Source organism: Ranitomeya variabilis, chromosome 4 (assembly GCF_051348905.1).
Source record: "Ranitomeya variabilis isolate aRanVar5 chromosome 4, aRanVar5.hap1, whole genome shotgun sequence".
NCBI lineage: Eukaryota > Metazoa > Chordata > Amphibia > Anura > Dendrobatidae > Ranitomeya > Ranitomeya variabilis.
Window position 1 is genome coordinate 438639070 of NC_135235.1, and position 72089 is coordinate 438711158.

The following is a 72089-nucleotide window of genomic DNA, read 5'->3' on the forward strand; positions in this document are numbered from 1 at the left end:
CAACAGTCCCTCCTCTGTTATTGGGGTTCAGTAACGTCAGCTGTTCCCCTGCTGTGTGTGTGGCAATCCCTCCTACCTCCTCCAACCTCCTCCTCCTCCACCTGTCCCTGGGCTCCAACACCGCCAGTTGCCGTCCAGAAGTGCTGTACGCACAGTCAACAGTCCCTCCTCTGTTATTGGGGTTCAGTAACGTCAGCTGTTCCCCTGCTGTGTGTGTGGCAATCCCTCCTACCTCCTCCAACCTCCTCCTCCTCCACCTGTCCCTGGGCTCCAACACCGCCAGTTGCCGTCCAGAAGTGCTGTACGCACAGTCAACAGTCGCTCCTCTGTTATTGGGGTTCAGTAACGTCAGCTGTTCCCCTGCTGTGTGTGTGGCAATCCCTCCTACCTCCTCCAACCTCCTCCTCCTCCTCCACCTGTCCCTGGGCTCCAACACCGCCAGTTGCCGTCCAGAAGTGCTGTACGCACAGTCAACAGTCCCTCCTCTGTTATTGGGGTTCAGTAACGTCAGCTGTTCCCCTGCTGTGTGTGTGGCAATCCCTCCTACCTCCTCCAACCTCCTCCAACCTCCTCCTCCTCCACCTGTCCCTGGGCTCCAACACCGCCAGTTGCCGTCCAGAAGTGCTGTACGCACAGTCAACAGTCCCTCCTCTGTTATTGGGGTTCAGTAACGTCAGCTGTTCCCCTGCTGTGTGTGTGGCAATCCCTCCTACCTCCTCCAACCTCCTCCAACCTCCTCCTCCTCCACCTGTCCCTGGGCTCCAACACCGCCAGTTGCCGTCCAGAAGTGCTGTACGCACAGTCAACAGTCCCTCCTCTGTTATTGGGGTTCAGTAACGTCAGCTGTTCCCCTGCTGTGTGTGTGGCAATCCCTCCTACCTCCTCCAACCTCCTCCTCCTCCACCTGTCCCTGGGCTCCAACACTGCCAGTTGCCGTCCAGAAGTGCTGTACGCACAGTCAACAGTCCCTCCTCTGTTATTGGGGTTCAGTAACGTCAGCTGTTCCCCTGCTGTGTGTGTGGCAATCCCTCCTACCTCCTCCAACCTCCTCCTCCTCCACCTGTCCCTGGGCTCCAACACCGCCAGTTGCCGTCCAGAAGTGCTGTACGCACAGTCAACAGTCCCTCCTCTGTTATTGGGGTTCAGTAACGTCAGCTGTTCCCCTGCTGTGTGTGTGGCAATCCCTCCTACCTCCTCCAACCTCCTCCTCCTCCACCTGTCCCTGGGCTCCAACACCGCCAGTTGCCGTCCAGAAGTGCTGTACGCACAGTCAACAGTCCCTCCTCTGTTATTGGGGTTCAGTAACGTCAGCTGTTCCCCTGCTGTGTGTGTGGCAATCCCTCCTACCTCCTCCAACCTCCTCCTCCTCCACCTGTCCCTGGGCTCCAACACCGCCAGTTGCCGTCCAGAAGTGCTGTACGCACAGTCAACAGTCCCTCCTCTGTTATTGGGGTTCAGTAACGTCAGCTGTTCCCCTGCTGTGTGTGTGGCAATCCCTCCTACCTCCTCCAACCTCCTTCTCCTCCTCCACCTGTCCCTGGGCTCCAACACCGCCAGTTGCCGTCCAGAAGTGCTGTACGCACAGTCAACAGTCCCTCCTCTGTTATTGGGGTTCAGTAACGTCAGCTGTTCCCCTGCTGTGTGTGTGGCAATCCCTCCTACCTCCTCCAACCTCCTCCAACCTCCTCCTCCTCCACCTGTCCCTGGGCTCCAACACCGCCAGTTGCCGTCCAGAAGTGCTGTACGCACAGTCAACAGTCCCTCCTCTGTTATTGGGGTTCAGCACCGCCAGCTGTTCCCCTGCTGTGTGTGTGGCAATCCCTCCTACCTCCTCCAACCTCCTCCAACCTCCTCCTCCTCCACCTGTCCCTGGGCTCCAACACCGCCAGTTGCCGTCCAGAAGTGCTGTACGCACAGTCAACAGTCCCTCCTCTGTTATTGGGGTTCAGCACCGCCAGCTGTTCCCCTGCTGTGTATACGGCAACGTGTACTGCGACCGCCACGCAGGCACAACAAGTTAAATGTAAGGGAACCTGACCCCCCCCCCCCTCCCCAGGCGTTTGTTACTGAAGGAGCCACCTTGTGCAGCAGTAATGATGCAAAGGGAAAAAGTGCCTCTTTTCGTGATGCTCCTTGCACATGCTGAACCAAACACTTGTGAAATGTGTCCCCACACAGCGTTAAACCGTCCGGTAGGTGGAACTTTCCTTTGTCGTGTGACGCAGCACAGCCATCATTTTTACCCCCTTGGCGCCGTGCGCCCCCTCCTCAGCGTTGTTTGAATCTGTCCCGGAGCCTGCGCTGTTAGGTTAGCCCTTGGCCATGCACACATGTTGCGCTGCCCGTCTTCTGACCTCATTTGGTGTCAGGCTGGCTGCGCCTGTGCGGGTGCGCTGGCCGAGATCCCGCCTCGCAGTGTCGTCTAATGTAATCCCACCGCGGGCCTGTGATCCGTGCCCGTGCGCAGTGCATATCCTCTCCTCTCACTCCCCTCCCTACGGCTTCTTCAGACTGTGCGATGTCAGCTGGTCCCTAATAGCATGCCACGGCCGTGACACCGCACAGTCTGAAAAAGCCGTAGGGAGGGGAGTGAGAGGAGAGGATATGCACTGCGCACGGGCACGGATCACAGGCCCGCGGTGGGATTACATTAGACGACACTGCGAGGCGGGATCTCGGCCAGCGCACCCGCACAGGCGCAGCCAGCCTGACACCAAATGAGGTCAGAAGACGGGCAGCGCAACATGTGTGCATGGCCAAGGGCTAACCTAACAGCGCAGGCTCCGGGACAGATTCAAACAACGCTGAGGAGGCGGCGCACGGCGCCAAGGGGGTAAAAATGATGGCTGTGCTGCGTCACACGACAAAGGAAAGTTCCACCTACCGGACGGTTTAACGCTGTGAGGAGACACATTTCATAAATGTTAGGTTCCGCATGTACAAGGACCATAATTAAAAGAGCTAAGTTTACCTTTTCCAGCATTAGTGCTGTACACAATGGCTCTTTCAGCTACAAACGCCTGGGGGGGGGGGGGGGGGTTAAAGGTTTCCTTTCAACTTGCTCGAGTGCAGGCTTCGGCCTACACTCCGCTCCCCCTGCTCCTCCTGCTGACCCTGGGCTCTAACACCGCCAGTTTTTGCCCAGATGTGCTAGCTGCACAGAGAAAAACACCAGCCAATGTGTCAGTGGGGTTCAGCACCGCCAGCTGTTCCCCTGCTGTGTAGCCGGCAACGTGTCCTGCGACCGCCACGCAGACACAAGAACTGAAATTGAAGGGAACCTGTCCCCCCTCCCCCAGGTGTTTCTATGTTTTACAGCTACCTTGAACAGCAGTAATGCTGCATGTGTTCAAGGTGGCTCAGAAACTTATTCTCCTTGCCCATGTTGAAGTGAACACGTCTAAAATGTGTCCTCTGTGACCATTAAAACGTCCCTCAGGTGTGATTTGACTTTGTATTGACACACGCAACAAGCTCCTTGGTAACGCTGCCCGTCTTCTGGCATCATTGTTTGGCTGGCTGCGCCTCTGCGGCCGCCCTGACCCACACAACGCCCCTCGGTGTCTTATTTATTGGGACTGCGAGGGTGTGATTGATGGGCAGGATCAGTGCATCAGTTCGCCTGTCCCTCCTCTCCTTCCGCCTTCTTCGGACTGTGCGGCTTCATGGCCGTGGCATGCGATAAGGGATCAGATGACGCCGCACAGTCTGAAGCGGGTGTAAGGACCCGAGTGTGAGAGGCGAACATATGTGCTGCGCCAGGCCCTGAATCCCAGCCCCGCAGTGTTTTAACAATGTTAAGACACTGCGGGGCTGGGATTCATGGGCATCGCGAACCGCACCGGCCGACATTACATGATGCCAGAAGATGGGCAGCGCTAACGGCGCTAGGCCAGGGGATAACACGACAGCGCAGACTCCTGTACAGCAAATAACAACGCTCGGGAGGCTGCACCCAGCACCAAGGTGGGATTCTTGACACCTGTGCTGCGTCTCATTACAAAGGGAACTCTCGCCTCCATTACACAGTTTGACTGTATAAAGGGCTAAATGTTATACGTGTTCCATTCAGCGTGTGCAAGGAGAAAAATTACAAGAGCAACCTTTGACTTGCGCAGCACTGCTGCTGCATAAGCTGTGGCTCTTCTACTTTGTAACCCCTGAGGGGGGGTTAAAGGTGACTTTTGAAATCGGTTCAATTAGGCTTCGGCCTACACTCTGCTCCACCTGCAGAGCCCGGGCTCCAACAACGCTAGTTGCTGTCCGGAAGTGCTGGCTGCACAGAGCCAAACACCTCGCCAATGTGTCAGTGGGGTCCAGCACCGCCAGCTGTTCCCCTGCTGTGTAGCCGGCAACGTGTCCTGCAAAAGCCACGCAGACACAACACACCCAAAGCTGCCGCCTGTGCAGGCTTCGGCCTACACTCCCCTCCCCCTGCTCCTCCTCCTCCTGCTCCTCCTCCTGCTGTCCCTGGGCTCTAACACACCGCCAGTTGGGGCCCAGATGTGCTAGCTGCACAGAGAAAAACACCAGCCAATGTGTCAGTGGGGTCCAGCACCGCCAGCTGTTCCCCTGCTGTGTAGCCGGCAACGTGTCCTGCAAAAGCCACGCAGACACAAGAACTGAAATTGAAGGGAACCTGTCCCCCCTCCCCCAGGCGTTTTTACGTTATCCAGCCACCTTGTACAGCGGTAATGCTGCATGTGTGCAAGGTGGCTCAGAAACGTATTCTCCTCGCACATGTGGAACTGAAAACACGTCTGAAATGTGTCCTCTGTGTGACCATTTAACCGTCCCGGTGGTGTGACTTTCCTTTGTAATGACACGCTGCAACCCCCTTGGTAGCGCTGCCCGTCTTCTGGCATCATTGTTTGGCTGGCTGCGCCTCTGCGGCCGCCCTGACCCACACAACGCCCCTCGGTGTCTTATTTATTGGGACTGCGAGGGTGTGATTGATGGGCAGGATCAGTGCATCAGTTCGCCTGTCCCTCCTCTCCTTCCGCCTTCTTCGGACTGTGCGGCTTCATGGCCGTGGCATGCGATAAGGGATCAGATGACGCCGCACAGTCTGAAGCGGGTGTAAGGACCCGAGTGTGAGAGGCGAACATATGTGCTGCGCCAGGCCCTGAATCCCAGCCCCGCAGTGTTTTAACAATGTTAAGACACTGCGGGGCTGGGATTCATGGGCATCGCGAACCGCACCGGCCGACATTACATGATGCCAGAAGATGGGCAGCGCTAACGGCGCTAGGCCAGGGGATAACACGACAGCGCAGACTCCTGTACAGCAAATAACAACGCTCGGGAGGCTGCACCCAGCACCAAGGTGGGATTCTTGACACCTGTGCTGCGTCTCATTACAAAGGGAACTCTCGCCTCCATTACACAGTTTGACTGTATAAAGGGCTAAATGTTATACGTGTTCCATTCAGCGTGTGCAAGGAGAAAAATTACAAGAGCAACCTTTGACTTGCGCAGCACTGCTGCTGCATAAGCTGTGGCTCTTCTACTTTGTAACCCCTGAGGGGGGGTTAAAGGTGACTTTTGAAATCGGTTCAATTAGGCTTCGGCCTACACTCTGCTCCACCTGCAGAGCCCGGGCTCCAACAACGCTAGTTGCTGTCCGGAAGTGCTGGCTGCACAGAGCCAAACACCTCGCCAATGTGTCAGTGGGGTCCAGCACCGCCAGCTGTTCCCCTGCTGTGTAGCCGGCAACGTGTCCTGCAAAAGCCACGCAGACACAACACACCCAAAGCTGCCGCCTGTGCAGGCTTCGGCCTACACTCCCCTCCCCCTGCTCCTCCTCCTCCTGCTCCTCCTCCTGCTGTCCCTGGGCTCTAACACACCGCCAGTTGGGGCCCAGATGTGCTAGCTGCACAGAGAAAAACACCAGCCAATGTGTCAGTGGGGTCCAGCACCGCCAGCTGTTCCCCTGCTGTGCAGCCGGCAACGTGTCCTGCAAAAGCCACGCAGACACAAGAACTGAAATTGAAGGGAACCTGTCCCCCCTCCCCCAGGCGTTTTTACGTTATCCAGCCACCTTGTACAGCGGTAATGCTGCATGTGTGCAAGGTGGCTCAGAAACGTATTCTCCTCGCACATGTGGAACTGAAAACACGTCTGAAATGTGTCCTCTGTGTGACCATTTAACCGTCCCGGTGGTGTGACTTTCCTTTGTAATGACACGCTGCAACCCCCTTGGTAGCGCTGCCCGTCTTCTGGCATCATTGTTTGGCTGGCTGCGCCTCTGCGGCCGCCCTGACCCACACAACGCCCCTCGGTGTCTTATTTATTGGGACTGCGAGGGTGTGATTCATGGGCAGGATCAGTGCATCAGTTCGCCTGTCCCTCCTCTCCTTCCGCCTTCTTCGGACTGTGCGGCTTCATGGCCGTGGCATGCGATAAGGGATCAGATGACGCCGCACAGTCTGAAGCGGGTGTAAGGACCCGAGTGTGAGAGGCGAACATATGTGCTGCGCCAGGCCCTGAATCCCAGCCCCGCAGTGTTTTAACAATGTTAAGACACTGCGGGGCTGGGATTCATGGGCATCGCGAACCGCACCGGCCGACATTACATGATGCCAGAAGATGGGCAGCGCTAACGGCGCTAGGCCAGGGGATAACACGACAGCGCAGACTCCTGTACAGCAAATAACAACGCTCGGGAGGCTGCACCCAGCACCAAGGTGGGATTCTTGACACCTGTGCTGCGTCTCATTACAAAGGGAACTCTCGCCTCCATTACACAGTTTGACTGTATAAAGGGTTAAATGTTATACGTGTTCCATTCAGCGTGTGCAAGGAGAAAAATTACAAGAGCAACCTTTGACTTGCGCAGCACTGCTGCTGCATAAGCTGTGGCTCTTCTACTTTGTAACCCCTGAGGGGGGGTTAAAGGTGACTTTTGAAATCGGTTCAATTAGGCTTCGGCCTACACTCTGCTCCACCTGCAGAGCCCGGGCTCCAACAACGCTAGTTGCTGTCCGGAAGTGCTGGCTGCACAGAGCCAAACACCTCGCCAATGTGTCAGTGGGGTCCAGCACCGCCAGCTGTTCCCCTGCTGTGTAGCCGGCAACGTGTCCTGCAAAAGCCACGCAGACACAACACACCCAAAGCTGCCGCCTGTGCAGGCTTCGGCCTACACTCCCCTCCCCCTGCTCCTCCTCCTCCTGCTCCTCCTCCTGCTGTCCCTGGGCTCTAACACACCGCCAGTTGGGGCCCAGATGTGCTAGCTGCACAGAGAAAAACACCAGCCAATGTGTCAGTGGGGTCCAGCACCGCCAGCTGTTCCCCTGCTGTGCAGCCGGCAACGTGTCCTGCAAAAGCCACGCAGACACAAGAACTGAAATTGAAGGGAACCTGTCCCCCCTCCCCCAGGCGTTTTTACGTTATCCAGCCACCTTGTACAGCGGTAATGCTGCATGTGTGCAAGGTGGCTCAGAAACGTATTCTCCTCGCACATGTGGAACTGAAAACACGTCTGAAATGTGTCCTCTGTGTGACCATTTAACCGTCCCGGTGGTGTGACTTTCCTTTGTAATGACACGCTGCAACCCCCTTGGTAGCGCTGCCCGTCTTCTGGCATCATTGTTTGGCTGGCTGCGCCTCTGCGGCCGCCCTGACCCACACAACGCCCCTCGGTGTCTTATTTATTGGGACTGCGAGGGTGTGATTGATGGGCAGGATCAGTGCATCAGTTCGCCTGTCCCTCCTCTCCTTCCGCCTTCTTCGGACTGTGCGGCTTCATGGCCGTGGCATGCGATAAGGGATCAGATGACGCCGCACAGTCTGAAGCGGGTATAAGGACCCGAGTGTGAGAGGCGAACATATGTGCTGCGCCAGGCCCTGAATCCCAGCCCCGCAGTGTTTTAACAATGTTAAGACACTGCGGGGCTGGGATTCATGGGCATCGCGAACCGCACCGGCCGACATTACATGATGCCAGAAGATGGGCAGCGCTAACGGCGCTAGGCCAGGGGATAACACGACAGCGCAGACTCCTGTACAGCAAATAACAACGCTCGGGAGGCTGCACCCAGCACCAAGGTGGGATTCTTGACACCTGTGCTGCGTCTCATTACAAAGGGAACTCTCGCCTCCATTACACAGTTTGACTGTATAAAGGGCTAAATGTTATACGTGTTCCATTCAGCGTGTGCAAGGAGAAAAATTACAAGAGCAACCTTTGACTTGCGCAGCACTGCTGCTGCATAAGCTGTGGCTCTTCTACTTTGTAACCCCTGAGGGGGGGTTAAAGGTGACTTTTGAAATCGGTTCAATTAGGCTTCGGCCTACACTCTGCTCCACCTGCAGAGCCCGGGCTCCAACAACGCTAGTTGCTGTCCGGAAGTGCTGGCTGCACAGAGCCAAACACCTCGCCAATGTGTCAGTGGGGTCCAGCACTGCCAGCTGTTCCCCTGCTGTGTAGCCGGCAACGTGTCCTGCAAAAGCCACGCAGACACAACACACCCAAAGCTGCCGCCTGTGCAGGCTTCGGCCTACACTCCCCTCCCCCTGCTCCTCCTCCTCCTGCTCCTCCTCCTGCTGTCCCTGGGCTCTAACACACCGCCAGTTGGGGCCCAGATGTGCTAGCTGCACAGAGAAAAACACCAGCCAATGTGTCAGTGGGGTCCAGCACCGCCAGCTGTTCCCCTGCTGTGCAGCCGGCAACGTGTCCTGCAAAAGCCACGCAGACACAAGAACTGAAATTGAAGGGAACCTGTCCCCCCTCCCCCAGGCGTTTTTACGTTATCCAGCCACCTTGTACAGCGGTAATGCTGCATGTGTGCAAGGTGGCTCAGAAACGTATTCTCCTCGCACATGTGGAACTGAAAACACGTCTGAAATGTGTCCTCTGTGTGACCATTTAACCGTCCCGGTGGTGTGACTTTCCTTTGTAATGACACGCTGCAACCCCCTTGGTAGCGCTGCCCGTCTTCTGGCATCATTGTTTGGCTGGCTGCGCCTCTGCGGCCGCCCTGACCCACACAACGCCCCTCGGTGTCTTATTTATTGGGACTGCGAGGGTGTGATTGATGGGCAGGATCAGTGCATCAGTTCGCCTGTCCCTCCTCTCCTTCCGCCTTCTTCGGACTGTGCGGCTTCATGGCCGTGGCATGCGATAAGGGATCAGATGACGCCGCACAGTCTGAAGCGGGTATAAGGACCCGAGTGTGAGAGGCGAACATATGTGCTGCGCCAGGCCCTGAATCCCAGCCCCGCAGTGTTTTAACAATGTTAAGACACTGCGGGGCTGGGATTCATGGGCATCGCGAACCGCACCGGCCGACATTACATGATGCCAGAAGATGGGCAGCGCTAACGGCGCTAGGCCAGGGGATAACACGACAGCGCAGACTCCTGTACAGCAAATAACAACGCTCGGGAGGCTGCACCCAGCACCAAGGTGGGATTCTTGACACCTGTGCTGCGTCTCATTACAAAGGGAACTCTCGCCTCCATTACACAGTTTGACTGTATAAAGGGCTAAATGTTATACGTGTTCCATTCAGCGTGTGCAAGGAGAAAAATTACAAGAGCAACCTTTGACTTGCGCAGCACTGCTGCTGCATAAGCTGTGGCTCTTCTACTTTGTAACCCCTGAGGGGGGGTTAAAGGTGACTTTTGAAATCGGTTCAATTAGGCTTCGGCCTACACTCTGCTCCACCTGCAGAGCCCGGGCTCCAACAACGCTAGTTGCTGTCCGGAAGTGCTGGCTGCACAGAGCCAAACACCTCGCCAATGTGTCAGTGGGGTCCAGCACCGCCAGCTGTTCCCCTGCTGTGTAGCCGGCAACGTGTCCTGCAAAAGCCACGCAGACACAACACACCCAAAGCTGCCGCCTGTGCAGGCTTCGGCCTACACTCCCCTCCCCCTGCTCCTCCTCCTGCTGTCCCTGGGCTCTAACACACCGCCAGTTGGGGCCCTAGGAAGACAAGCTTGAATAGGTCCCCATCCGGGTTCCAGTACCGTCAGCTGGTTCTCGGCAGTGTCTTTTGCTCTTGTACCTTCTGCTCCCCATCCTGGTTCCAGTACCGTCAGCTGGTTCCGGGCAGAGCCTTTGGCTTAGGTGCCTCCCTCTGGGTATCCGAGTTCCACCAACGTCAGGTGGTCCTTGGTAGTGCTTTCAGGCACGGGTACCTCCTGCTTAGTAACCGGGTTCCAGTAACGTCAGCTGGTCCTCGGTAGTTCCATTGGCTCTTGGACCTTCGGCTACCCATCCGGGTTCCAGTACCGTCAGCTGGTTCTCGGCAGTGTCTTTTGCTCTTGTACCTTCTGCTCCCCATCCTGGTTCCAGTACCGTCAGCTGGTTCCGGGCAGAGCCTTTGGCTTAGGTGCCTCCCTCTGGGTATCCGAGTTCCACCAACGTCAGGTGGTCCTTGGTAGTGCTTTCAGGCACGGGTACCTCCTGCTTAGTAACCGGGTTCCAGTAACGTCAGCTGGTCCTCGGTAGTTCCATTGGCTCTTGGACCTTCGGGTAGCCATCCGAGTTCCAGTTCCATCAGCTGTTTCTCGGCATTTTCTCAGCCTTCTTGTACCTTCTGCTACATTTCCAAGTTCAAGACCCGAAAGACGATGACCCGGAAGACCACCCCTAAGATGATGACGACACCAGAGACGACAACCACCGAGATGACGACGACCCTGGAGACGATGACCCTGAAGACGACCCCGATGACGACGACCCCGATGACGACGACCCCGATGACGACGACCCTGGAGATGACGACCCTGGAGATGACGACGACAACCTGGAAGACCGAGAAGCAGAAGAACAAGAGGCTGCAGAACAAAGAGCAGAAGAACATTAAGCATAAGACTAAATATCAGAGCAAAAGATATTATCTAAATTATAAGCAGAAGAAGACTAAGCAGTGTATGGGGGTGAGTCCGTTCCTCCTCGTGGTGCCCCTGGATAAAGCCTGATGCTGCAGGCCAAACTGAACGCGGACAAATGTAACTGTTTTGTGACAGGCAGAACGGAAGGTGTAATCTTCAAACTTTTATAGATAACAACTACGGGAATGCCTGTCACAAATAAGAATATGATGAAGAAGTTGAATATAAAAAAGATAATAGTTAAATAAAAAGAATATGAACAATGTAAAAAAAAAAATATATATATACGTAGAAAAGAAGAAGATGAATAAGGTGAAGAAGTTGATGTCACAGAAGCTGATGATGAGGATAATGAAGAAGAAAGTGTGGGAGAAGTAAAAAATAGGGTGAAGGGCGTGGAAGTAGTGAAACATCAATATCTGACAAAATAAATAAAAAATTAACATAGTCAAATTCTTTCTAACGCCGAACGTCATAAAAAAATTAAAAATACTGCTATTCTATTTGATTGGGATAAACCCCTGTGCCTTTAATGTCTCCGCCACCTCCCCCAATACATCCTACATTATTCTTAGTTGTTTTCCTTCATGTAGAATTAACCTACAAGGAAAGAAAGGGTTTATTTTAATTCCGATATTTTCGTCCCATTGACTTGCATTGGGATCGGGTATCGGTATCGGATTGGATTCCGATACTGTGACGGTATCGGCCGATACTTTCCGATACCGATACTTTCCGATATCGGAAAGTATCGCTCAACACTACTTATGAGTAGTATTTTCTGACTATTATTCCTGTGCTTTCTCTGTATGTCCTTTAACATTCTTGATTTTTATGACATAAGCCTATTTGCCTATTTTGCATCCCCTCTCCCGGCTCATCCATTTTGAACATATATAGTTGCATCTTCATATTGTGTTGTCTCCATCCTCTTTTTCTTACCCTATTTGTCTCTGGTGCTCTTCTTGATTCCTCCCTCACGCCAATGTGCTGTATTCAGCTGTCCTACTTTCTGCTGCTCCAGCAGCTGCTTTCTTACACAGTGCATGCTGTCAGGTAAATAGATTGCTCCAGCAGTAATTACAGCTGTGACTACATGTCGATGGTGTTTACACCATCTCTGCGCTGCCTCCCCCTCTGGGAACCTGTTACATCCTCCTGTTGGTAGAAATGAAGAATGACCTGCGTGGAAGAAGCTGCTGGAAGAGGTTTTATGAATGAAACCTTTTTAAGTTTCTAGTATGTATCTCCTCTGAGGTGTCTTTTATCGTCCTGTAGTTTCATGCATTTTTATGCATGTTTGATGTAGGCCTGGTGACTAGTGATGGATGATCGGTGTTCATATGTCTTCTCTGATATCTTTTCCTATCCTTCATACTTTCTCTAATTTTACTCAATTTCCCTCTGTTCTCTCTCCTCTTTCCCTCTGCACCACTTTTATATGTGCTCCCAAATTTCAATCTAATTTTTCCTTCTGTAGAGCAGTTTATCCTCGAAATACACGTCCTTCAGCCTTTATTGGATACATTTATTTGTTTTTCTGGAAATGCTCGCTGTTAATTCTCCATATGTCATCCCTTCTGTTTCTCCTGCACTTTGCTTATCTTATTGAATTTACAGTAAATTCTGGTAGCTTTTGCCTTTGAATATGCCTCTAATAAGAATAGTAAAAAACTGGAAGAAAATAAAAGCACAATAGGGTTTTATCTGGGTATAAGGAGATAAATTCTATTCAAATTTACTCACCATATCGAGCCCTTACATAGGCTGATAGAAATGTAAGCTGCTGCAGATCCACCGGTCTCCTCGTGACCAACCAAAGTGAATAAAAATGGGATGAAAGGCGGCTACTTCATCAGGATAACACAGGAATGTACCACACGGAAGGTACATTCCCTGTGGTATCCTGATGAAGGAGCCTTGTTGCTCCGAAACGCGTTGAAAAAAGCCACTCTTTCATAGAGAATCCCAAAATAGGTAATTCAATCTGTAAAGCGGCGCAAAGAACAATCTACCCTTTCATCCCATTTTTTTTCACTCTAATAAGAATAGAGAATGCTAGTATTCAACTGATATTTTTTACTATAAGAGGAGGCACATTAAGTCATACTGCATCTGATACACTGAAAATTTGTGGAGCCTCACCATTTAATTTTTGCCATACTAGAAGCCAATGACCTCCACCATTTAAGCTCCTCTATCAGCAGACTCCATTCAGGACATCCCAGACCCTAATATAGATATAAACATAGTAATGCTTGTGTAATATGCTGTGTGGAGTTTTTTTTTATCAGGGACTGCAATAAACAATTTGACATTTACTCACATGGTAAATCCTTTGTAGGTACAAGACCATCGCTTATTGGTCGCACCAGTCTTTGTTGACTTGGGCTGGGGTGTTGACTTGTACATGCGCAAGTGATGGCCACAACCAATTCCTGACCTCAGCCATCTCCTGTCACACATGAGTTATTACAGCCAAGGACTATGAATAACTATGGCAATTTAGTGTGCATGTTCTCTGAAGTTAACAAGGATCGTCTGAACTGCCTGAGCAGCGGCAATGGTGCAATAGAAAAGTTACTGGTAGTGTTGAGTGATACCTTCCGATACTCAAAGGTATCGGTATCGGATGGGATCGGCCAATATCCAAAAAATATCGGATATCGCCGATACCGATACCCGATACCAATGCAAGTCAATGGGACACAAGTATCAGAAGCTATCCTGGATGGTTCCCAGGGTCTGAAGGAGAGGAAACTCTCACGCGACCAATCACAAGCCGCGACATCATCGCAGGTCCTAAACTCACTGCATTCTTAGGAACGGAGGCTGCCGGTTACATTGCTAAGGTCCAGGGGCCGCCGGAGGGGTGAGTATATCCATATTTTTTATTTTAATTCTTTATTTTTTACATGAATATGGATCCCAGGGCCTGAAGGAGAGTCTCCTCTCCTCCAGACCCTGGGAACCATACACTGGGAACTTCCGATTCCGATTTCCGATATCACAAAAATATCGGAACTCGGTATCGGAATGCCGATACCCGATACTTGTGGTATCGGAATGCTCAACACTAGTTACTGGATGAGGAATAGTTTTTCATCACATTTTTTTTATCAATCCTGCACAACCCCTTCAGTGAGGTGAAAGGTCTTCAATCAAATGTTTTCATCTGAGATCTCCAAGAACTTCAATCTGGCCATCGTAAAGTATTACGAACTAGAATGACCAATTGCCAACAACATGAGTTTCACTTCTTTAACTACAGTTGTGCTCAAAAGTTTACATACCCCGGAAGAATTTTTGTTTTTTTGGCCTTTTTTCAGAGAAAATGAATGATAGCACTAAAACTTTTTCACCACTCATGGTTAGAGATTGGGTGAAGCCATTTATTGTCAAACTACTGTGTTTTCTCTTTTTAAATCGTAATGACAACCCAAAACATCCAAATGGCACTGATCAAAAGTTTACATACCCCATTTCTTAATACGATGCCCTCTCTAACTTCAATGACAGCTTGAAGTCTTTTATGGTAGTTGTGGATGAGGTTCTTTATTTTCTCAGATGGCAAAGCTGCCCACTCTTCTTGACAAAAAGCCTTCAGTTCCTGTAAATTCCTGGGATGTCTAGCATGAACTGCATGTTTGAGATCTCCCCAGAGTGGCTCAATGATATTGAGGTCAGGAGACTGAGATGGCCACTCTAGAAGTTTTGGTGTTATCATTCATATTCTCTGAAAAAAAGGCCAAAAAAGCAAAACATTCTGCTGGGGTATGTAAACTTTTGAGCACAACTATACTTAAAGAAGTGAGGCTTATGTTGTTGGTAATTGGTCATTCTAGTTTTGAGCACAACTGTACAGTACATCCAAATGGGTTGCATACACCATGGATTTTTTGTGTGCATTCAGTAAATATGTTCAGTAAATCCTTAGCATTCCCACAAAAAGATCTGTACAGTTTGGTGTGGATTTTTCCACTATAGACTTTCAGTCCTATGTGGACATACCATTATTCTTCTAATGTTGTTCCTTCACTATTCTCAATCATGTATGGCTGTACCCAAACAAAATGATCTAATTTTTCTATGTTTCATTCTTTTACTCTATGATCAACCTCCTTTACTCAGTTTTCTCTACCTTTTCCCTTCCTCTCCCCCTCTGTCCCCTGGCAGTGTCAGGTGCATTTATCTAGCTGCCTCTCTGGTTGAGGATTAACACAACTGACCCACTTCGGAGACAGAGCTTGTTTGTTGTATGAATAGTTGTGTTAGCAGCAGGGAACAGGACGCTCTGATGCCACGATTAATAAATGAGCCTCCTGTGAACAGCTGCGTCAGCCCCTGATCTGTCCAACCTGAGCCGGTCTGGAGAGGAGAAATGAACTGGAATTTGATGGGAGACAAGAGAAATGAAATAAAGTGGAAATCATGATTATTTATAAGTCACTTTCTTGTGTATCGCAGATCCCTTACTATGGCAGTAGGAATCTGTCTCTAACTAATTATTCATTTTGCTCTAGGGGTTGCCTTGTGTCTGATCTCAAACTCTTCAATGTACAGAGTTTCATAATCTTTATGCTCTCTGGTAGTGTAGAAAGCAAAGTTCACTAGCATCAATCTAAATCTTCTAACTGTGAGTAATGATGGTTATCATCATTCATTAAGGGTTAGATTTTTAATTTGATGACTCAATTCATAGCCGCCATTCCATATCTGAAATTGGATTTTAGTGGATGTGCTATTATAGCATTTAAATTGTTCATTTTGGTTTATGAAACCTACAAAGATGATCTGGCAAGAGATAGAAAAGAACATGAATCTACCGAAACATGGCTAATAGTGTTGAGCGATACTTGAAAGCATCGGTATCGGAAAGTATCGGCCGACACCGGCAAAGTATCGGATCTAATCCGATACCGATACCCGATACCAATACAAGTCAATGGGACACCAAGTATCGGACAGTATCCTGTATGGTTCCCAGGGTCTGAAGGAGAGGAAACTCTCCTTCAGGCCCTGGGATCCATATGAATGTGTAAAAGAAAGAATTAAAATAAAAAATAGGGATATACTCACCTCTCCGACGCAGCCTGGGACTTTACCGCCGTAACCGGGAGCCGTTGTACCTAAGAATGCGCGCTTGAAGGGCCTTAGATGACGTCACGGCGCTCTGATTGGTCGCGTAGCGGTCACGCGACCGCTATGGACCAATCAGAGCGCCGTGACGTCATCTAAGGCCCTTCAAGCGCGCATTTTTAGGTACAACGGCTCCCGGTTACGGCGGTAAAGTCCAGGCTGCATCGGAGAGGTGAGTATATCCCTATTTTTTATTTTAATTCTTTCTTTTACACATTGATATTAATCCCGATACCGATTCCCGATACCACAAAAGTATCGGATCTCGGTATCGGAATTCCGATACCCGCAAGTATCGGCCGATACCCGATACTTGCGGTATCGGAATGCTCAACACTAATGGCTAATCAATAAATATGTGAGGAGAGCGATGATCATTTATAGTCTCCTTAGTTTAACCTCTTAGTGACCAAGCCAATTTTGACCTTAATGACCAGGCCAATTTTTACAATTACCACTGTCACTTTATGAGGTCCTAGATCTGGAACGCTTCAACGTATTCCACTGATTCTGAAACTGTTTTTTCATGACAAACTGTACTGCATGTGAGTAGTAAAATTTTCTTCGATATGACTTGCCTTCATATATGAAAAAAATGGAAATTTGGAAAAAAAGTGAACATTTTTCAATTTTCTTTTTTTTTATTTTTGTGCCCTTAAATTAGAGAATTGCATCACACAAAATAGTTAATAAATAACATTTCCCACATGTCAATTTTACATCAGCACAATTTTGGAACCAATTTTTTTGTTAGGATGTTTTAAGGGTTAAAAGTTGACCAGCTATTTCTCATTTTTCCAGCAAAATTTATAAAACCAATATTTTCTGGGGGCCACCTCACATTTGAAGTGACTTTGGGGGGTCAATGTGACAGAAAATGCCCATAAGTGACATCATTCAAAAACCTGCACCCCTCAAGGTGCGCAAAACCACATTCAAGAAGTTTATTAACCCTTCAGGTGCTTCACGAGAACTAAAACTAAAGCAATGTAGAAGGAAAAAATTTACATTTAACTTTTTCTACAAAAAATTAAATTTAGACCCAAACGTTTTTATTTTCATAAGAGTATTAGGAGCAAATGGACCACAAAATTTGTTGTGCAATTTCTCCTGAGTACGTCAATACCTCGTATGTGGGGAAATCCACTGTTTGGGTGCATGGCAGGGCTCAGAGCACCGTTTGACTTTTTGAACGCAAAATTGGCTGGAATCGATGGCGGGCACCAAGTCATGTTTGGAGAGCCCCTGATGTTCCTAATCAGTGGAAACCACCCAATTCTAAATCCAATCCTAACACAGCCCTAACCCCAACACACCCCTAACCTTAATCCCAACCCTAGCCATAACCCTAACAATAACAAAACCCTAGCCTCAACACCACAACCATAACCCAATGTAACCATAACCCCAACACAACCATAACCTCAACACAACCGTAATCTCAACACAATAGTAGACCCATCACAACCGTAACACAAACACAACCGTAATCCCAACATAACCATAACTCCAACACAACCGTAAACTCAACTCTAACCTCAAACCCAAACACAACCCTAGCCCCAACTCTAACTCTATTCCCAACCCAAACCCTAGCTGCAACCCTAACCCTAGCCGCAACCCTAACCCTAACTGCAAAGAATGGAAAACATTACAATTTTATTATTTTATTTTTTTTAATCTAACTAACTTAATCTTCCAGGAAGATGATGCGAAAGACTGGGGGATGGAGCAGGAGGGTCCTGGAATGGTGGACATACCGGGTGGGGCTCGAGGGACCCCATTTCTCTCTATTCTGGTATGCTAGATCATATCAGAAGAGAGAGAAATGAACGGAAAATCTGAGTTTTTTGTGATCGAGATTATTCAGTGAATAACGGCGATCACATGACTGGGAAAGGTAAAAACAGACCTGAATCATGTTCTCCGGGGTCTCGGCTACCAAGAGATTTTCCGACGCGGGGGGTGCTATACACTTATTTCTCAGAACTGTTAAATAGCAGCACTAAGGAATAATTACACTTAACTGCCGCTGTTAAAAGGCATATAGCCGGTCATTAAGAGGTTAAAAAGGCCTACTCTGCCTGGGTGGATTAAGAGTATCCAGAGCCCTGGGCAGTTTAGAAGGTGTGGGCTCCCCTCAGGTACCCGATGTATCATATTGAGTCGCCCTGCGGGCAAGAGGTACTCAGTACCGGGTCCTGCTGTTTCACAGGGGGATGTCACGGTGGCTGTGACCCGGTCTGTGGCCCAAGGCGCCCATGTAAAAGGGAAAGGTCTTTAAAGGGATAAAGTTTATGTTCGTGACGCCACCTGTGGTATTCGGTCAGGGTGACCGATGCTGCTTTAACCCCTTTACCCCCAAGGGTGGTTTGCACATTAATGACCGGGCCAATTTTTACAATTCTGACCACTGTCCCTTTATGAGGTTATAACTCTGGAACGCTTCAACGGATCCCGGTGATTCTGACACTTTTTTCTCGTGACATATTGTACTTCATGACAGTGGTAAAACTTCTTTGATATTACCTGCGTTTATTTGTGAAAAAAATGGAAATTTGGCGAAAATTTTGAAAATTTCCAACTTTGAATTTTTATGCAATTAAATCAGAGAGATATGTCACACAAAATACTTAACAACTAACAGTTCCCACGTCTCTACTTTACATCAGCACAATTTTGGAACCAAAATTTATTTTGTTAGGGAGCTATAAGGGTTAAAAGTTGACCAGCAATTTCTCATTTTTACAACACCATTTTTTTTAGGGACCACTTCTCATTTGAAGTAATTTTTAGGGGTCTATATGATAGAAAATAACCAAGTGTGACACCATTCTAAAAACTGCACGCCTCAAGGTGCTCAAAACCACATTCAAAAAGTTTATTAACCCTTCAGGTATTTCACAAGAATTTTTTGAATATTTAAATAAAAATGAACATTTAACTTTTTTTCACAAAAAATTTAATTGAGCTCCAATTTGTTTTATTTTACCAAGGGTAACAGGAGAAAATGGACCACAAAAGTTGTTGTACAATTTGTCCTCAGTACGCCGATACCCGATATGTGGGGGTAAACCACTGTTTGGGCACATGGCAGAGCTCGGAAGCAAAGGAGCGCCATTTGCGTTTTCAATGCAAAATTGACTGGAATTGAGATGGGATGCCATGTTGCGTTTGGAGAGCCACTGATGTGCCTAAACATTGAAACCCCCCACAAGTGACACCATTTTGGAAAGTAGACCCCCTAAGGAACTTACCTAGATGTGTGGTGAGCACTTTGACTTACCAAGTGCTTCACAGAAGTTTATAATGCAGAGGCGTAAAAATAAAAACTCATATTTTTCACAAAAATGAATTTTCGACCCCATTTTTTTTTTCCCAAGAGTAAGAGAAGAAATTGGACCACAAAAGTTGTTGTACAATTTGTCCTGAGTACGCCGATATCCCATATGTGGGGGTAAACCACTGTTTGGGCGCATGGCAGAGCTCAGAAGGGAAGGAGCGCCATTTGACTTTTCAATGCAAAATTGACTGGAATTGAGATGGGACGCCATGTTGCGTTTGGAGAGCCACTGATGTGCCTAAACATTGAAACCCCCCACAAGTGACACCATTTTGGAAAGTAGACCCCCTAAGGAACTTACCTAGATGTGTGGTGAGCACTTTGACTTACCAAGTGCTTCACAGAAGTTTATAATGCAGAGGCGTAAAAATAAAAACTCATATTTTTCACAAAAATGAATTTTCGACCCCATTTTTTTTTCCCCAAGAGTAAAAGAAGAAATTGGACCACAAAAGTTGTTGTACAATTTGTCCTGAGTACGCCGATATCCCATATGTGGGGGTAAACCACTGTTTGGGCGCATGGCAGAGCTCAGAAGGGAAGGAGCGCCATTTGACTTTTCAATGCAAAATTGACTGGAATTGAGATGGGACGCCATGTTGCGTTTGGAGAGCCACTGATGTGCCTAAACATTAAAACCCCCCACAAGTGACACCATTTTGGAAAGTAGACCCCCTAAGTAACTCATCTAGATGTGTTGTGAGAGCTTTGAACCCCCAAGTGTTTCACTACAGTTTATAACGCAGATACATGATAATAAATAAAAAAAAATTCCCACAAAAATTATTTTTAGCCCCCAGTTTTCTATTTTTCCAAGGGTAACAGTTGAAATTGAACCCCAAAAGTTGTAGTCCAATTTGTCCGGAGTACGCTGGTACCCAATATGTGGGGGGAGCCACCGTTTGGGTGTATGGCAGAGCTCGGAAGGGAAGGAGCGCCATTTGAAATGCAGACTTAGATGGATTGGTCTGCAGGCGTGACGTTGCTTTTGCAGAGCCCCTGATGTAACTGAACAGTAGAATCCCCCCACAAGTGACCACATATTGGAAACTAGACCCCCCAAGGAACTTATCTAGATGTGTTGTGAGAACTTTGAACCCCCAAGTGTTTCACTACAGTTTATAACGCAGAGGCGTGAAAATAAAAAAATCCTTTTTTTCCACAAGAAATATTTTTTAGCCCCCAGTTTTGTATTTTCCCAAGGGTAACAGGAGAAATTGGACCCCAAAAGTTGTTGTCCAATGTGTCCTGAGTACGGTGATACCCCATATGTTGGGGTAAACCTCTGTTTTGGCGCATGAGAGAGCTCGGAAGGGAAGGAGCCCTGTTTTACTTTTTCAACGTAGAATTGGCTGGAATTGAGATCGGATGCCATGTCGCGTTTGGAGAGCCCCTGATGTGCCTAAACAGTGGAAACCCCCCAATTATAACTAGAAACCCTAATCCAAACACACCCCTAACCATAATATCAACGGTAACCCTACCCATACCCCTAACCCTGACACACCCCTAACCCTAATCCCAACCCTATTCCCAACCGTAAATGTAATCCAAACCCTAACCCTAACTTTAGCCCCAACCCTAACCCTAACTTTAGCCCCAACCCTAACTGTAGCCCTAACCCTAGCCCTAACCCTAGCCCTAACCCTAATGGGAAAATGGAAATAAATACATTTTTTATTTTTTTAAATTCTTCCTTAAGTAAGGGGGTGATTTACTATTTATAGCGGGTTTTTAAGTGGATTTTTATGATTGGCAGCTGTCACACACTAAAAGACGCTTTTTATTGCAAAAAATATTTTTTGCGTTACCACATTTTGAGAGCTATAATTTTTCCATATTTTGGTCCACAGAGTCATGTGAGGTCTTGTTTTTTGCGGGACGAGTTGATGTTTTTGTTAGTAACATTTTCGGGCACTTTTTATTCCGATTTTTGTGAGGCAGAATGACCAAAAACCAGCTATTCATGAATTTCTTTTGGGGGGCGTTTATACTGTTCCGCGTTTGGTAAAATGGATAAAGCAGTTTTATTCTTCGGGTCAGTACGATTACAGCGTTACCTTATTTCCTTTTTGTTATGTTTTGGCACTTTTATACGATAAAAACTATTTTATAGAAAAAAATAATTATTTTTGCATCGCTTTATTCTGAGGACTATAACTTTTTTATTTTTTCGCTGATGATGCTGTATGGTGGCTCGTTTTTTGCGGGACAAGATGACGTTTTCATCGGTATCATGGTTATTTATATATGTCTTTTTGGGGTCCGCTGGGTGATGTTATGGCAGCTAGATGGTATGCCTTCCCACAGGTGAAGTATGTCCCCAGGGCTTCCCAGTGTGTAGACGGTGGATGGTGAGAGGCGCAGAGAAGAATGAGGACACAAGGTTGCAGTCTCTTTACCTTTACTGAAGACTTCAGCATCCACAGTCCAGAGCACCAGACCACAGGGTAGGCAGAGTCTGGCCGATTTGGAGGAAAGTCCAGAGTCCCCTTGTCCAGGTGGAAATCAGTAGCCTTCCCTTGCGCTGCAGTGGTGTAGTCCCTTACTGCCTATGGCTTCACATAAGGGTCTCACAGATGCGATGTTTTGCTCTCTCTGTCACCCACATAGGATAGGACAAAACCTGTACAACTGGTGACTTGAGCCTGTTTATAGGGTCTCTTAGATAACCCGGCTCTGTGGGTGTCACCGTGCCTCCTGAGTGTACGTGCAGACAGGTAACCTGCAATTAGCTGTCCTGCCGGTCTCTGAAATAAGGCATAGAGGTCCTTACTCCCTAGGTGTTCCGGCTACCGGGATTTTGCACCTCAGAAGGAGGCAGCCTGTGCGGGTCTGGTCCCCTTCTGGTATCCTCTCCTTTGCTTCGACTTCCTTCACGCTCGCTGCAATACAACTATGCCTTTCAATGTCTCTTTCTGGGAGCTGCAGCTCTGAGGGCATGCACAGCTCCGTGGACCCTCTGTCCTCCTCAGACTACTGTCTGGAACTCACTGAGCTGAGCTCAGCCAGCAACCAACTTCTGACTGACTTTCCCTACAGACTACCAGTTATATATATCTATGGGGAGTGACCTAATAAATAGGAGCAGAAGCTCCCCCTGGTGGCCTGGAGTGTGAATGTGTGTTGCATGTTTGTGATACCTGGATGCAGTTATCCTTCCTTGCCTCCAAACGTAGCATCACTCTCCCGAGAGGAAAGCAATACCACTGCGACGACCAGGACCCTAGGGTGCCGCACTCCCCCCCCCCCCCCGTTAAATCCAGTACTCCCGGACTGGGAAAAGAAGAGCAACAATACATGTTAGCAAAAAGACATACAATTTTTTTTAAAATGCTATAACACAAGTTAATACTATATCTAAGCTTCCCTTTATGGGAGGTGAGGACACTTGAACGTTGCATAAACTATTTACATTATGGGCCCATTTTGATAAGAATGGAAAACAATATAATAATTAACTAACTATGAAATGCGATGACCCTTACAGGTATACTTTCCCTTAAGGCTTCAAAGTGCAAATCAACATTTTATTACTCTTACTCTTCTTCAAGTGCAAAAACTTTCTATCAACCCCCACGGGTTTACTATATTCTCTTTTCAGTTTCATTCAAAAGTGAAGAATTCTCTTACCCCTACGGGTATACTACATCACGTCTATCTGATTCAAAGGTGCAGCATCAAACATTTTTACTACTTTCTACACACAACACTAACTGCAAGTCTCAATTTTATTTTTATTCAGTATATATTAATTCACTAATATACTATCTGGCTTTGGCTCAACAAAGTGCAACACATCAATTTTCAAGTCTTTTCAATACTGAGATAGTGCAATTAGTACGCAAGTCAATCATTAATATCCAAGTTAATCAATAACTTAGTAACAGCAGCAACGATGCGAGGGACCTGTCATTAACCCTCAACGTTGGCTTGGGCGGGCTACAAGGCGTGTATCCAGACCCGGAATTCCGCCGCGCCAGACGTGTTTTTCTTCAGGTCTCTGGAAAAAAAAACACTTTCGAGCAACATTAGAAGCAGTCTCCTTAGAAGCAGTCTCTTTTAAAGCTTCTTTTGTAAAACCAGTAGGAAGCACCTTTAAGAAGGTGCAAAATATTTACAGGAAAAATTTTTGATGCACAGTCTATGATTCACAGTTCTTTAAGGCAACTTATGCAAACACAGGATCCCTTTACGCATGGGACCCCTTTAAGTGGTAACCCTGGTCGGGTTCAATAAACTTTTTAGCAGTGAACTTTTTGTGGTAGCAGCAATGAATTAACAGTTAACTATATAGTCATTTTCAGATTTCTTTTGTTCTACTGGGGTAGCACTGGTAAAGGCAGTCCCTTTGGATATGGGCGGCTACCAGGTGCTACATATGGTGAGCCTGCACTCCTGATGGGGGTTTGGGTGCCTACTGACCTCTGCTCCACAACAGCTTGGGTGCAGGTGATGGTTGGCCTAGTGGCTACTGCAATCTCCATAGTGGTGATGGTACACACCATAGTCTTAGTGGTGGTGCAGCCAGGGGTGACAGTGGGAGTAGTGGTGGTTGTGGCCACTTTGGCACAAGGGGTCGCTGTTACCACTGCGACGACCAGGACCCTGGGGCACCGCAATATGTCATGTTGCATAATCCCCCTGATAGATCATGTGATAGGTCATGTGAGTAAGTAGGTGATCTGATGTACATCCATACATGGAAAACAACATAGATTTTTCCCTTATGCACAACACTATGCTCGCACCTGCCTTTTCAGCTTTGTCCATAAATTTTCAATAGGATTTAGATCAGGGCTTTGTGATGGCCACTCCAAAAACATTGACTTTGTTATCCCTAAGCCACTTTGTTACCATTTTGGCTGTATGCTTGTCCATTTGGAAGACCCATTTCCTCCCAAACTTTATCTTCCTGGCTGATGTGTTGACATGTTGCTTCAGTATTGCCACATAATCTTTTCTCATGATGCCATCTATTTTGTGAAGTGCACCAGTCCCTCCTGCAGCAAAACAACCTCACAACATGATGCTGCCACCCCTATGTTTCACAGTCGGCATGGTGTTCTTAGGCTTCCAAGCTTCTCCCTTTTTTTCCTCCAAAAGTAACAATGGTCATTATGCCCAAAAAGTTCAATTTTAGTTTCATCAGACCACAGGGCATGTCTCCACAAATTAAGGTCTTTGTTCCTGTGTGCATTTGCAAACATTAATCTGGCTTTTTTATGCTTCTTTTAGAGTAATGGCTTGTTCCTGGCAGAGTGACCTTTCAGCCCATGTTGAGACAGTACTTATTTCCCTGTGGATGTTAACACAATCTTACAAGCTTCCGCCATTATCTTCACAAGGCCTTTTGCTTTTGTCCTTGGGTTGATATGCACATGTCGGACCAAAACACGTTCATCTCTGGAACACAGAACCCATCTCATTCCTGAGCGGTATGATGACTGGACATTACCATCTTGCTTGTACAGATGAATGAGGCACCTTCAAGTATCTTGAAATTGTACCCAAGGATGAGCCAGATTTGTGCAAGTAAACAATTCTCTTCCAGATATCTTGGCTGATTTTTTTAGACTTTCCCTTGATGCTACACAAAGAAGCAGTGTGTTTCAGATGTGCATTAAAATACATACACAGGTGTGTTTATAATTAAAGCGAACCTGTCAACAGATTTTGCTGTTATAAGATGCAGCCACTGCATTTCAGGGCTTATCTACAGTATTCTATAATGCTGTTGCTAAGCCCCCAGTCCAACCTGTAAGTGAAGTAAAATAAGTTATATTATACTCACCCAGGGGGGTGGTATTGTGCGGTCCGGTTCGATGGGTGTCGCAGGTCCAGGTCTGGCACCTTCCAACTTCTTGCGACGCCGCCAGGATGGCACATCAATGCAACCTGTGGCAAGAAGGTTTGCTGTGTCTGTCAGCGTAGTGTCCAGAGGCTGGAGGCGCTACCAGGAGACAGGCCAGACACCAGGAGACGTGGAGGGGGCCGTAGGAGGGCAACAACCCAGCAGCAGGACCGCTACCTCAGCCTTTGTGCAAGGAAGAACAGGAGGAGCACTGTCAGAGCCCTGCAAAATGACCTCCAGCAGGACACAAATGTGCATGTGTCTCTACAAATTGTTAGAAACCGACACCATGAGGATGGTCTGAGTGCCCGATGTCCACAGATGGGGTTGTGCTCACAGCTCAACACCGTGCAGGACGCTTGGTCACAGAACACCAGTATTGGCAAATTCGCCACTGGCTCCCTCTGCTTTTCACAGATGAAAGCAGGTTCACACTGAGCACATGTGACAGAGTCTGGAGATGCCATGGAGAGCGATCTGCTGCCTGCAACATCCTTCAGCACGCCCGGTTTGGCAGTGGGTCAGTAATGGTGTGGGGTAGCATTTCTTTGGAGGGCTGCACAGCCCTACATGTTCTCACCAGAGGTAGCCTGACTGCCATTAGCTACTGAGATGAGATCATCAGACCCCTTGTGAGACCATATGCTTGTGCGGTTGGCCCTGGGTTCCTCCTAATGCAGGACAATGCCAGACCTCATGTGGCTGGAGTGTGTCAGCAGTTCCAGCAAGATGATGGCATTGAAGCTATAGACTGGCCTGCCCATTCCCCAGACTTGAATCCGATTGAACACATCTGGGACATCGTGTCTCGCACCATCCACCAACGTCACGTTGCACCACAGACTGTCCAGGAGTTGGCGGATGCTTTAGTCAAGGTCTGGGAGGAGATCCCTTAGGAAGCCATCTGCCGCCTCATCAGGTGCATGCCAAGTCATTGTATGGAGGTCATACGGGCACATGGAGGCCACACACACTACTGAGCATCATTTCCTTGTTTTGAGGCATTTCCACTAAAGTTAGACCAGCCTGTAATTTGATTTTCCACTTAGATTTTGAGTATCATTCCAAATCCAGGCCTCCATTGGTTAATACATTTGATTTCCATTGATGATTTTTGTGTGATTGTGTTCTCAGCACTTTCAACTTTGTACAGAGCAAAGAATTCAATGAAAATATTTCATTTATTCAGATCTAGGATGTGTTATTTGAGTGTTCCCTTTATTTTTTTTGAGCAGTATTTATATATATATATATATGTATATATATATATATATATACACACACACACACAATGGGTATGGAAAGTATTCAGACCCCGTTAAATTTTTCACTTTTTCATTGAAGCCATTTTGTAAATTCAAAAAAGTTCATTTTTTTCTCATTAATGTACATTCTGCACCCCATCTTGACTGAAAAAAACAGAGATGTAGAAATTTTTGCAAATTTATTAAAAAAGAAAAACTGAAATATCACATGGTCATAAGTATTCCGACCCTTTGCTCAGCATCAAGTAGAAGCACCCATTTGAGCTAATACAGCGATGAGTCTTCTTGGGAATGATGCAACAAGTTTTTCACACCTGGATTTGGGGATCCTTTGCCATTCTTCCTTGCAGATCCTCTCCAGTTCCATCAGGTTGGATGGTGAATGTTGGTGGACAGCCAGTTTCAGGTCTCCCCAGATATGCTCAATTGGGTTTAGGTCAGGGCTCTGGCTGGGCCAGTCAAGAATGGTCACACACCGAGTTGTTCCGAAGCCTTTGTTATTTAAGCTGTGTGCTTAGGGTCATTGTCTTGTTGGAAGGTGAACCTTCAGCCAAGAATGTGAGGTTTAGAGCACTCTGGAAGAGGTTTTCATCCAGGATATCTCTGTACTTGGCCGCATTCATGTTTCCTTCAATAACAACCAGTCATCCTGTCCCTGCAGCTGAAAACACCCCCACAGCATGATGCTGCCACCACCATGTTTCACTGTTGGGATTGTATTGGGCAGGTGATGAGCAGTGCCTAGTTTTCTCCACACATACCGCTTAGAATTATCACCAAAAAGGCCTATCTTTGCCTCATCAGACCAGAGAATCTTATTTCTCATAGTCTGGGAGTCCTTTATGTGTTTGTTAGCAAACTCTATGCAGGCTTTCATATGTCTTGCACTGAGGAGAGGTTTCCGTCTGGCAACTCTACCATAAAGGCCTGACTGGTGGAGGGCTGCTGTGATAGTTGAATTTGTGGAACTTTCTCCCATCTTCCCACTGTTTCTCTGGAGCTCAGCCACAGTGATCTTGGGGTTCATCTTATCTCACCAAGGCTCTTCTCCCATGATTGCTCAGTTTGGCAGAACAGCCAGGTCTAGGAAGACTTCTGGTGGTCCCAAACTTCTTCAATTTAAGGATTATGGAGGCCACTGTGCTCTTAGGAACCTTGAGCACTGCAGAAATTATTTTGTAACCTTGGCCAGATCTGTGCCTTGCCACAATTCTGTCTCTGAGCTCTTTGGCCAGTTCCTTTGACCTCATGATTCTCATTTGGTCTGACATGCACTGTGAGCTGTGAGGTCTAATATAGACAGATGTGTGCCTTTCCAAATCAAGTCCTATCAGTTTAACTAAACACAGCTGGTGTCCAATGAAGCAGTAGAACCATCTCAAGGAGGATCACAAGGAAATGGACAGCATGTGACTTAAATATGAGTGTCTGAGCAAAGGGTCTGAATACTTATGATCATGTGATATTTCAGTTTTTCTTTTTTAATACATTTGCAAAGATTTCTACATTTCTGTTTTTTTCAGTCAAGATGGGATACAGAGTGTACATTAATGTGAAAATGTGTGAATTTACCAAATGGCTGCAATGAAACAAAAAGTGAAAAATTTAAAGGGGTCTGAATACTTTCCATATACTTTCAGTTGTGTACTTGTCGTGCTCAAAAGTTTACATACCCTGGCAGAATTTTTGCTTTCTTGGCCTTTTTTCAGAGAATATGAATAACAACAAAACGTTTTCTCCACTCATGGTTAGTGGTTGGGTGAAGCAATTTATTGTCAAACTACTGTGTTTTCTCTTTTAAAATCATATTGACAACCCAAAACATCCAAATGACCCTGATCAAAAGTTCACATACCCCATTTCTTAATACCATGTATTGCCCCCTCTAACATCAATGACGGCTTGAAGTCTTTTGAGGTAGTTGTCGATGAGGTTCTTTATTTTCTCAGATGGTAAAGCTGCCCACTCTTCATGACAAAAAGCCTCCAGGTCCTGTAAATTCCTGGGCTGTCTAGCATGACAACATCTTTGATTGTCTACCTGACCATGGTTTTCTTTTTACAGAGCCCCTGATTTTCCATTTGTTAATCACAGTTTGAACGCTGCTGACTGGCATTATCAATTCCTTGGATATCTTTTTGTATCCTTTTCCTATTTTATACAGCAACTACCTTTTACCGTAGATCCATTGACAATTCTTTTGCTTTCCCCCATGACTCACAATCCAGAAACGTCAGTGGATGGATGAAAGATGCAGGAGTCTGTCTGAATCCCAGAAACTCACTCAGTTTTTATGCACACACACACTGATTACAAGCAAACAGGTCACAGGTGAGGATGTTACCTTTAGTAGCCATTCAAACCCATTTGTGTCAACTTCTGAGCATGTTATCAGGCCAAAATCACAAGGGTATGTGAACTTTTGATCAGGTTCATTTGGATGTTTTGGGTTGTCATTATGATTTAAAAAAAGAAAACATAGTAGTTTGACAATAAATGGCTTCACCCAACCACTAACCATGAGTGGAGAAAAAGTTTTGGTGTTATCATTCATATTCTCTGAAAAAAGGCCAAGAAAGCAAAAATTCTTCCAGGGTATGTAAACTTTTGAACACAACTCTAGCTTAATGGTATCTTCTTCCAACACATTTTGCCTCTTTTTTGGTCATTTAGGTTTTTTCAGGGAATTCCTTCAATCGGGACAAGAAATGGTGACCATAAGCAGTACTGCAGTGAGGCTAACAGCTTACAGGCCCAGGATATATGCCTCCACATAATCTCCCAACGTACAATATGAGCCTCCAAACAGCCCCGTACACACAGTATGAATCTACACACAGCCCCCCTACATACAGTGAGTCCACACACAGCCCCCTACATGCAATGAGTCCACACACAGCCCCTATATACAATATGAACTCCCACATAGCTACATATATACAGTATAAGTCTCATATAGCTCCCTATATACAGTCAGAGCCACATATAGCCTCCTATATATTGTATGAGCCCCCACATAGCCTCCTATATACAGTATGAGCCTGTACATTTCTCCATAGATACAGTATGAGTCCCATATAGCCTCTCATATACAGTATGAGGCCCTATATAGCCTCCTATATACAATATGAGCCCCCACATAGCCTCCTATATACAGTATGAAACCCTCATTGCTCCCTATATACAGTATGAGCTGGGACATAACCTATTATATACAGTATGAGTCCGCACATAGCTCCCTAGATACAGTATGAGCCCACACATAGCTCACTAGATACAGTGTGAGCCCCCACATAGCCTCCTATGAACACTGAGTCTGAACATAGCCTCCTATATACAGTATGAGCCCCTATACAGCCTCCTATATACAGTATGAGCCCCCATATACAGTATAGTATGAGCTCCCATAAAGCCCCCTATATACATTATGAACATGCCCATAGCCTACCAATTTACATTATGAGCCCCTATATAGCCTCCTATATACAGTATGAGCCCCAACATAATCTTCTAGATAGAGTATGAGCCTGCACACAGCATAATTTCATATATGCAAATTAATACAATCTTGACCATTAATTAACTGTACTATGGACTCATGTAGGGTTCATGTTTAATTTCTAGAACATTTCCTTATTTTTTTTAAACTGTAAATTAAATTATTAATATACATATTTTATTTTGTTCAATTTGCATTTCATATTATATGTTCTGTATTCAAAAAAGCATAGCTTTTTCCAGGAGAACATGCCAGCAACATGCTGATAACAGAGGAATTGATGTTTGTGCTGGCAATGATGAAAACCCAGATTAGCCATCCTACATTTTGCTGCATTTGTTTTTTTTTCCAGTTATCTCACAGGATCTCATTTAGCTAACACTGACTGAAAAGGCAATTTGTATTATTCACCTATTCAGTCCCCATGACAGTTTCCTTTTCCAACTTCTCCTGTAAAAAAGTGACCTATAGTTTGTGCAGATTTAGAGAACCTACTTATTTCTAGCAATATTGCTGATAATGTGTAACAAGCACTAGTAAAAGAAGTTGTCTGATCTTGACAATCTCCTATTATATGACTTATGTGGGCTCATAAACATCATAGCTGGGGGTCTCAATACTGAACCACCCTCCTCCTATGAGCCAAAGTAAAAAGCTGTCCATCCGTGTATTACATGGCCATATGTAAACCTACATTTCCTTTGTAGTTGTCTCTACTGGGGAATTATAAATATTATAGACGGATACCAGTGCCACATTGTGAGTGCATCTATATTTTGCAGCAACTCATCTTAATATATATAATAGGGATGACTCGAGTCAGAATAGGCTAAAATATCAACGTTTATTCATTACAAAAGGTAATCTATATTATAATTATAGGTGCAATAGTGATATAATCAATAGGTAAAAAATTGGGCCCGTGAATAGATAAGGAAATGGTAAGTTAAATACGTGAAACAGAAAAGAGGGGGTATTTTAAGGGTCTTATAGTTAAAAAAAAAAAAGAGTAATCTGGTGTCAATGATTAATGTAACCAAAATGTAGAGAGAGAACTCATTAGTAGGGCAATACCGCAATATCTGTTAGAAGACAACTCATGTTGTACGTATTATGTATTACAAAGGTAATGATTAGAAAGAGTATTCACCCATTGTGTCAAGTGATCCTGTCTGTTTCGCGTCAATGTCGCTTCCTCTCTGGCCCAATATTTTTTTCCCAGCATGGGATTCTGCAACAACAAGTGAGGTCTCAGTGAGAGTAGCCGTGGAGGGTTCTGGGATCCTGCTCTACATGTTGGGATCTCACAATCCAGATGTTTGGACCCAAATTTTGCTAGAAAATCAGGTCCTGACATTAGGGGCCCATCCGGGCATTTTTCTAATTAATGTTATTTAGTAACATCACCTTTCTGCTCCTCCCACCGTTTTGTTAAATAAAAGTGGCAGCCACGGACAGGCGATCATTGCTGTTTACTGTGAAAGGTAAGTATTAAAATTTGAGAGTCTTCAGTGGTTGATACCTTTTAATGGCTGGCTGAAAATATGGTAACAGATTGCATGCTTTCAAGACTACTCAGGTCTCTTCATCAGGCATACAGTGAAAGGTGATATTCACTTACAAGGCTTGTTTTATAGCTGCTTTACAATAGAAAGCCTGAAATGACTAATTACCATACCAATGGCTTACATTCTGCAGATCCTTCTGCCCTGGGAGATTCAAGCAATGGATCGGAAAAAGGGGGTAAGAGGAAGCAGGTGCTGGACCCCATGGATATGGGTGATATTGGTGGTGAGGCATCCTGATGATACTTTACACCCTGTGACTGCACCATTATATGTCAAAACATTGAATTCTGTGAGTTATGCCATAGATGGTGTAATTATAAATTAAAGAAGCACTCCTCCCATCAAAGTTTTTAACCTTTTAATAAATTGCTTTATATTATACAGCAATGTGTACTTACAATTGCTCCTTTTGCCTTCTCTGTGTAGAAGCAGGAAGTCTCTTTTCCCTGCATTTATAATTCCCCTCTACAACTCCTAACCAAGCTTCTCCCCCATGCCAAGGACTTTTGCAGTGACTGGTGAGTCATACAGGGAAAATTGCCTCCTGTTTCTACATAGAGCCTCGAAGGATTCCGCTAGTCAGTGTATAATCATCTGATGTCATAGATGTAATGGAAAAGAGAAAAATTAACTGGGTAGAAGGGCAACATAAGCAATTGTAAGCACACAGTGTCATATAATGTAAGGATTGCAATAAATTAAGAAGATAAAAATTTTGGCAATTTGAGTCCTATGGTCCCCAGTGCAAAATTTGGACATGTTGGTTAGATGTATGGGCCCCTTTAATAATGTCCTCCATCCTGGCTATCATCCTGTAATAATGGCCCTCATGCTATAATATTGTTACTATGTCCTTGGCCCCTTCCTGTAATAACATGTCCTGGCTTGTCACTCTGCTCCAACACATTTAAAAAAAACAAAATATTCTTCTTACCTGTCCCCACTTTTAGAGCAGTGCCTCCTTCCTCCTCCATAGCCGGCACAGGGGGACTCCTGCGAAACGCCTATCGATGTCAGCTGCTGGCCTCTGTAGCGGTTGCAGTATGGCATCGCAGCTGCTGATTCTCTGCACATACATTCAGCTCAAACTAGTGCTGGCGTTGACGGGCCTCGTTACTTCACGGGCCAATCTTTACGCCCCTGATTCTACTAGCTGTATTAGTAGGTGGAAAAATATACCTTTGATTTTTTTGCCTTAGTGGCAAGTGTGAGACAAGTGATGACACAGAGAGTGTTTTGATATAAAGGAATTTATATCGAATTTTATGTGTTGAAGATGCATAACATTTCTGCAGCAGAATTGACATGATGAAAATTTTACCCTGATTTATCTTCTTACATTTCAAAATCCATCCACATGTTCTTCATAGAAAAATAATAATAGAAATTCATAAATACGCAGCAACAAACTCACCCTTCAGATATACGTGCTTCAAGGTCCAGACTGTAATGACTGGAATGACTGTTGGTCTCCTGACCTGAACTAACAGCCTCAGGCATATACGAGTCCTCAGTCCAGGCATTACAGTCCATATACAGTATATGAACCGTGAAACATTCATGTTGAATTCTGCCCTACAACTATTGTCATTGTTAGGGTTCGCTGACGCGACCATATAACACGACCAAGTGCTCTCCATTTTATCTGATAGAACTTGGCCCAATATTATACTATGGAGCAGTGCTGACCAGCGCTTTTTTACTTACGTGATTCGGAATGAAAAAACAATAGCAGCATTCTGCGAGTGCATGCGATAATGGGATCAGGCTCACCTATACAAGTCTATGGGTGCGTGTGAAACATCCAACGGCCCACTGATGTCATCCGAGTACAGTCCGATGACCATGGGCATAGAGAATGGTGAAGATGGAGAAGTTAAGTTCTCAGTCTTCTCCGCACCCTCAGATAAAACTCTGACAGTGTTTGAGCCAAGTGACATTAGCATAATCGGTCCAATTATCTTGCATGAGAGCATCAGCGCTCGTGTTACCCCGGCCTTAGCATTCTGAGATACGGATTCCTCTAATGGTTGCAGTTATGTGAATAAAGGTTCCTGTTATAATTTGCATAATTTCTGATGTGCTGATATGCAAGTTTTTTGTGTGATGTTTTTTCTTCTAGAGACATTGTCACCTGCACTGTATTATAATATAAACTAAATTGGTTTCTTGTTAATTAATTTAGTGTAAGTGGAATGTATGGCGCCTCAGCTATACACGCATCATAGCATTTTACCATGATACATGCTGTAGGGTATAAGACGACACTGCATCATATTAAATGAGTCATAGGGTTAGGGACAATGTGTACGTCCAAGGAATGATTTCTAATGGGTCGTGACTAAGAGCTGCTATACAATAGAGAAGGTGGGAGCATTTTGTCTATGTTTTAACTGTCTTGCCAATGGTAAAAAATAGCCCTTCAATGAAAAATTTCATTGCAGAGCCTGAATTGTGGATTATGTGTTACAGAGACTTCTATTTAGGAAGAATTTCCCATTAAATAACAAAGTCTGAGCCCTTGTTTTTCGTTATTCCATCCATTTATTAATATTATGCTGTTCCTTCTATTATTGTCCTTGTAATATATGAATACGTTGATAACAATGCCTAAATAATATGTAGTATTGAAAAATTAATGAGAACATGTCACAAAAATATGCCTATTTTAGAAAAAAAACTGTGTTTTTCACATAACAAATAGAAGGATGCTAGCTCATCTTTCATTTTAACTCCTTTTTCTCTCCTGTTCCTCTATTATTCTCCTCTAAAAGGGCGCATTCTGATGACCGTATAACTTGGATGAGGATCGCAATGCAATGTTCAGTCTGGCTGGTGGCTCTCCTGACCTGAGTGTGACAGCTGCATAGAAATAAATTCTGTCATAGTTGGCTTGGGTGAGCTGCCGGCCAGTCCGAGCGTCTGAATAATTTTGGTGAGGCCAGTTGTTATAACCAGTTTGGGATGAGGGTGTGCCCAGTCCCCACACAGTATTAGTGGTTGTTAATACAACCATATTTTTTGTCCAAGTGCTGTCTGAGGAAAACTTAGAAGACAGTTTAGAAGAAAATGTTCCAAGTTTTTCAGTTGAAGTTTTTTTGGGAGCTTACCTGCGACCATATACTGTAATTGCTGCTGATATTATACTTGAACCTTTTGCCAGAAGTATTGGTTCATTTGCTGACATACGGTGGCATGTAAAAGTTTGTGCACCCCTGGTTAAAATTACTGTTATTGTGAACAGTTAAGAAAGTTGAAGATGAAATGAAGATGAAGGTTGGGAGTGCAGCAGCTCTGGAGGTGGTGAGGCGGCAGCTCAGATGGTGGTGAGGCGGCAGAATGGTTGCAGGCTGTAAGCTTTCCTGAAGAGATCGGTTTTCAGGTTCCGTCTGAAGGATCCGAGGGTGGTGCATAATCGGACGTGTTGAGGCGTGGAATTCCAGAGAACGGGGATTATTCGGCAGAAATCTTGGAAGCAGTTGTGTGAGGAATGAATAAGTGTGGAGGAGAGTAGGAGGTCTTGGGAGGATCGAAGATTACATGAGGAAAGATATTGGGAGATTAGTTCAGAGATATAGGGAGGGGACAGGTTGTAGATGGATTTGTAGGTCAGTGTTAGTAGTTTGAACTGGATTTGTTGGGGAATTGGGAGCTAGTGGAGGGATTTGCAGAGGGGAGAAACAGGGGAGTAGCGAGGAGAGGGGTGGACTAGTTGGGCAGCAGAGTTGAGGACAGACTGGAGTTGTGCAAGAGAGTTAGCGGGGAGGCCACAGAGGAGGGTGTTGCAGTAATCAAGGTGGGCGATGAAGAGGGCATGCACAAGAGTTTTAGTAGATTGAGGGATGAAGAAGGGACAAATTATGGAAATATTTTGAGTTGGAGGTGACAGGAGGTGGCAAGAGTTTGGACGTGCGGTTTGAAGGACAGGTCTGAGTCAAGAGTTACTCCGAGGCAGCGGATTTCAGGTGTGGGAGAGAGCGTGATGCCGTTTACAATAATAGATAGGTCGGGTAGGGGAGATACACAAGATGGAGAGAAGATGATGAGTTCGGTTTGGTCTTCATTGAGTTTTAGGAAGAGAGAGGTGAAGAAGGAGGATATGGCTGATAGACACTTCGGGATTCTGAGAGAGATGTGACATCTGGGCCTGAGAGGTAGATCTGAGTGTCGTCTGCATACAGGTGGTACGGGAAGCCATTGGGCTTTATGAGTTTTCCTAGGCCAAGAGTATAGATGGAAAAGAGTAGGGACCCAGGACAGAGTCTTGAGGGACTCCAACAGAGAGAGGGCGGGATGAGGAGGTAGTATGGGAGTGGGAAACGCTAAATGTGCAGTCGGAAAGGTATGAGGCAATCCAGAACAGGGCAAGGTCTTTACTCTAAAAGGGCTTAAGTTAAAGATAACCCATTTCCTTTGTATTTTAGGCAAATAAAAACAATTATTGTAATTTTTTACATTTTAAATATTACAAAAATGAAAATGGCCCAATGCAAAATTTGGGCACCCTGCATGGTTAGTACCTAGTAGCACCCCCATTTGAAAATATCACAGCTTGCTTTTTGTAGCCATCCAAAAGTCTTTCAATTCTTGTTTGAGGAATTTTCATCCATTCTTCCTTGGAAAATTATTTTAGTTCTGTGAGATTCCTGGGTTGTCTTGCATGCACTGCTATTTTGAGGTATAGCACCGATGTTCAATGATGTTCAGATCACAGGACTGTGAGGGCCATTAAGAAACCTTCAGCTTGCACCTTTTGAGGTAGTCCATTGTGGGTTTTGACATGTGTTTAGGATCATTATCCATTTGTAGAAGTCATCCACATTTCAACTTCAGCTTTTTTACACATGGTGTTATGTTTGCAACAAGAATTTATTGAAATTTCATTGAATCCATTCTTCCCTTTACCTGTGAAATGTTCCTGTGCTATTGCTTGCAACACAACCCCAAAGCATGATTTATCCACCCCCATGCTTAAAGTAAACCTGTCATCAGGATTTTGCTAAGTAAACTACGGACACTGTCAGGTTGACACTGTGATATGAAAATTATACCTTGGTTGATGAAATCCATCTTGTTTAATCTGTGTTTGTAGTTTTCAATTAATGAGATTCTTGTGCTTTGGGGCGGGCCTGTGGGGGGGGGCTTTATGGGGTGTTTTGCTTACATATGCATCCTTATGGGCTTACCGATAGATGTTATTGAGCAAGCTCCGCCACCCGTGTGATTAAACTGCAGCCAATTTTTTTTCCCTCCAGCAATATGATGCCAGCAGCAGCGCATGCACAGTAGCATCTATCACTAGGTATCATTTTAATCAGTATAACAACACCAACCTGATCGTGCATGTAGTTTACTTAGCAAAATCCTGCAACAGGTTTGCTTTAATATTTGGTGAGATGTTCTTTTCCTGAAATTCTGTTCCCCTTTTTCTCCACACATAGCTTTGATTATTGTGGCTAAAGAGTTCTAGTTTAACCTCATCGGTCCACAGGACTTGTATCCAAAATACATCAGATTTATTTACATGTTCTTTTGCATAGTTCTGATTTCATGATGAGGATGCAGGATAGGTTTTCTTCTGATGTCTTTTCCATGAAGGCCATATTTGTGCAGGTATCTCTGAAGAGTGGAACAATGTACCACAACTCCAGAGTCTGCTAAATCTTTCTGAAGGTATTTTGCAGGCAAGCTGGGGTTCTGATTTGCCTCTTTAGCAATCCTACGAGCAGCTCTCATGGAAATTTTGCTTGGTCTTCCAGTCATTATCTTGACCTCCACTGGTCCTGTTCACTGCCATTTCGCACCAAGGAAAAGGCAACTTGAAAATGCTTTGCTATAGTCTCATAGCCTTCTCCTGCACTGTGGACCTCCACCATTTTAATTTTCAGAGTGCTAGGCAGCTGTTTAGAAGAACCCATGGCTGCTATGTTTTGGTTAGAGGAGGCTGGATTTTTATAAAGCTGGAAAGTTTGCATCACCTGGTCTTTCCTAACAATGATAGTGAACAAGCCATAACCCTAACAGGCTACCGTAATTAAGGTGAAACCTTGGTCAAAGTTATCCGAGCACACAAATCTTCACGAGCGATCAATCTTTTCTGGCCCATTTTCCTTTTTATAATTTTTAAAATCTAAAAAAATGTCAATATTTTTTTGCCTAAAATATAAAGAAAATGTGTCATCTTTAACTAAAGTTAGAGATCATTTCATCTTCAACTTGCTTAAATGTTCACAATAACAGTAATTTTGACCAGGGGTGCCCAAACTTTTCCATGCCACTGAAATAGTATACCTTTCACAGAAGTCTATAAGACACACTATTGTAGAAACAGGCAGACAGTGGCACATGTCACCAATAGGCATAGGCTCACATTGTAGAGAAAAAGTATACTGCTATAGTAATATTAATATTCACAATGTACATGTTCTACCTATGAAAATGATCACATACCTAACAATTGGATGTGTGAAAGCGGCCTAATCCTGAGCAATCTAGTTTGTTTCTAGTATTCCTGTGCTTGGGATCCTACAAAATAGGGCAAAAGCTTCACTGCCCTGCTTTTCTAAAAACGATACTGGACACTGAGATGAATCAACAGCTGTTTCTGAGTATGTAGGTGATTTTTCATGGTCTGATTTGGGCTGCATTGTTGCACTGGAGTCTGTATAAAGTCATATTTTTCCTAAATATTGTAAAGAACACCATATCTTATAAGGTTTCGGAAAATAGATTGCCTCTCATTAAATGTAATGGCAGCATTATCATCTCATACATGCTATAACAGGCCCTTATTAGAACTCAGTAGGACAGACTGCAAATGGTTCTGTCTTTTTCAGCATAGCTTTCATTTATGCTCTACATTTTCCAATTACCGTCTAGTGTTTTTAGTGGTATCAAAGCACATTTCCTTTCATTAATTCTCTGGTCTTTTAATTGCTTTAGGGATAATTATGAAAAATGTCATAACGTGTTTTGCACACAAAGCCAGAAGCTTACTGTACACCTTATCTGTCTGTGCGGCAATGCCTCAGGAGGGAGACACAATGAATTATGTAGTGTAGATTTGAAAGCACTAATTAATCAGAAAGCTAGACCCCAGGAAGAGAGGAAGGAACAAGCAAAACTGGACTGGGCATCCTGCCTCCTTCCTCCGATATGGCAGGTCATAAAAACTTATCCTTGCTTTACTCAAAACATGCAAAAAAAGACAAGATCCAGAGATATGATACTCATACATATAATCATAAAGGTGCCATAAAAAATAACTAACACCATCTATTATGAACTTCCTCTGCAAACACACGAGTCAGTAGTCAGAATTACATATAAAATGTAAAACATGGCAGTTTATTTACAAACCCCTAAGGACAATTTCTTATAGTCATGTCAATCCTGAACTATTCCCTAGTTGGCCATTTTCTTCATACTCCCAAGAGAGAAACTCTGACATTTACAAGCCTAGATCCTCCCATTTTGAAGATTGGTTCCAGTAGATCTCCCACATTAAACAGAAGTATTTCCCATACATCACCATTCCACAAGTGAACTCTGAGAATTAATACACTTCCAACCTTACTATACCATCTAAAATATCTAGGCATTGTGCTGATCTGAGCCTTGGGTGGTACCCTCTTTGTCAACTGCCAAGACACTCCACTCCTGTTCTTTCCCTTCCATTCCCTTTCCATTCCCTTTACCACAGACCTTCTGAGCCATGTACCTTCTTGGCAGGCGATATTAAAGGGAATCTGTCACCCTAAATTTCGCCTATAAGCTAAGGCCACCGCCATTAGGGGCTTATCTACAGCATTCTGTAATGCTGTAGATAAGCCTCCGATGTAACCTGAAAGATAAGAAAAACAAGTTAGATTATACTCACCCAGGGGCGGTCCCGTCCAATGGGCGTCTGAGGTCTGGGTCTGGCGACTCCCATCTTCACACGATGGCCTCCTCTTTGCTTCCTGCCGCGGCTCCTGTGCAGGCGTACTTTATCTGCCCTGTTGGGAAAGGTCAGAGAGGCCCGGCACCTGCACACTGCAGTACTTTGCTCTGCCCTCAACAGGACAGATAAAGTACTCCTGTGCAGGAACTGCGACAGGAAGCAAAGAAGGGGATGTCATCTTATGAAGATGGGAGGCGCTGGACACAGACCGCGACGCCCATCGGACCGGACCACACCCGGACCGCCCCTGGGTGAGTATAATCTAACGTCTTTTTCTTATCTTTCAGGTTACATCGGAGGTTTATCTACAGCATTACAAAATGCTGTAGATAAGCCCCTGATGCCGGTGGGCTTAGCTTATAGGTGAACATTGGGGTGACAGATTTCCTTTAACACTGCAATCGATAGTGGATCCTCTAACGTGTCTTCATCTGAAAATGGAGAAGAAACGAATGGCTGGCACACGATTAGGATATGTGGTGCTAGTGAATGGGACCGGAGATCCTATAAACATAGAAAGTCAAAAATCACTGCACTCTTTGACCAGAAAGGGTTTGCTTCATGTGAAAACAATCATAGGTAAAGAGCGACAGGTAATAACGACGTTTCGGCCACAACGTGGCCTTGATCACAGTGTCGCTGCAAAAAATTGAAAATGATAACAATAAGAATATATACATTGTACACAATATAATACATATTTACAAAAAAAGGAAATGAAACCATGTTATATACAAAAGAGGCTATACGATGATCTACTGTCAGATAAGGAGACAAGGAAAGACAACGGATATCCATAAAGTGGAGACATCAGTCTTCAGGTAAGAGAGAAGGAGCCAAAAAGAATTACCACAACATAGAGAGATGGAAGTCACAGCGAAACTGTCAAGATAATCAGAATAAGAACATACCCTTAAATTGATATATCAATGGTCGTACTTGTAAGTTCCCATCAGGGAGAAAGGTAAATTGAGGGATATGTCCAGATGGAACATCACAGGGAAATTTACTGAAAAAGCGAAACAAACCATGTATAGGGTACAATAGGTGTGGGATAATGAGAAGGGGGGGGGAATGTGCAGTATAAAGAAATGCCATATGTGGCTCAAGGAGATGCTGTGTAAGTCCTACCATAAGCTGATAAGGAATAGGCTTACCACCTCTATGTTGTGGTAATTCTTTTTGGCTCCTTCTCTCTTACCTGAAGACTGATGTCTCCACTTTATGGATATCCGTTGTCTTTCCTTGTCTCCTTATCTAACAGTTGATCATCGTATAGCCGCTTTCGTATATAACATGGTTTCATTTCCTTTTTTGTAAATATGTATTATATTGTGTATAATGTATATATTCTTATTGTTATCATTTTCAATTTTTTGCAGCGACACTGATCAAGGACACGTTGTGGCCGAAACGTCGTTATTACCTGTCGCTCTTCACCTATGAATAAACTGTTTTCACTTGAAGCAAACCCTTTCTGGTCAAAGAGTGCAGCGATTTTTTACTTTCATCTGAAAATAGACATGCAATCTGAATATGCTATGCTTGAACTGCTGACCCCTGTACTTTTCTGCCTTGTCCCCAGATTTTGCATGGATTAAGTTTGGTAAAAATCTTTCTTCACTCATCAGTTCGTGAATTCAACTAATTTGAAATTAGTTTGCTGCTGATCACCCAAAAATGGTCACTGCCAAGTTGACAGCATAAGACAGAGCAGAAGGCTGGATCATATGACAGAAGAAGAATGTATCACATGACCTGCATGGGGCTAGGCGGGCTTTCCTAATATGCCTTGCAGTTACTGCACACTATAGCACGGCCAATCATGAGTCATTATTGACTCATAGCCTCTATAAAAGCCTAAGAAAGAGATGCTGCTGCCACTTTGGGGGGAATATGGATAAGTGAGGGGACCTCTGAAGTCAGCCAAAGAGATAAGCTGCACATTGTAAGGATTGGTGAATGAACAAAAGAGAATAGATACATTAATTGATACAAAAAGGAGAAAGGTTGGAGACACTGAATTTAGTGAGGTATGACACTCATTTTTTGGACCTGGGCAGTGATTGAATTTGCAATATTGCTGTGTATTCAGTGCAGACCGAATGATGTCTGTAAAAATGTCTTAGAGAGTGGCAGATCATGGGTAGTGTAAACCAGAGCCCGGCTGCATGATTGCACATAGGTATGTTTTTCTCTGATCCAGCATTTCAGAGAAAATATACCGTAGTTAGAAGATCTGGCCAAGGTCCATAGCCAGAGATGAGATTGGTCTTACACTGCCCCCAGTCAGCTTCTTCTTACATTACTCTAGGTGATTGACAGGTCTTTTGCTGTGGGATTTTCTAATCATACTTTTTCAAGCTGCTTGTATTTTGGAAGCATGAATCAAGTGACATATTCCATTTGAAGGGAATGCATCACCATTTTTTTGCCACTTAATCTGAGAGCAGCCTAATACAGGACAGGAGCATAGACTGCTTGATGTAGATTTGATAAAATCATTGTTTTTCCAGCAGGTGAGTATCTAATAAAGGCCTAGTAAACCTGCTGCCATATAGTAATTCAAATTAACCCCTTCACCCCGAAGCCTGTATTCACCTTCCTGACAAGGCCAATTTTTAAAATTCTGACCATTGGAACGCTTTAACAGATCCTACTGATTCTGAGATTGTTTTTTCATGACATTATTGTACTTCATGTCAGTGATAAAATTTGTTTGTTATGACTTGCGTTTATTTGTGAAAGCATCAGAAGTTCGGCTAAAATGTAGCAATTTTCAAACTTTTCATTTGTATGCCTTTAATCCAGAGAGTTACCATATATCACACAAAATAGTTAATAAATAACATTTCCTACATGTCTACTTTATATCAGCACAATTTTTGAAACTTTTTTTTCGGTAGGAAGGTAGAGCAGTTCAAATTTACAAAACCATTTTTTTAGGGACCATATCACATTTGAAGTGACTTTGAAAGGCCAATATGACAGGAAATACCCCACAGTAACACCTTTTAAAAACTTCACCCTTCAAAGTCCTCAAAGCCACATTTAAGAAGTTTATTAACCCTTCAGGTGCTTCACAGGAATTAATGCAATGTGTAAGGAAAAAAATGAACTTAACGTCTTTTTTTTTTACAAAAATTTTACTTTAGCCTCATTTTTTTATTTTCACAAGGGTAAGAGAAGAAAGTGAACCCCAAAATGTGTTGTCTTGTACTCCTGAGTACAGCAATACCTGATATGTTGGGGAAAAACAACTGTTTGGGTGAACGGCAGGGCTCAGAAGGGAAGGAGCGCCAATTGACTTTTGGAACACAACATTGGCTGGTATAGCCGGCCGATGCCATGTTGCGTTTGCAGAGTCCGTGATGTGCCTAAACAGTGGAAACCCACACAAGTGACCCCATTTTGGAAATTACATCTCTCAAGGAACTTATCTAGAGGTGTGGTGAGCACCTTGAACTCACAAGTGCTTTACAGAAGTTCATATCATTGAGTCATGAAAAAATACATTTTTCCCACAAAAAAGTTGCGTTAGCCCCAAATTTTTCATTTTCAAAAGGGTAACAGGAGAAACTGGACCACTTATGTGGTACAAAACTACTGCTTGGGTATACAGCAAGGCTTGGAAGGGAAGGAGCGGTAATTGACTTTTGGAACGCATAATTAGCTGGAATAGAAAGCTGACACCATGACATATTTGCAGAGCCCCTGATGTGCCTCAACAGTGTGTAGCGCTATGGCCTTCACCCCTGCATGCTGTCTCCTCCTCCCTTCATGCAGTGATGCCAACTTACTCACCACCCCTGCCCCATGGCATGGTTCCCTGATATGCTCCTGCCTCTTGCTGGTGTGTGCACTGCAGTTTCTGGTGGGGCACCTAGTGCACGCACTCCCCAGCTCTTAAAGAGGCAACGTGCACATATAGTAAATGCCATCAGCTTGTTGCTGAGAGGTATTTAGTATAATTAGTACACGTGCAAGTTGGCTCTCAGCCAATTGCTGGAAGGTAATCTGTATAACAGACTCCCATTCCCTTAGGGAGTCACCAAGCAACAAGTTGAGTCAATAGGTAGTTAGTGTTCTACCAGTGCTGTTGTAAGGTCCCCTGTTCCCGGTGTGTTAAGAGACCTGGTCCCGGTGCACCAATTGTCCTGAACCCGAATCCCTGATCCTGATGCACCCAGTGCCTGAACATTGTCCCAACATGCAGCCAATGACTGAATGTTGTTCCCAGGTCCCAGTGCGGGAAGTCCTGAATCTGAAGTCCCTTTGCTTCTAGTGTCCTATTCCCAAAGTCCCCTGGTCCCAGAGCAGCCAGTGGCTGAACATTGTCCCCTTGGTCCATGTGTGGCCAGTACCTGACCCAGTATCCTAGACCGGTGTGTTTGAACATAACCCTAGTCGGTGTCAGCGAACCTGACCCCTGGGGTCAGCAGCTGCAGTACTGGGATTTACCTAGGAGTGGTACCTGGCAGCTACCTGCAGCCCAAGTCAGTCTCACCATCAGGAGCTCTAGTGATCTCCTGGTAGCCACTTACATTCCTGCTTAGGCAGGCCCGGTCTTGTGGCACAGTGGGCCCACAAATCCACATGCGCTACCGTTGGGTGTAACTGTCACGGGAAGCCTAGGTAGGCAAGAGCTAATAACCCAGGCCCCTGCGATTTCCCTCAACTCTGGGAAACCCTGACTGACCCTCTCCCAGAGTTTACACTGATGGTGTGCATGTCTGGGCCTCCACCCTCACCCTGTCTCCTGTTTCAACCCTAGGCTGAAACCTTCACCCACCACCCAGTGAAGAGACCACTAACCAATACCCACAGTTAGCACAGACAAGGATAACGGAAAATATACACCACGCCGCAGTCACTCAGGAATACACAATAAATGCACAGGGCAAAACAAATACAAATATAGGAAGGAGGAAAATATGACAAAGGGAAATATACACCACCAGATACGATACTCCTTTTCCTAGACCACCACTCCAGACCGAGATAACCAAGCACAAGACAGAAGCTATAATCAGCGACGCCCAATGTTCAGAAGAACAATTTAAAGGCAGTGGGCGTGACACAGCTTCCAATCCTAGCACCAGCTAAATTAACCCCGGACCAGCTAGACAAAATCTAGCCGACGCCACTGAGCGCATAGTGGACAAAAACGGAATTACTGCTGTCTGTCGAACGCCCTAGTATGAACAGCGTCCGACATGACAGTACCCCGCCTTCTACGAGGGACCCCAGGGCCCTCACGACTTATAGGACCTGGCTTGTCCGGATGGCGGCGATGAAACATACTGACCAGCCAATCCGCATGAATGTCCGAGGCTGGTACCCAAGACCTCTCCTCCGGCCCATAACCACGCCAGTGTACCAAGTACTGTAAGGTGCGGTGCACTACACGAGAGTCAACCACCTTGGAGACTTCAAATTCCAAATTACCATCCACCAAGACTTGAGGAGGCATCGGTGTCGCGTCCACAAGACCCACCATCTTTTTTAGCAACGATCTGTGGAACACGTTGTGTATCTTATACACCGTAGGAAGCTCCAATCGGTAAGCTACTGGGTTAATGACAGCGGTGACCTTAAATGGACCAATAAACCTAGGACCCAATTTAAGGGATGGTATTTTGAGTCTTATGTTTTTTGTGGATAACCACACCCAGTCATCCACACTCAGGTCCAGACCTGGCACATGCCTACTGTCAGCCACACGTTTGTACCTAGCACCCACACTCAACAAGCGCTGCTTAACTCTCCTCCAGACTGATGACCGTTGTGCTCCTAACTGGTCTTCCTCCGGGACGCCGGAAAAGCCCCCCTGACTCAAAGTACAAAATTGAGGATATAGCCCTTAAACACAAAAAAACGGAGACTCCTCAGAAGACTCCTGGTGGTGATTATTGATGGCAACCTCAGCCAAAGGAAGGAACGTCGACCACTCCTCCTGGTTATCAGAAACAAAGCAGCGTAAGTACTGCTCCAAATTTTGGTTCATACGTTCGGTCTGACCATTCGACTGAGGATGAAACGCCGAAGAATGAGACAACTTGATCCCCAGCCGTGAGCAAAACGCTTTCCAAAATTTTGCCACAAACTGAGTACCTCTATCGGAAACGATGTCAGACGGAACCCCATGAAGTCTGGCCACGTCCTGCACAAATACCTGAGCCAAAGTCTTAGCGTTAGGCAACGAAGGCAAAGACACAAAGTGCGACATTTTTGAGAACCGATCAACAATCACCAAAATGACCGTGTTCCCAGCTGAGAAGGGCAAGTCAGTGATAAAATCCATGGAGATCTCCGTCCATGGCTTACTAGGTACCTCGAGAGGAAGTAATGTGCCAACAGGACGGGAGCGGGGCATCTTAATCCTAGCACACATGGTGCAAGCTGACACGTATGAGACCACGTCCTGTCGGATTTTGGGCCACCAAAACCGACGTGACACCAACTCCAAAGTACCCGACCCCTGGGTGGCCAGCCAGAACAGCATCATGATGCTCCGCCAAAACCTTTAAGCGGAGATGAAGCGGTACAAACTATTTGTTGATGGGAAGCTCAGATGGTACCTCCTCCTGAGCCTCGGCAATCTCAGCCTCAACCTCGGTTGTGAGAGCCGAAACCACAACACCCTTTTGGAGGATGGGTACCGGATCTTCCCGAGGTTCTCCCCCCGGAAAACACCTGGAGAGAGCATCCGCCTTAGTGTTTTTAGACCCAGGTCTGTAAGTGACAACAAAGTTGAACCGCGTGAAAAACAATGCCCAGCGAGCCTGCCTGGGAGATAGACGCTTGGTAGACTCCAAATAAAGCAAATTCTTATGGTCGGTAATTACAGTAACCTGATGAACCGACCCCTCCAAGAAGTGTCGCCATTCCTCAAAGGCCAACTTGATTGCCAACAACTCCCTGTTGCCGATATCGTAGTTACGTTCGGCAGACGACAGTTTCTTGGAGAAACAGGCGCAAGGACACAAATCGCTCAAGGATGAGCCTTGTGACAACACTGCCCCCACTCCAACCTCAGACGCATCAACTTCCACAACAAAAGGTTTCGATACGTCTGGCTGCACAAGAATGGGGGCCGAAACAAAACTGTTCTTAAGAAATTCAAATGCGCGTACAGTGGCCTCAGGCCAAACAGAGAAATTGGTACCCTTTTTTGTCATGTCTGTTAGCGGTTTAGCAATGATAGAAAAATCCTTGATAAACTTTCTATAGTAGTTAGAAAACCCAAGGAACCGCAGAAGTGCTTTTAGGTTATCAGGCCGTTCCCAACGCAACACCGCTTGCACCTTAGCGGCGTCCATTTTAAACCCAGAAGCTGACACAATATAACCCAAGAAAGGCAACTCCTGAACCGAAAATACACATTTCTCAAGTGTTGCATAGAGCTTATTCTCACGGAGAAGCTGTAACACCTGCCAGACATGATCTAAATGAGTATCACGGTCGCAAGAATATATGAGAATGTCATCCAGGTATACAATAAAGAATTTCCCCAAAACATGCGAGAACACATCATTTATTAAATGTTGGAACACTGCTGGTGTGTTTGTCAACCCAAATGGCATCACCAAATTTTCAAAATGACCCTCAGGGGTATTAAAAGCCGTCTTCCACTCATCACCTTGACGGACTCTTATGAGGTTATACGCCCCCCTGAGGTCAAGCTTGGTAAACCTCTTAGCACCTGCCACCTGGTTGAACAAATCTGGTATCAGTGGCATAGGGTATGGATCACGAACCGTAATCTGGTTCAACTCCCTAAAATCCAGACACGGGCGTAGTCCGCCATCTTTCTTCTTAACGAAGAAGAACCCCGCTGCCACAGGCGAGGACAAAGGCCTGATGTGCCCTTTGCTCAAACTGTCAGCAATGTAATCCTTTAACGCTTGTCTCTCCGGACCGGAGATGTTAAACATCCTTGCTTTAGGCAATTTGGCCCCTGGTTTAAACCTGATAGTACAGTCATAGGAACGATGTGGTGCCAACTCTGAACAACCCTTCTCAGAGAACACATCCGCAAAATCCAGAAGTGACTCAGGAACGCATGAAGTCACAGCAGACACACATGTGGCCAGGCAATTCTCCTGGCAGAATTCGCTCCACTGAATTATGTCCTGAGTTTTCCAATCGATAACCGGGTTGTGCATAGACAACCATGGGAAACCCAAAACCACCTGTGCAGGAAGATTCCTGAGCACCTTACATGTAACCTGCTCGAAATGTAGAACCCCAATGTGGAGTTTCACCTCAGCCACAAACTCAGTAATCTCCCCCTGTGAGAGAGGAGCTGCATTGATGATGACCACGCGGATAGGATGAGGCAGTTTTTCAATCCTAAAACCTGCTGTGCGTGCAAACTCCTCATCAATGAGATTTGTGGCAGAACCACTATCCACAAAAACAGTGATTGGCAGCTCTTTGCCAGCGATAATAATTTTGGCAGGGAGCATGCATTGAGAAACCATCATGGAGGATATGCATAAGCTCAGATTGGTCTCCTCCACACCCTCTGAGCTTAGAAGTTTTCCGCCGTTGCGTTTTTCCTTAGACAGCAGAGGACAAATGTTAACAAGATGACCAGTTTTACCACAGTAAAAACAGGCTCCCTGCTTCTTGAGCACAGGGGCTCTATGCTTAACATGTGACACCCCTGAGATTTGCACAGGCTCCATGGGCTCACCTGCAGCAACCTCACGTGAACCTACACCTTCTCCCATAGGCGGCGTCTCAGGCTTCCCCTGACGCAAACGGCGATCAATGTGGACAACAAGGCTCATAGCGGAATCCAGAGAAGCAGGATCCTCGTACATCAGGAGGGCTTCTTTAACCCTTCCAGAAACCCCATGAATAAACTGACTCCGCAGTGCGGGATCATTCCACTGAGTGTCGACCGCCCAGCGGCGAAATTCAGAACAGTAATCCTCTGCAACACGCTCCCCCTGTCGAATAGTGCGTATCTTAGATTCTGCTAGAGCCATTCTGTCAGGATCATTGTAAATGTTTCCAAGAGCAGAAAAAAAACTCTCCACTGAGTTAAATGCAGCAGAATCAGAAGGTAAAGAAAACGCCCATGCTTGAGGATCCCCGTTTAGTAATGACAACACCAGACCCACACGCTGAGCCTCATTACCTGAGGAGATCGGGCGCATACAAAAATAAAGTTTGCAAGCTTCCCGAAAAGTAACAAATTTACTGCGTTCCCCAGCAAACCTTTCAGGCAAAGGAAACTTAGGCTCAGCAACTCTACCTGCCGCTCCAGCTTGCACATTAGATACTGCTAGTCCCTGTAGCTGCACTGCCCCCCTCAACTCAGTGACCTGTAGGAACAGCGCCCTCAACTGGCGGGTTACGGAAGTCATGGAATCCATGGAATTCAAATAATGTTGGCCGATTATAATGTCACGGGAAGCCTAGGTAGGCAAGAGCTAATAACCCAGGCCCCTGCGATTTCCCTCAACTCTGGGAAACCCTGACTGACCCTCTCCCAGAGTTTACACTGATGGTGTGCATGTCTGGGACTCCACCCTCACCCTGTCTCCTGTTTCAACCCTAGGCTGAAACCTCAACCCACCACCCAGTGAAGAGACCACTAACCAATACCCACAGTTAGCACAGACAATGATAACGGAAAATATACACCACGCCGCAGTCACTCAGGAATACACAATAAATTCACAGGGCAAAACAAATACAAATATAGGAAGGAGGAAAATATGACAAAGGGAAATATACACCACCAGATACGATACTCCTTTTCCTAGACCACCACTCCAGACCGAGATAACCAAGCACAAGACAGAAGCTATAATCGGCGACGCCCAATGTTCAGAAGAACAATTTAAAGGCAGTGGGCGTGACCCAGCTTCCAGTCCTAGCACCAGCTAAATTAACCCCGGACCAGCTAGACAAAATCTAGCCGACGCCACTGAGCGCATAGTGGACAAAAGCGGAATTACTGCTGTCTGTCGAACGCCCTAGTATGAACAGCATCCGACATGACAGTAACACGGTGGAAACCCCCCAAAAGTGACCCCATTTTAGAAACTACACCCTTCAAGGAACTTAAATAGAGATGTCTTGAGCACCTTGAACCCACAGATGCTTCACAGAATTTTATATCATTGATCCGTGAAAATGAAAAAGTACATTTTTCCCACAAAAAAGTTGCTTTTAGCCCCAAATTTTTCATTTTCACCATAATAACAGGATAAAATGGACCATAACATTTGTGCAATTTGTATTGAGTATGCCATATATGGTGGAATGCTACTGTTTGGGCGCACGGCAGGGCTCGGAAGGGAAGGATAGCCAATTGAATTCTGGAGCACAATTTTGACTGCAACAAATTGCGAATGCTCCTGACATGCCAAAACTGCAGAAACACACAAAATTGACCCCATTTTGGAAAACTACATACCTTTTTGAATTCATCTAGTGTAGTAAGCATTTTTAACCCTCAAGCGATTCACAGAATAGTATAACATTGGGCTGAGTTAATGGAAAAATTACCATTTTTTACACTAAAATGTTACTTTGGCCACAAATTTTCAAATTTCAAAAGGGATAATAGGAGAGAATGGACCACAAAATATGTTACGCAATTTCTCCTGATTGCTCCAATACCTCATATGTGGTCGAAAACTACTTTTGAGGCACAAGGCAAAGCTCCGAAAGGAAGAAGTGCCTTATTGTAGTACACATTTTGCTGAAATGGTTTGAGGATACCATGTCACATTGGCAGAGCCCCTGAGGTACCACAACAGCAGAATCCCCCATATGTGAGCTCATTTTACAAACTGCACCTCTCAATGAATTAATCTAGGGGTTTAGTGACCACATTAACACCATAGGTGTTTCACAGAACTTTACACCATTGGGTGGTGAAGAAAACATAATTACTTTTTTAGTAAAAAAACAAGGACTAAAACATGATGTTTAGGTTACAGAGGCATGCAGGGAGAGCACTTTCTGCAATTTTTGGTTATCCATTTATCTCCCCACCCAGTAAAGACTATTTTGTGGACAATATGTTCTTTATACCTGTGTCCAGCTATCAACTTTTTCAGTACTTTGTATTTTGAGGTTTATGCCTAGTCTTTTCTGTACATATTTAAACAAATGTTGTTATATTTGATTGTGGACTATATTGCTCCATGTTTTTTGTGGATGAAGATACCAGATTTATATATTTTTTTAGGTTTGGCCGCTGTCACGCACCAAAAGTTTTTGCATCGCCGTGTTTTGAGCTATAATTTTTTAAATTTCTGCTGACGAAGTCAAATGAGAGTTTGTTTTTTTGCGGGTCAAGTGGACATTTTTATTGGTACCATTTTCGGTCACAATGTTTTTTGATCGCTTTCTATTCCAGTTTTTGTCATGGCTAATGCGTGGCTCCCCGATAGACAGAAGCAACCGCACGATTTTTCAAAGCTGATTTGAGTGACATCAGCCCAACCCTGGGAACATAATTCAAATTGCGTGGGTGGTGACAACTGTGAACTAATGAATTGAAGCACACCCCTATGACTAGATGAGCAGGTATGATCTAACTATATAAAGTGCCTTTTGCACATGATTAGACTGCCGTTTTTAATGACACGACCATGCTTGTAATGCACATAATCACTAACAACGCACTGGGGACAGTTTACATGCTAAAAAGGACCTGACAGGGGCCCTTTAAGACAATAAAGAGAATACACTAAATCCATATTGTTTTGTGCAGCAGAAATTTTGCTATAAAGTGTTCTGGTTAACCCCTTAAGAACTAGCAGGAAATGCACTGTACTGGTAACTAAAATCTTCAAAATTGTCTGTAAAAGATTTAGAGAAAGATTGTTCTGCAGCCAACAATGTGGCACGGTAGAAGTTCCCAGCAGGTTTGGAGATGCATCTCTCTTAAGTCTATTTGGAAAGATTGACTAGAAACCACAATGCATTAATGTCTATGCACATTCTCATCCATCATAATAAATTGTCAAGAAATAATTAGCCTAATTGGTTCCATTTTTTTTTGTGTTAGAAGGTAACGACCCCAAAAATACATCTAAAGCAGGAAAGAACCTGATAAGGTTTCTCTTTGATTAGTATATGTATCTTCTATGTGGAGGAAGAAGTGGATGACAATCTACCATATATGTATATACCATATTAGTGTATACGAATAAGAAAAATAAATCTGTAAATAATGCATAATAATAAAATACACAAAGATAGTACAGATATAATATAAATATGAAGTTAAAGGATATGGCACATTTGCATATTTTTACTGAAATCAGTAAATTATGCATAATAATCAGTATAATCAGTAAATAATGCAAAATAAAAACAAATCAATAAAATATGCATAATAATGAAAATAATAATAAATACACAAAGCTAATATACATAACATAAATATGAAGTTAAAGGATATGGCACATTTGCATATTTTTATTGTATTGTATGAAAAAAAAATTCTGTAATTGGCTTTTACAAAAATTTGAAAGCTTGTTAATGCTGTTCATTGTAAATTAATTCGGCTCCCTGTTGCATTAATCTCCAGGACATATTGTTATGTATGTCCTTAATACTCTTCCCAGCTCAAATGTGAAAACAACCTTAGTACGCCAATATTTCATATGTGGTGGAAAACTACTTTTTGGGCGCACAGCGTGGCTCAACAGGGAAGGATCACAGTTTGACTTTTGGAATGCAAAATTAGCTAGAATAGATAGCAGACGCCATGTCATGTTTCCAGAGTCACTGATGTACCTAAACAGTGGAAACCCCCACAAGTGATCCCATTTTGGAATATACACCCCTCAAGGAATTTATCTAGATGTCTGGTAAGCATCTTTAACCCGCAGATGCTTCACAGAATTTTATAGTGTTGAGCAGTGACAATTTAAAAATTAAAATTTTTGATACAAAAATATTGCTAAAGCCCCCATTTTTTTTACTCTCACAGGGGTAACAAGAGAAAATGGACCATACCATTTGTTGTGCAATTTCAACTGCATATGCAGATACCCCAAAACTACTGTTTGGGCGCACAGATAGGTTTGCAAAGGAAGGAGTGCCATTTTGACTTTTTGAGTGCACTATTGGCTGGAATAGATAGTGAATGTCATGTCGTGTTTTTAGAGCTTCGATGTGTCAAAACAGTGGAAACCCCCTACAAGTGGCCACATTTTGGAAACTACACCCCTCAAGGGATTTATCTAGATGTGTGGTTAGCACCTTAAACCAGCAGTGTGCTGTGCTTCACAGAATTTTATAATGTTGAACAGTGAAAAGAAAAAAAATCAAATGTTTCCTTCAAAAATGTTGCTTTAGCCTACATTTTTTGATTTTCATGATGGTAACAGGGGAAAATGGACCATATAACTTGTTGTGCAATTTATCCTGACCATGAACATACCCCACATGTGATGAGAAACTAATATTTGGGTGCACAGCAGGGCTCAGAAGAGAAGGAGCACTGTTTGACTTATGCAACTCAAAATTGTCTGGAATAGATAGCGGATGCCATATCACGCTTACAGAGACCCTGATGTACCTAAACAGTGGAAACCCCCCCCCACAAGTGACCATATTTTGGAAACTATACCACTCAAGGAATTTATCTAGATGTGTGGTGAGCATCTTGAACCTGCACGTGCTTCACAGAATTTTATAACTTTGAGTTGTGAAAATTAAAAAAAACCAACAACACATTTTAGCTACAAAAAAGTTGCTTGAGCCTTTTTATATTTTCACAATGGTAACAGGAGAAAATGGAAAATACAATTTGTTGTGCAATTTATCCTGACCACAACGATACATCATATGTGGTGTAAAACTACTGTTTGTGTGCACGGTAAGGCTTGGAAGGGAAGGAATGCCATTTTGGCCATGTCACGTTTGAAGTCCCCCGTACATGCTAAAACAGTAGAAACCCTCACAAGTGACCCCAATTCATCTAGGTGAGTAGTGAGTATTTTTAACCCTCAAGTGATTCACAGAATTATATAACATTTGGCTGAGTAAATGAAATATTACCATTTTTACCATTAAAATGTTGCTTTGGCCCCAAGTTGCTAGGGTTTTGTTTAGCAGCTATCACACACTAAGGAAACCTTCACACGTTTGTTTTATGTGCCTGTATGCCGACCTTTTTTAAGGACCGCAAATATGAACACAAGCACACCATTTGTATTTGATGGTGGTGCACACATGTCATGTGTCCATGTGAAAATCCAATGTCAGCTTTTTACCAGCAGCATGGACAAAATGGGTGCCGCACACATGCACACTGTAGACATCCATGTGTCATCAGCATACAATTTCCAGCGCCTGGGAACAAGCAGTACAGGTCACACTGATCCCAGGTGCCGTCATTTTTGTTTGGTCTCCCTGGGATTAGAGTGACCACGCAAAAATTATTGGAGTTGTTTTCAGTACCTGTTGTGTCCCTCCTGTGTAAAATAAAGAATTCAATTTTAAAAAATGGCGTTGGCTCGCACGTAATTTTCCTAATCACAAGAGGGAAAGCCCACAGACGGTGACTGATGTTGGGTGGCACGGTGGCTCAGTGGTTAGCATTGCAGCACTATAGTCCTGGGTTCAAATCCCACCAAGGACAACATCTGCAAGGAGGTTGTATGTTCTCCCTGTGTTTGCGTGGGTTTCCTCTGGGTACTCCGGTTTCCTCCCACACTCTAAAGACATACTGATAGGGAATTTAGATTGTGAGCCCCATTGGGGACAGCAATGATAATGTGTTGAAAACTGTAAAGTGCTGTGGTATATGTTAGAACTATATAAAAAAACTAAGATTATCATTATCTATATATATAATTGTCTAAGGGTTTTTCTGTCTGTCCTGGAAATCCCACGTCTCTGATTGGTCGAGGCCGCCTGGGCCTCGACTAATCAGCGACGGGCACAGTATCGACGTAGAAATCCCGCGTCTCTGATTGGTCGAGGCCGCCAGGCCTCGTCCAATCAGCGATGGGCACAGTATCGACGTAGATGTCATAATGGTTGCCATGGCGACGATGATGTCATAAAAGTCGCCTCGACCAATCAGCGACGGGCACAGTCTGCCGCGAATTCTGGAATCATCATTGTCCATATACTACGGGGACATGCATATTCTAGAATACCCGATGCGTTAGAATCGGGCCACAATCTAGTTATGTTAATAATCTGAGAAAAGGGACAATATCCCAAAAGGTTCGATGGCTGTTAATACAGTTGTGCTCAAAAGTTTACATACTCCGGCAGAATTTTTGCTTTCTTGGCCTTTTTTCAAAGAATATGAATGATAACACTAAAACTTTTTCTCCACTCATGGTTGGTGGATGAATGAAGCCATTTATTGTCAAACTATTGTGTTTTCTCTTTTTAAATCATAATGACAACCCAAAACATAAAAATGACCCTGATCAAAAGTTCACATACCCTGATGATTTTGGCTGATAACACACACAGAAGTTGACACAAATGGGTTTGAATGGCTACTTAGGGTGTGTTTCCACGTTTAGGAAACGCTGCGTGTTTGACGCTGCGTAGAGCTGCAGTGTCAAACACGCAGCATCCAGATGTTACAGCATAGTGGAGGGGATTCAATGAAATCCCATCACCAATATGCGTTAAAACACGCATGCAGCAGACCCGCGTAAACGGACATGCGGCGCGTCTTTTCAGAACGCAGAAAGCCTGTTTACAATGTGGTGACGCTCCGTCGCCACACCATAAATTTCCCATAGATAATCATTAGATGCAGTAAAATCGCATCTAATGATTAGTCACTTGCGTAGTAACTGCGTAAAGGCAGCTTACTACGCTTGTCTCCTAATTTAAATAAGCTGTTACCTGTCCGGCCGCCAGAAGTCCGAGTCCACTGCAGTTCTCGCGGTAAGCTAAGTTCTCTTGATAACTTGGCTTACCGCAAGAACTGCCGTGCACGTGACCGGGGGTTATCTCCGGTCACTAGTCTGTTTCTCACGATCAGCTGATCAGCTGATTGTGAGAACACTGCAGTGGAGGTGATCGCTGGAGAGTTATCTCTGGCAGTCATCTACAAGCTCTGCTATGTCTGGATGTCAGGCATCCAGATGTAGCAGAGCTGGACTCATCATGGAACACTCGTTATTAAGGACTACGTCGGACTCAGGGAGTATACTGTTGGTTTATTATTTTTCTTTTTTTCCAGGAGACGAGGGCATCGCATAGATTGAGCGTACAATAAAAATATGGTCAAAACTGTGTGGTGTTTTATTTCATTAAAATACTTTATTCTGCATGTGTCTGTGTTTTATTAACCCTTTCACAAGTATAGGATTAGTAATGGTAGGTATCTTATTGACGCCTCTCATTACTAAGCCAGCTTAATGTCACCTTACAAATGTGACATTAACTCCTCATTACCCCATATCCCACCGCTACTTGGGATTGGGAAGAGAGAGGCTAAGCGCCGGAATTGGCGCATCTTAATTTGGCGCCATTTCTGGGGCGGCTGGGGGCTGGTATTTGTAGCTTTGGGGCAATATCCATGGCCCCTCTCTAGGCTATGAATATCAGCCCGCAGCTGTCTGCGTAGCCTCTCTGGCTATAAATTATAGGGGGCACCCCACGTCATTTTATTTTTATAGCCAGTAAGGGCTAAATATACAGCTGCGGGCTGATATTCATAGCTTAGGAAGATCCATGGGTATTAACCCCTTCCCAGGCTACAAACATCAGTCCCCCAGTTGTTGGCTTTCCCTCTCTGGTGCAGATAATTGCACTGGAGCCCACACCATTTTTTTTCTTTAAATTAAACAGACATTGCTCTTAAGGCCGGGGTCATACTTGCGAGAAACTCACACAAGTCTCTCACCTCACTGCCACCGCCACTCGGACCGGAGTGTTCAGCTACATAGAAATACATGCAGTCGCACACTGCGCTCCTCAGTGGCTTCTGCAGTGCCAAGTATTGAGGTGCGAGACTCGTGCGAGTGTCTTGCAAGTGACCCCGGCCTAACGCAGATTTCGTGTGTGTCTTTATTTAAGGCCGGAATCACACATGCAACAAACTCAAACAAGCCTCACATCTTAATACCAAGCACTGCCACCGGCACTCGGGAGCAGAGCGTGCAGCTACATAGAAATACATGTAGCAGCACGCTCCGCTCCAGAGTGCCGGCGGCAGTGCCGGGTATTAAGATGTGAGGCTCGTTCGACTTTCTTGCATGTGTGATCCAGGCCTAACTCTTCATTACCATTTTATTATGTTTTTTACTAAACATCGGGCTTGGTATTATCTATAGATCTATTTATCGATCTATTTATTATCTATCGGATCTATCTATCTATCTAGTGTATCTATCTATTATCTATCTATCTATTATCTATCAATCATCTATTATCTATCTATCTATCATCTATCTATCTATCTATATAACACCACAATAGCTGTAGCCTTGGAATCTGCTGCCCCACTTACACATACCAAAGCTCGCAAAATCAACAGACAGCCTTGGCACACCAGCCTGACCAAAGAACTGAGGCGAGCTTCCAGGGCTGCTGAGCGCAGATGGAAAAGTTCCCACTCCAACGACCACTTCATCGCATTCAAACAGTCCCTCACTACTTTCAAGACCACACTCGCCACAGCAAAACAAACCTACTTCTCATCTCTCATATCCTCCCTGTCTCACAACCCTAAACAGTTATTCAACACCTTCAATTATCTCCTCCGTCCCCCAGCACCTCCTCCCTCCCCACTTATCTCCGCTGAAGACTTTGCCTCATTCTTCAAGCAGAAGATTGATAACATCAGAGACAGTTTTGGTCAACAAGCCCCAGAGCCCTTCCTCCCAACTTCCCTACCCTCCACCTCCAAAACCAACTTCTCCACCATTACAGAAGATCAACTCGCCACTCTACTCTCAAGATCGAATCTCACCACCTGTGCACTTGACCCGCTCCCATCCCACCTCATCCCAAACCTCACCACAATCTTCATCCCAACCCTAACCCATCTATTCAACCTATCACTAACAACTGGTGTTTTCCCCTCAAGCTTTAAACATGCCTCCATCACACCTATCCTCAAAAAGCCCTCTCTTGACCCATCCTCTGTATCTAGCTATCGCCCTATATCACTTCTCCCCTATGCCTCAAAACTACTGGAACAACACGTCTACCTTGAACTGTCCTCCCATCTCTCTTCTTGCTCCCTCTTTGACCGCTTACAATCTGGCTTCCGGTCACACCATTCCACTGAAACTGCCCTAACTAAGGTCACCAATGACCTCTTAACCGCCAAGAGCAAGCGACACTACTCCGTTCTCCTCCTCCTCGACCTGTCGGCTGCCTTTGACACAGTGGACCATTCCCTATTATTACAGACGCTCTCATCCCTTGGCATCACAGACTTGGCCCTATCCTGGATCTCCTCATACCTAACAGACCGGACATTCAGCGTCTCCCACTCACACACCACCTCCTCACCTCGCCCCCTATCTGTCGGAGTCCCACAAGGTTCAGTCCTTGGGCCCCTGCTCTTCTCCATTTACACCTTTGGCCTGGGACAGCTCATAGACTCTCATGGCTTTCAGTATCACCTCTATGCTGATGACACACAGATCTACATCTCTGGACCAGATATCACCTCCCTACTAACCAGAATCCCTCAATGTCTGTCCACTATTTCATCCTTCTTCTCCGCTAGATTTCTCAAACTTAACATGGACAAAACAGAATTCATCATCTTTCCCCCATCTCACGCGACCCCCCCAACGAACCTATCCATTACAGTAAATGGCTGCCCACTCTCCCCAGTCCCACAGGCTCGCTGCCTCGGGGTAATCCTTGACGCTGATCTCTCCTTCAAACCACATATCCAAGCCCTTTCCACTTCCTGCCAACTTCAACTCAAAAATATTTCACGAATCCGTTCATTCCTCAACCAAGAATCTGCAAAAACCCTAGTCCATGCCCTCATCATCTCTCGCCTCGACTACTGCAACCTCCTGCTCTGTGGCCTCCCCTCGAACACTCTTGCACCCCTCCAATCTATTCTAAACTCTGCTGCCCGACTAATCCACCTGTCCCCCCGCTATTCTCCGGCCTCTCCCCTCTGTCAATCCCTTCACTGGCTCCCCATTGCCCAGAGACTCCAGTACAAAACCCTAACGATGACATACAAAGCCATCCACAACCTGTCTCCTCCACACATCTGTGACCTCGTCTCCCAGTACTTACCTACACGCAACCTCCGATCCTCACAAGATCTCCTTCTCTACTCCCCTCTTATCTCCTCTTCCCACAATCGTATACAAGATTTCTCTCGAGTATCACCCCTACTCTGGAACCTTCTACCACAACACATCAGACTCACGCCTACCATCAGAATCTTCAAAAAGAATCTGAAGACCCACCTCTTCCGACAAGCCTACAACCTGCAGTAACCACCGATCAACCAACCACTGCACGATCAGCTCTATCCTCACCTACTGTATTCTCACCCATCCCTTGTAGATTGTGAGCCTTCGCGGGCAGGGTCCTCACTCCTCCTGTACCAGTTATGACTTGTATTGTTTAAGATTATTGTACTTGTTTTTATTATGTATACCCCTCCTCACTTGTAAAGCGCCATGGAATAAATGGCGCTATAACAATAAATAATAATAATAATAATAATAATAATCTATCATCTATTATCTATCTATTGTATCTATCTATTATCTATCTACCGATATATCTATCTATCTTTAGATAGATATATCTATAGACAGATAGATACAATAGATAGATAGTAGATAGATAATAGATGGATAGATAGATAGAGCTATAGATAGATAGATACGATAGATAGATCTATCTATATCTATCGCTCTGTCTATCTATCTATCTAAACATTATTCTTCAATGGAGTATGTAAATGAAGAGGTTGGACAATTCTTTTTTTTTGTTTAACTTTGGGCTTCCACAAGATGTCAGCAGAGCCCCCGCAGAATCGGACACCCTCAGCACCAGACACCTGCTGCACCGGACACCCGCAGCAGCGCACCACACTGCACATTCGAACACCCCCGCATGCCAGCTGGTGGCCGGTAAGGTATATCCGCATTATAACACACACACCCATTTTCCTCCAAAATTGTCTTGTAATCTGAAAAATCTCGTCTACAATATGCAAAACCGCACAGAGATAAGACTCAAAACTTCTGGAACAAGGTAATTTGGAGTGATGATACCAAAATTGAACTTTTTGGCCACAACCATAAATGTTACATTTGGTGAGGGTTCAACAAGGCCTATGATGAAAGGAACACCATTCCTAGTGTAAAATACGGAGGTGGATCACTGACGTTTTGGGGATGTGTGAGCTACAAAGGCACAGGAAACTTGGCCAAAGTTGAAGGAAACATAAATGCAGCATGTTATCAGCAAATACTGGAGGCAAATTTGCAATCATCAGCCCGGAAGCAGCGCATGGGACGTATTTGGACTTTCCAAAATGACAACGATCCAAAACACCATCTGAGAAAATAAAGAACCTCATCTACAAATACCACAAAAGACTTCAAGCGGTCATTGATGTTAGAGGGGGCAATACACAGTATTAAGAAATGGGGCATGTGAACTTTTGATCAGGGTCATTTGGATGTTTTGGGTTGCCATTATGATTTAAAAAGAGAAAATACAGTAGTTTGACAATAAATGGCTTCACCCAACCACTAACCATGACTGGAGAAAAAGTTTTGGTATTATCATGCATGTTCTCTGAAAAAGGCCAAGAAAGCAAAAATTCTGCAGGGGTATGTAAACTTTTCAGCACAACTGTAGCAGCTCATAGATATTTGCTTAGCCTTTGCTGGTGACTTTACAGAAGACCCCAGATAAAAGTGAAGTAGGATCCCCATATGAATTCAAATCAGCAAAGGCTAAACAGACAGCTGTGGGATTATATTAATAAGGGAAGGGGCATCCAAATGACATGGAGCGCAACTCACCACGCGACTTCTGTCGCCCTCCATGTGCGCGGACACACTCAGGATTGCTCTTCACATCCAGGCTTTTTTGAAAACTCTGTTGGAACCAGTTTTGACAGGATATACGTATTTCCCAGTATACCAGTATAATTGTTCTGATGAAGGTCCGAATGTGGACCGAAAATGTTCAACTTTTGCCTCTATGGATGCACATTGAATAAATAACTATCCACGCTAAAGTTCTTTGTGAGTGCCAGGTTCCTCAATTGTTTGGATTGCTTTGGGCTGGATGCCCTACTTGAGCACTTAACTCGCATGATAGTACGAGTGCTGTGTTGTACCGCTACAAATTCTATCTAATATATGAGCTTCACTTTTTGTATTGTAGAACTGAAATACATTCACTTTTTGATTCTAATTTTGTGAGATGCACCTGTATATCTTTCTCTTTGTCTTTTTGATGACGTTTTGCTCGGCAGTGTGATGAAAAAGCATATTTTTTCCCACTTTTTTTTTTTTAAAGTGTTCATTGAAGTGGTTAACTAGTTTGACAGTTTTATAGATCAGATCGCGTTGGATGTAAAAGTATTAAATGTGTGTAATTTTTTCTTTATTTTTGTTTTTACATAAATATATGTATTTATTGGTTTAATATTTTTTAATTTTTAATTTATTTTGTGATTTTGTTTCTTAAATAGCTTAAAAAAATTAACTTTTCATTTTTTTACTTAGTCCCTATATGGGACTTCAACTTTTATTTCTCTGATTGCTGATCTCATTGCAATGCATAAGACTTATTAGCTTTAAACTGACAGATCGTATGTTAGATCCTGCTGCTGTCTCTGTCTAACAGGCCACCATTGCTAACAGACCCAGAGATTATTATTTGACCTCTGGCTGTCATGACAAACCTCGATTTCTCAGTGATCACATTACGGGGGTGCAGAAGGGGTATGAGAAGGAGCCCACTCCCTGTAATATCTTGTTTCGTCAGCTTTTTTTAAAATTTAATTTTCATGCAATTTTTCAGTTTTTGGAAGAAATTAAGAGACAAATAATTTAAAATTGTCACAATAAACCCTGAAGATAAGTGTGAATAAATAAGCAAGAAAGATGGTCAAGAAACCCATAAAAACATTGAATACAATTAATATAATGACAAGTCATGGATAGACAAACTTCAGAACATGCAAAAAAAAGCATCTGAACCATAACTACCAAGACAAAAAAGACATATACATTAATCGGTATACAGGTAAAACAACAAGGTCTACAAGAGACAGTGCAAATTTTATAAGAGATGGTAAATATGCCCCCATGTGATCAGGAAGGAGGACACTCACAGTGAAGGGGCTCTGTTCAGGACTTGTTTCTGAAATATCAGACACTCATATTTACATTAGGCACACATTTTTAAAATGTGCACATGCAATTAAATTAGCAGGCATTTCAGAGTACAGAAATGCAAAGCATAGATGGCAAAGCCTATGCTTTTTAATGAATCAACATCCCACTCCGTGTGTGCACTTAACCAGTAAATGTGCTCTCCTGACTCCTTAGCTGTGCACCTCTCGAGGGAATTTTGAGCAATTGGTGGTGTTCTCAAGATCCAGACCTCCACTGATTTGGTTATTACAAGGGTAATGACATTTGAAAAAACATTACAATAATTAGTTACTTACTAAATGCCTTTTTACCAAACACGTACAGTATGTAATCTTAACATTTATAGGTATTTTTAAGTGTTTAATGGAGAAATAAAAAAATTACGTTTTTTCCTCAGCATTTATCAATCACTGTAAATATTTGTTACGTTGTGATGGTCTGAAATAAGAAAGAGGGGAATAAAACGGTCCCTGGAACTGGGACCCTAACTATCTCTGCCCCAGAGTTAGTCTTGATGGTAGAGAGGCCTGGGTCTCCAACCTTACTATGCTCCTGGTAAACCCTAATTTGTCCACTCGCCCATCCCATGAGGCATGGGGCAGACATGTAAGACACAAAGACAGACAGGGGTAAGTAAAAACCACTATTATACAAAACACATAAAAAATTAGAGAAGATGATAGGGAAAGGAAGGAATAAACAAACTAAATAGTTATAAGGACAAGGAGATAAACACTCATAAAACAACTGAACACAAATCACTCCAGCAACTACTCCCAATTCTAACACTCCAAAGCTTAACACTTCCAGGGAGAAGATTCTTTTACGGCAAAGGAAGAAATGCCAAGAACTAGAATATGTAGGAAGAGGAAATGATATCAGCAACTGCAGCTGAGAGCAACCGTGCTGTATGCTCCCAGCCAGCATGGAAAAAGTCCTTAATTTCAGCACTTACAGAAACAAAATCCATTTTAAAATAGGCCTTGAACCACCCTCACCCCCATCTTCTCGGGACCACTAGACTCTAGGGACTTGGTTTATCTAGGCGCGCCATATGGAGGGACCAAATTTCAACTGGCGTATAGCAAATGTGGTGCCAATATTCAAAAAGGGGACAAAAAACTGAACTCGGTAATTATAGGCCAGTAAGCTTAACCTCTACTGTGGGTAAAATCCTGGAGGGTATTCTAAGAGATGCTATGCTGGAGTATCTGAAGAGAAATAACTTCATGACCCAATATGAACATGAGTTTACTAGGGACCGTTCCTGTCAGACTAATCTGATCAGTTTCTATGAAGAGGTAAGTTCCGGACTGGACCAAGGGAACCCAGTGGACGTAGTGTATATGGACTTTTCAAAAGCTTTTGATATGGTGCCACACAAAAGGTTGATACATAAAATGAGAACAATGGGGATAGGTGAAAATATGTGTAAGTGGGTTAAGAGCTGGCTCAGGGATAGGAAACAAAGGGTGGTTATTAATGGAACACACTCGGACTGGGTCGTGGTTAGCAGTGGGGTACCACAGAGGTCAGTATTGTGCCCTCTTTTTAACATATTTATTAATGACCTTGTAGGGGGCATACAGAGTAGAATTTCAATATTTGCAGATGACACTAAACTCTGCAGGGCAATCAATACAGAGGAGGACAATTTTATATTACAGGAGGATTTATGTAAACTAGAAGCTTGGGCTGATAAATGGCAAATGAGCTTTAATGGGGGATAAATGTAAGGTCATGCATTTGAGAAGAGCAAATAAGATGTATAATTATGTGCTTAATTGTAAAATACTGGGGAAACTGTCAATGAAAAAGACCTGGGTGTATTGGTGGACGACAAACTCACATTTAGTGGACAGTGTCAGGTAGCTGCTACAACGGCAAATCAAATAACGGGATGCATTAAAAAGAGGCATAGATGCTCATGAGGAGAACATAATTTTACCTCTATACAAGTCACTAGTTCGACCACACTTAGAATACTGTGCACAGTTCTGGTCTCCAGTGTATAAGAAAGACATAGCTGAACTAGAGCGGGTGCAGAGAAGAGCGACCAAGGTTATTAGAGGACTGGGGGGTCTGCAATACCAAGACAGGTTATTACACTTGGGGTTATTTAGTTTGGAAAAATGAAGGCTAAGGGGTGATCTTATTTTAATGTATAAATATATGAGGGGACAGTACAGAGACCTTTCTAATTACCTTTTTACTCGTAGACCTGAGACGGGGACAAGGGGGCATCCTCTACGTCTGGAGGAAAGAAGGTTTAAGCATAATAACAGACGCAGATTCTTTACTGTAAGAGCAGTGAGACTATGGAACTCTCTGCCGTATGATGTTGTAATGAGTGATTCATTACTAAAATTTAAGAGGGGACTGGATACCTTTCTTGAAAAGCATACAGGTTATATACACTAGATTCCTTGATAGGGCGTTGATCCAGGGAACTAGTCTGATTGCCGTATGTGGAGTCGGGAGGGAATTTTTTTCCCCAATGTGGAGCTTACTGTTTGCCACGTTTTTTTTTTGCCTTCCTCTGGATCAACATGTTAGGGCGTGTTAGGTTAGGCTATGGGTTGAACAAGATGGACTTAAAGTCTTCCTTCAACCTTATTAACTATGTTACTATTTTACTATGTAAATTTGTTTACTGGCATTAACCTTTGATGCCAGCACCCTAATCCTCTCCTTAGGCCATTTCCCTTCCAGTGTTCCAAATATTGTAAAGAATCATATGGGAGTCCACAATTCTTGTCACCTGGACCTCCAAATTACCATTTTGAGAGTTAGAGGAAGCTCAAGACAAAAAGCCACAGGGTTAATTACAGAGACCACCTTGTAAGGACTAATAAACCTAGGATCTAATTTCCAGGAAGGAATTTTCAGTTTAATATTTCTGGTAGACAGTCAAACTAAATCATTGATGCCCAGGTACAGACCTGAGAGCGGTTTCCTATCAGCCATGTGTTTTTATCTGTCCCCCATGATTTTTAAGTTGCTCTGAACCCCTTGCCATACAGATAAGTGATGAAGAAAATTGTTCCTCCACAGGAAACCCTGAAGACCCACCTTTACTGAAAGTACAGTACTGTGGATGGAAACTATATGCATCAAAAAATGGAGACTTACCAGTGGACTCTGTTCTGCCTATTTATGAGCAGCAAAGATAGATATTCATAGCGTAGTACCAGTTGCAGCCCTTAGAGGTCATTAGTTACTGATTTATCCTGTTTTCTGTATACTTAAGTATTTATCCTTTAAGAAGCAGTGTGTTCTGGTTAGAACCGCCCCCTCAGCTCCCTGAGGAGAAAGAGATATGCAGACATTTTTCCCCAGGCTTTCTTAGTGACGTGTTCCTGGCTCTCACTCCCTTCAATTAGGGTACCGTCTCACTATACGATTTACCAACGATCACGACCTGCGATACGACCTGGCCGTGATCGTTGGTAAGTCGTTGTGTGGTCGCTGGGGAGCTGTCACACAGACCGCTCTCCAGCGACCAACGATGCCGAGGTTCGCTGGTAACCAGGGTAAACATATGGTTACTAAGCGCAGGGCCGCGCTTAGTAACCCGATGTTTACCGTGGTTACCAGCGTAAAAGTAAAAAAAAAAAAACCGTACATACTCACCATCTGATGTCCGTCAGGTCCCTTGCCGTCTGCTTCCCTCTCTGACTGAGTGCCGCCGTACAGTGAGAGCAGAGTGCAGCGGTGATGTCACCGCTGTGATCTGCTCTCACTTTCCGGCCGGCAGTCAGTCAGAGCGGGAAGCAGACGGCAAGGGACCTGAAGGACATCAGATGGTGAGTATGTACGGTTTTTTTTTTTTCCTTTTACGCTGGTAACCACGGTAAACATCGGGTTACTAAGCGCGGCCCTGCGCTTAGTAACCCGATGTTTACCCTGGTTACCAGCGAACGCATCGCTGGATCGCTGTCACACATAACGATCCAGCGATGACAGCGGGAGATCCAGCGACGAAAGAAAGTTTCAAACGATCTGCTACGACGTACGATTCTCAGCAGGGTCCCTGATCGTTGCTGTGTGTCAGACACTGCGAGATCGTAACTATATCGCTAGAACGTCACAAATCGTAGCGATGAAAATGCCACTGTGTGACGGTACCCTTACTCCTTCTGTCCAGCGGATCCTGGTGAGAGTTATAATGCAGTCATGTGTTTGTGTTAGAATCTGTATATGTGAGCCTCATGCAGCCTCCGTATAGCATATTGTGAAGTTAGGCATATTGAGCTCTGTATCCTCCAGTTTAGTAATAATGCTCTTTGCTCTGCATGTAGGTAGGTGCATTTCTGCATGGACTAGGACAGTGCTAGTAACATTCCTGTATTATGCATTTCTGTATTATGCACCCTGTATCATTCTGTTGTTCTGTGACATGCCAGTACTGATACGCTACTTATTCTTTGTAGTTTTTACTCATTATCATCCACCATTATGAAGTTCACCTCATCATCTCAATAAATAAAAACTTAAAAATCCATACAGTCTGTTTACTGAGGAAGTGGACGAGGGTTAAGCTATATGCTGAAATCCACACAGCATCATATGTGGAGGAAGGCAGAACAGTGATAATGGGATGCCGGTCGTAGGCGGTGGTTTCACAGACTGTACAGGACCGCTACCACCCAGACTGCACCACATACGGGTATTACAGTAGCCAACATACAGCTGCAGGAAACAAGATTCCAGGCCCCAGTAAGAAGGGATTAAGGCTACGTTCACATTTGCGTTGTTGGGCATTGCGTCGGCGACGCATCGGCGACGCAACGCACAACGCATGCAAAATGCATGCAAAACGCATTGTTTTGTGACGCATGCGTCCTTTTTTGGCATGTTTTTTGATGCACAAAAAATGCAACTTGCTGCGTCCTCTGCGCCCTGACGCTTGCGCCAAAAAAACGCATGCATCACAAAATGCAACACAACGCATGACCATGCGCCCCCCATGTTAAATATAGGGGCGCATGACGCATGCGTCGCCGGGGCTGCACCCGACGCAACGCAAATGTGAACGTATCCTTAATTGCCTTCAGTGAAACTGATAGCCGGTCGCAGTTAGTTGATCAGACTGTACGAGATTGCTAACATCCACACTGCTCCGCATATGGGTATCTCTGCAGCCGCCATAGAGCCACAAAAAGAGAGAGCAGCCCGCCAACAAGTGCTATGCTATTCCCGCTACACGGATGTCCGCCTACACATAGACTCAGTTTCCTGCCAACATACTCAGTAGTATGTAGCAAAGTGCACAATGTCTCAAAGCAACACATCCTCACTCAAAACGAGGTCATGAGCAGGCTCTAGCAAGTCGTCAATAATAGAGCTTGCTGCTGTCGCTCGTGCCGTAGCCGCCAAAGCGAGGTCCTCCTTTGCTGAACAAGAGATGCATCTAAAGCTGAGACAAGCAGAGCACGAAGCAGCAAAGGTACGTCGGCAGGCAGACCAGGATGCAGAAACTGCAAGCCTACAAGCCGAAACTTGCATGCCTCCACGTTAAAACCGCATGTTTGCGTCTCTAGAAAGACTTGTGACAGACACAGAGACAGCCGCTGCATTAGCTAAAGCAGAGTACTTGGAAGCTATGAAGGATCCTGATTATGAGAGACGTAGCAACGTTCTCAGAACAGATCTAGAGCAGCAAGATCCAGCGCTGCGCATCGCAGAGTACATCCATCAACATTCTGGCATGGACGAAAGCTCTAACGCCCTACATCAACCAGCCTGTGCCAATTACCAGTGATCCAACCCCAAACTGTGCCACTAAAAATAAGAAGGCGTCTAGCACAAAGATGTCGACCACAGCTACTGTTCCACAGTACAGTGCCCGTCCCGCCTTAAAGAGACACTTTCTTCAACAGAAAGGTACTATACAGACTATCCGAAACCAAGAGTGTCTCACAGGTATGATGATACACCACACACTAGACATGACTGTAACACACTGGCTCATGCCAACATTGACCAAGCCACCATGGACTTTGTAAAGTTCTTTGCCCGCCGAGAACTGGTTACAAAAGGACTTGTAAAGTTCACTGATAAAGCCGAGAACTGAAGGTCACAGCGAGCCTCATTCCAGAATGCCATTCAGGGTCTGGACCTTTCTAGTAGTGAGGAGTTAGATCTCCTGGTAAAGTGGCTCGGAACTGAGTCGGTCAAGCATGCCAAAAGACTAAGAGACATTAATACTGTATAAAGCATCCACACATAGGTCTACTTAAAATGTGGGAAAGACTTGATGAATACTATGGGTCCATAGAAGTCATAGAGAATGCTTTATAGAAAAGAATTGATGATTTCCCTAAGATAACCTTTAGACCCTATCAAAAGCTTCGGGAATTGAGTGATTTATTGATAGAGTTACATGTTTCCCAGGAGGAAGGACACATGCCTGGGTTGGCATTCTTAGACACTGCTAGGGGTGTCAATCTGATAGTACAAAAACTTCCTTACAATCTACAAGAAAATTGGGTTACATGTGGTTCACGGTATAAGCAAACTTATAACGTACCGTTCCCTCCTTTCACTGTATTCGTAAATTTTGTCACCCAACAAGCTAGGATTAGAAATGACCCTAGTTTTGACTTCACTCTGTCATGTTCCACTGCAGCCGGTGTCAAACCCAGTAGGACACCCGTGGCAGTCCATAAAAATAATATTTTTTCCACAAGCCCTACTCACAATACGAGTAAGCCCCCTCCAGAAGAGAACAAACCTCAAGATGTCAATAATCAGTGTCCTCTACACAGGAAATCACATCCTCTACTAAAATGCAGAGCCTTTAGGGAGACATCTTTGGAGGATCACAAAGGATTCCTCAAGGAAAACAACATCTGCTTCAAATGCTGTGCCACAACCTCTCACCTCGCCAGGAACTGTGAAGCTAATGTGAAATGTGAAGAATGCAGCAGCACAGATCACAATACAGCCTTGCACCCTGGACCACCTCCATGAGTGTTGTCACAAGAAGAGGAGCATGACAGGAAGCAGAAAAGCACTGACAAAGACTCCCCTGTGGTCACCTCTCAATGTACGGAGATCTGTAAGGGACTCACAGGAGGAAGATCCTGTTCAAAAATCTGTCTTGTCTGAGTCTACCCAGCAGGATGCGGAGACAAAGCACTCAAGATATATGCAATCCTGGATGACCAAAGTAATGGGCCTCTAGCCAAGACCATCTTCTTTGACAACTTCAGCATTGTAGGCCCTGGTTCTCCCTACTCCTTGAAGATGTGTTCAGGTAATGTTGAGACGGTGGGGAGGAAAGCAATGGCCAGACCTGCCTATCGCTACCGACCATCCTGGAGTGCAACCAGATTCCCAACAACAAGTCTGAGATACCTTCACTGGAGGTGGCAACACATCACCCCCATCTGAAGCGTATAGCCTACCTGATACCCGATTTGGATCCAGAAGCCCCAGTAGCTTTACTCCTGGGAAGAGATATACTACGAGTCCACAAGACTAGAGAATATAGCAACAGCTTCCAGAATGCTCCATATACACAGAGGCTCGACCTTGAATGTGTCATTTTAGGAGACGTCTGTCTAGGAGGAGCACACAAGCCAGCCTCAGTCAACAGTGTACTTACCAGCACACTAGAAAAATCAACTTCCGTCTATCTTCCAGCCATGTCACAATAGTCTGCTGGTAAAGGAATTACTGAGCAGTACCCCCCTACCTTGCCCTTTTTCAGTTCATACCAGCGAAGACCATGCATGTGAAGGTTAACAAGACCACATAGGATGTACACTCTTCCACAGGACAAAGGAAGACAAGGCAGTGATGTCTATAGAAGACAGGATGTTCTTGGACATCATGGATAGACAAATAGTCAGGGACAAATCAAACAGTTGGGTCACACCTTTACCATTTTGACCTCAGAGAAGACACCTACCCAACAACAGGGAACTGGTCTACAACCGATTCATCTCCCTGAGACACACGCTTCAGAAGTCACCTGAGATGAAGGAACATTTCTTTACCTTCATGGGGAAGATATTCCAGAAAAAAAATTGCACCTGCACTTCGACACTCAGGAGTGTTGGTACTTGCCCATCTTCGGAGTGTACCATCCTAAGAAGCCAGGTCGGATAAGAGTGGTATTCTACTCAAGTGCCAAATGCGAAGATGTCTTATCGAATGATGTCCTATTGTCAAGCCCAGACCTCAACAACAGACTTCTAGAAGTACTCCTCTGTTTCCGCAAAGATACGGTGGCATTTATTAGTGACATACAACAGATGTTCCACTGTTTTCTCATCAAAGAGGAACACAGAAACTACTTGAGGTTCTTCTGGTAACATGACAACAATCCACACAAAGACATCGCTGAGCACTGGATGAGGGTACATATCTATGGGAACAACCCTTCCCCAGCAGTCGCAATCTATGGCCTCTGAAATTCTGCCAAAGAGGGTGAAGAAGAGTACGGGTCAGATGTCAGAAAAGGACTTCTACGTAGATGACTGCTTGAAGTCCACACTGACAAATGAGGCTCCAATCAGTCTACTAAAAAGGTCTCAATAAATGCTTGCTCAGTAACCTAAGGTTACACAAGGTTTCCTCCAACAGCTGAGAGTTGATGGAAGCATCTCCCTCTCAAGACTATTCCAGCGATTTAAAGGAATAAGACCTAAGCATTGACTCCCTGCCCATGCAGCGGAGCCTTGGATTGCTTTGGGATCTGAAGATTGATGCCTTCACCTTTCAGATCAGCAAAGATGAGAAACCCTTCACACGCAGAGGAGTTCTTTTTTACATGAATAGTCTATACGAGCCCCTGGGGTTCGTAGTTCGAGTAACTATCCAAGGCAAAATGATTCTGAGAGACTTCACCCAAGACACATCTGATTGGGATGATCCACTTCCGGCAGAAAAGGCAGACCTGCGGGCCAAGAGGAAATTTCTTGAAGCGTTGACTGACCTTCGTGTGAAATGACCTTATGCTCCCATGCCGTCCACAGAAGTCAAAACACAAATACTTTGTATCTTCTGTGACGTGTCAGTCAAAGCGATCGCAGCAGTAGCATACCTCAAAACCATAGACGTAAACTATCAGAGCCACATCGGGTTTGTGATGAGCCGGATTAAACTGGTGCCACTACGCGAACACATGATACCCAGATTGGAACTCTGTGCTGCTGTCCTCGCAGTGGAGTTGGTTGAGCTTATCTCAGAATCTGCAGACCAAAGATGCAGAGTTTTACACTTATAGCAAGGTAGTACTGGGATACCTCTGCAACAAAACGCGACGTTTCTATGTGTAGGTCAGCAACTGGGTACTGAGGATAAGAAGATCCACCTGCCCTAATCAGTGGCACTACGTATCTACTCACCACAATCCTGCAGACCATGCGACTAGATCCGCTGCACCAAGCCATCTTACCACTACATGGTTCACAGGCCCTGCCTCTTTGTACCGTGTGATGCCTCACATCAGCAGGCCTGATACGTTCGAACTAGTTGATCCAGATACCAATGAAGAGCTCCGTCTTCAAGTGTCTGCTCTACATACAGTGACTTCAAGTCATCACCTCGAATCTCATCGGTTCAGCAGGTTCTCAACCTGGAAGTGACTTGTTCGAGCCATTGCTTGTCTACTTCATGTAGCCCAGTCCTACAAGTCAGCACTACCTGCAAGCCAGAGACCTTGTAAAGATTGGCATCACTGCAAGCATGAGTTTACCACTCCTAACCTGGAAAGAGCCAAGGTTACAATACTTCGTGTTGTACAAAAGGAAACCTACACCAGAGAAACAGACAACCTCAGCAAGGGACAACCTGTTTGTAGAGACAGTGTGCTGAAGAAGCTCGATCCGATTATTGACCAAGACGGGTTGCTGAGAGTAGATGGCCGTCTTCTAGAAGCTGAGGTAGAAGTTTCAGAGAGACACCCGATAATTCCTGGACATCATCACGTCCCAACCCTGCTCATTCAGCATCATCACGACTTAGTGAGACACCAAGGCCGCTTGTTTACTGAAGGGAATCTACAGGCGTCTGGACTATGGATAGCCGGAGCAAAGAGAAGCGTGAGCAAACTCATCTTCAACTGCGTTACTTGTCGCAAACTCTGTGGCATGTTCCAAAATCCAAAGATGGCCAATCTTCCACCAGACAGACTTAGTACTGACCCGCCCTCTTCACCAACATTGGATTAGACGTATTCAGTCCTTGGTCCATAACTACACGCGCACTAGGAAGATCCATACTGAAGCAAAGTGTAGGGCACTTTTATTCACCTGTCTGTCCATCAGAG